Genomic DNA, 72,089 nt, shown 5'->3' on the forward strand with positions numbered 1-72,089 from the left:
TGAACAAAAACCTGACCAATTGAGTTCCACTTCCAGAATAATCAAATCCCAGACATGACAGTAATTGCAGTAGGACAACAAACTGGTGATGGGGGGTCCTCTCCATTTCTGAAAATCAACCTTCCTTCCAGTCTAAGGTGGCATTCCACACTGGAAGGAAACACTCTGTAATTCTATACAAATTCACAATCAGAAAATCCCATTCCTATAGTCCAAAAAGATGGGAAATCAGCTCAAAAATTGGCTGATATCCGGAAAATTGGAGAGCAGTTGTTCATTCCTATTCAGTTAAATGAGCGGAAGGACCCTGTTCTCGCCCGTGTGTGTGAACAACGGTAAGAGCTTCATCAGCGAGGCCATGTTCCGCAAACTCCCAAAAGATCCAGCCATTCCACATTTAAACTGTTAGACAAATGGGAAATGGACCTGGAAACATCCAATTCCAAACATCTCCTGCCAAGCAAGTGTATGCTCAAAATTTCCATAGGCAACAAGAGCATAGTCCATAATTGTTGGGTCGTGCGAGATGTCCCTGCCGCATTTTATTTAGGCAGTAACATTCTGAATCGCTTTGACATTCGTTTGGACATAATAAACTTCAAAGCCTGGTCCCGATTAGCGGGTAATCCCATGGACTTTGATGACCCAGAGAAAGCATTTCGGTCAGCTCAATTGCTGCCATATGCAGTTGAAATTCAGATTGGAGAGGAAGTCACCATCCCCGAACGGACCCAACAATTCTAACTGAAAGTAAAAATTAAAAGAGGGCAGAAACTGAAAAACGCTGATGCCTATTTCCATCTTAATGCTCAACAGCAAAGGTTGGGGGTAAACCCAACACCACTAGTCAACATAGAACACAACACCATTCCAATAGAGGTGGATAACAGCGACCTAAAGAGTATCACTTTGGGCGCCGGCACCATTATTGGAATGGTGGATGATGGCGGTTGATGACCGACATTTTTCCATACATTTGACCTGTTAGGACCAATCCCCAAGAACTGTTTTGACAGTGATTGTGACGATGTCACAACACTAGACAGGATCTTCACCCGGCATGGGGGGAATTTCCTGGTGTACTCTTCCTGCCCTTATGGTAAGGAAGATGTGACCTGTGACTTCAGGAGGGATGAGGTGATCTTTCAAGTCCACAAGGACTGCCTTCCCCACCTGAAGCCATTAGTCCATGTCAATACCCTGACCAGGGGCTTCTCCACCCAACTGGAGGAGGCCGCTGAGATAGCCAAACCAGAAGTCTTTCCAGGCTTAAGGCAGATGGTTGAAGAGAGAGTCAACCTAGCTGATGCCTGTGAGACTCTGGTGCAAAAGCAAAAATTAAAACTAAGATTTGAAAGATCTCTTTGCAGTGGACTCATATGACTGTGGTTGCACCGACATCCACACAACAACAATTCCCACGGACCCTGGCATGACTTCAGTGTTTGTGAAGCAATATCGTTTGCCTCTCGCATCAATGGAGTCCCTTACTGAAATAATTAAGAACCTTGAGTCCCGTGGGGTAATTCGTCCAATCCACAGCACCTTCAATAATCCGGTTCTGGGGATTTTCAAACCAAACGGCCAGTGGAGACTCTGTGCCGAACTAAGGGAGCTCAAGAAACGGGTACATACTCCCCAATGGCCTCTTCCCTACATTGACCAAGGGATGGCCCAGATCCAGGGGTCAAAGGTATTCACTGCAATTGACCTGACCATGGGTACTGGACTGTACCTGTCAGTAGGGAGGACCAATAGAAGCTGGCCTTCACCTTCGGGGGGCAGCAGTACACATGGACTCGGACTCCCTTCGGATACATCAACTCCAGCAATTAATTTAACATCTTTCTACATAAGGCCATGCCCGACCTGGGTGAGAGGGGCGACCTGGCCTATGTAGATGATGTTCTTGTCAAAAGCTCAACTGTGGAGGAACACATATCGGAGATCCATTATGTCCTGACACAGTTGAGGGCTGCCGGAGCAAAACTCTCCTTTCAAAAGGCACAGTGGTGCAGAACCCGTGTCAATTCCTGAGATAACTCAGGCATGAGATACCTCCTCAGGGTCTCTGTCCCCAGGAAAAGAAAGTGGAAGCCCTCCAGAAAATAAAAGACCCCACAACTCTGCTGGAAGGTAAGCTAGGCAAGGCGCTTGTGAGAGGCTTCTTTTGAGTTGTCTTACTGCCTCAGCTTGTTCTGGACCACCCTCCCACTTGACCCCCCCTTCAAAAGATGGATCAGGGGTCTTGTGATCTCTGCGTAGTCCTCAATTAACTTTCTACTGTAATTAGTTAGTCCAAGGAGGCTCAGAGCCTCAGAGCCTCCTTGGACTAACTAATTACAGTAGAAAGTTAATTGAGGACTACGCAGAGATCACAAGACCCCTGATCCATCTTTTGAAGGGGGGTCAAGTGGGAGGGTGGTCCAGAACAAGCTGAGGCAGTAAGACAACTCAAAAGAAGCCTCTCACAAGCGCCTTGCCTAGCTTACCTTATCAAAAACAAGGAGTTCTTCTTGGAGACAGGGTTCTCAAATACATGCCTGAATGCAGTATTATATCAAAAGCATGACAAGGTCAATAAAGTAATCTCCTATGTGAGTAAAACTTTATCCTCTGTGGAGGAAAAATGCAAAGATTGTCAAAAGGCACTCCTGGCAATGGTGAGGGCATTGAAGAATTACCGCCCGTTTATCCAGGGGGAACACATCATAGTGGAGACTCCACACCAACCTTTGCAATATCTTCAAAGTGACAGAATCCGTCCGGAAATGTGAGTAATTTCCAAATTACTTCCTGGATTCTGTCAATGCAAGGCTTTCCTGTGGAGGTCAGATATGGTCAAAACAAGAAAAGTTCCCTTGCGCAAGGTCTGGCTGACTTGCATGATTGTGCCAGAGAAAACTGTCTCGAGGACGAAAGTCTTAAAATCAAGGACAACATGGAGGCATAACTTAATTCCCCACACAAAGTCTATGAAGAAGACCAGTGTGAGGGAATGCCCACTGTATATGTGGATGGGTGTTCCTACCATGTTGAGGAAAAGGGGAAAAGGAACTTGTGGCCGTTGTAGGTAATGCATGGGTGAAGGATGCCCCAGAACCCCCCGCTGGGTACAAAATCAGTCCCCGAAGTAGTCAAGTGGCAGAGCTGATGGCTGTGCATCAAGCCATCCTCACTTCTGTCCAACACCAACTCTATGAACTGGTCATAATCACAGACTCTGATTATGTACAGAACGGGTTCGTGGAGAAGCTGGTTAACTGGAAAACTAGAAGCATGCTATGTGCTAATAATAAACCATTGAAACATGGAAAATGAATACAAAATATTGATGGTCTGGTCACCTCGAATGGGATGACCATCTACTGGAAAAAGATCAAGGGTCATTCTAAAGTAGAGGGATCAGACAAAACTGGAAATGACCTAGCTGATCAGCTGGCCAGAACCGGAGACATCCAAGGGGATCTACTTGAGATCGAGTCCTTGTTGGGGGAAATCCAGGTCACTGCTATCACTAGGTCCCAGACAAATGCTCACAATGATCTCTCAACTGCACAATGGAGTAAGGAGACCCCAGATGCTGATTTGAATACGGCTAAAAAAAATGTTACCGGTTTGTGGAGTTGATGTTGGACAGCAGTGAGGATGGCTTGATGCACAGCTATCAACTCTGCCACTTGACTACTTTGGGGAAGTTTTATCAACACATTGAGGACCCTGAGAACTTTCCCCTGACGGATACCGATTACATAGAGAAAGAGAACCTCAGAGTGTTGATGAAATGTCCAAAAATGTTCCGAATCCAAGACGGTTTGTTGGTGAGGAGATCCATAGCTGGCCATGACCAGTGAGTAGTCCCTAGCTCATTCCGAAGACTGATGCTAAGTCGAGCCCATGATGCGTCCACCGCCCATCATAGGGGGTTTCATACGACACTAGAAATCTTGCGAGAGGTTGCATACTGGCCACACATGGGGCAGGACCTCAACCAATACTTGAAGTGGTGGAGATCCATAGCTGGCCATGACCAGTGAGTAGTCCCTATCTCATTCCGAAGACTGATGCTAAGTCGAGCCCATGATGCGTCCACCGCCCATCATAGGGGGTTTCATACGACACTAGAAATCTTGCGAGAGGTTGCATACTGGCCACACATGGGGCAGGACCTCAACCAATACTTGAAGTGGTGTCTTGTGTGTGCACAATTTCAGCCAACATCACTCACACACCATGCTCCCCTCCAAAAGAGGGGGATGACACTGCCTTGGTCAGATTTACAAGTCGATTTTATCGGTCCCGTGATTCGCTCCTCTAGGGGGAACACGTACATGTTGACCGTAACAGTTCACTAAATGGGTGGAATGTCTCCCAGCCCCAAAATGCAAGGCAGAAACAGCAGCTGCCCCGATGATCAATCACATCTTCTCGCATTTTGGACTACCCCAAAGGATTGAGTCAGACCAAGGTAGTCACTTCACTAGTAAAGTGATGACAAAGATGTGGGAGATACTTGGGGTCAAAAGGAACCTAGATATTGCCTACCGGCAGCCTCTAGTGGTGGAGTTGAGAGATACAACAAGACTATTGTGAGCGTACTTTAAAGGTTTGTGGCAGATTCGGGGCCAAGTTGGGACATTCGATTACCTCTTGTCCTGATGGCCACCGATCTACCCCTTCTTCTGCAACAAAAATGTCTCCATATGAGCTGATGACTGGATGAAGGATGGTGCTACCCCAGCATCTGCTCTACAGAACCCAAGAGCAGACCTTGATAAATGTCTCCACAACTCATGAGTATGTTGAGAATCTGAGAAAACACCTTCAACATGCTTTTGCCTATGCTCAGCGGAATCTAGAAAGATCTGCAGACAGTATGAAGACCCACTAAGACAACTAAAAAAGAATATCAAGTAGGAGACCAGGTCTACTTGTACAATTTCCAAAGGAACCAAGCCAAACAGCGCAAATTTCACCCAAGTTGGCGGGGTCCTTTTGAAATTGTAGACAGAATCTCACCAGTCCCCTACAAAATCTGCATTCGCAAGGGCTGTTTGGCAGAAGGGGAATATAAGTGGGTCCACATAAACCATCTGAAGAGTTGCCACCCCAGGCATACTTTGTGGCAAATAGAGGAGCTAAATACTTATTCAAGTTTTTAACCGTAAACCCCGAGGAGGACATTCCGGACACCTAGAAGAATCCAACTGTTAAAACCATTAGTAAATATAGGCGGGGAATATTGTAAATTATATTCAATGTATGCATCTGCCCCACTACATGAATAGTAGTGGGGACATTTTTATAACCATACTCTGTTTTGTATCATAGAACTGGAACCAAGAATTTCTAAGTACCAAGGAGGACCACTCGGGGACCGGGAGGAAAGACCCACTCCCAACCAAAACCGGCGAGGTGAGCGTGTCAACTCCAGCACTGAAGGGAGAAGCAGATGACTTTCTCCACCTGGACCAAAGAAAGAAAGAAAATCCCAATCTCCCGACTTCCCCTTGACGGGCGGTCAATCTCAAGTCGTGAGGGGTGTTCTGTGGGATGTTTTGACCTGCTTTTGCTCTGCCATGCGGCATCACTGTGTCATGATGGTGCCAAAAATAGTAAAATGGCCGCAAAACCCTTGTGCATGCCAAAACCTCTGAAAATTGAACTTTGCAAAGCACAAAAAGATGGATGCCCAATCTGTCATGCATGTTGTCAGTGATGGAACAGAGATCTCACTCCTGAAACATGTCACTGGGCTCCACAACATGTGAAAATGGAGCACAGAAGGAAAAAGCAGTGCTTTGCTAAAGGAAACCCCAAAATCATTTTTTTAAATCATTTTTCTTGTTGCAGAAACTGCAGAATTCTGGTACAAATCTCCCTCACACATCCAAAATTCTTGCTGAGTGCTACAATTCACTTAGTGTAAGAAATCATTGTGAACTTACAATGTCCTGAAAAGCTGAAAGCATCAAGGGATTTCCACAGCAAAAGTGGCCTGTTTGTGAATCTGCCAAAATCTGAGTGCAGTACCCTGGGCCGCCTGAATGACAGCTGTCAGTAGCCTGCCTGATTAAAATTTAAACATGTATGAACTGAAATCAAATGTTTGCAATCTAAGAGGCCTGTTGTTGAGAGTAACCCATCTTGTAATTGTTTTGATTCCATGGTTTAAAAACTTGAATAAGTATTTAGCTGTGATTTGATCCCACAGGTTTGTTTTATGCTAAGGTAAAATTCAACAGAAGTAACAATTAAAGTAAGCTGGCTAAAGCTACCAAACTGGAATAACAGCTTTCCTCGCAGAGGCAAGGCCTCTCCTTCCTCCAGGAAATCACACCCAGGCGATAATTATAGGGTTTGGGAAGAACCTGGTCTGCAGCGGGGAAGGAAACAATGGCAAACTGCAAAGCAGGAAATGCTAGGTGTTAGGACAGTCGTAGAATGGCCTCTGCCAAGAGAACAGGGAGGAGACTGCTTCTAAACTGAAGGGAGACAAGAAGAGGCAGACCCAAACAGCCATCTGTGGCTGAACATTCACAAAGAACATTTTATTTAAAGACTTCTAACTTACCACTTAAAATTGTCAAAAATACAAAAATAACAAAATTGTAAATCTAAATTTTGGTTGCACATTTCAAGAGGCGGAAAGATCGTGTAACATGTTCTGGAAAGAAATGGCAGAAAATGTGATTTTACACCAAATGTATTTCTGCTAGAAGTATGAAACTTCATACACTTATGCCCTGGTTACATGCGCACACGTATAGAAATTTGCTGATAAATTGGACATTGTGTTCCTGATGAAAAGGGCGAAATTTGGTGAAAAGCAGACACAAGATCCCACAGCGACAAGGTTTTGAGGAGTAGCTGCTACACAAAATATGTAATCTGCATATGTGGTTGTTATAGAGGTTACTCACGTGTAAATATGTCTTGTGGCAAAAGTAAATTTTGTGTTCAGGAGGCTAGAGGTGGACTTTAAGCCTCATAAACCCACACCATAAAGGTGACACACTGTTTATCTCCTCCTATCAAGGCAGAGAGAAGACTCTGACCAATCGCCTGTTAAAGGGGCGAGCTTAGTCTAAACCAGCACACACACCCCCTTTATCATAGCATAAATAGAGAAAGCAGAGGGCAGATAGGGACACACAGATTCACTCACTATCCTGATGCTGGCGGAGCACCCTGTTGCTGAACTTTCCATCTTTCTTGCTCCAGACTACAAAAAACTTGGCAAAGCAGAAAGGCCCATTGCATAGATGAACCATTTTCAGCTAGGCCTCAAACTCCAGAACCAAAAGCCAACAATTCTAAGGGGAACCAAAAGACAGCCGGGCTGTGCTGTACTGCTTGCCTGCTGAAAATAATTTCATTAAAACCAAGAAGGGCAGATCCAGTCCAATCCTGTGCCGTGCTGTGACCAGAGTCCCTTGCAGATCCAATCTAGTCCGGTGCCGTGCGGTGACCAGAGCCCCTTGACGCCGCCCAATCCAATGTGCCCAGCAGTCTGTCCTAAAACCAGATCCAGTTGATGGACCAGAATCCTGACGGTTCAGTTTAAAAACATATCTAGTGAGTATCTATAGAAAGAACTGTGTCACTAGCATATGTACTGTCCATAGTCAATCCCTATCTTACACCCATCCTATCTTGTATCCAGAACCTGTGTTGTTAGGAGTATTTTTGAATTGTCTGAACTCTCCATCCAAACCATCCTATCTTCCTCCTGTACTAGTATTGTTAAAACTATCTTGGCGCTGATAATTTTTTATATGAAGAAGGTGAGCTACTCTGCAGGCAGTCACCCTGATGAAGTGGCTGTGTTCCTGTGTGGTATTCATTTATTCATGTCATCCTCTAGTGTAAGAATCCCATTTGTCATTTTAAAAGCGGATTCCTGTTTTCCATTCTTGCGCCCGTCTCGAAAAACTACCTCCACTAAAACGTGCCTAACTTCCTAAATGTTTGCGCTAGAAACAAAATTTCAACTTCTGCTTGTAGCTAGCATCCATATGGTTATCCCGTTATCGCGATTATCACGCAGTGAAAAGTTTGCCGTGAATTTTCATTTAGGGAAATTCTGACACGTGTAAAACAGTTTTTGAGTGCTTCCAACTTCAATTTTAAGATTTCAAATTGTTTCTTGGTATTAAGTCATTGCTAGTGTTTGTGTGCCACTATCCAAAGCGGCTCCCATAAGGATTATAACCATTTCAGCAATTTAAACCATATTTAGTGTTTTTACCCAATCCATTCTAAGATAACTTTAAAAACCATTCTGACAGCATGCCAGTCAATACCATTTCTCTCTTGTGTTTGCTGGGGGAACGTTGGATTGATATTCTGTTTGAATTCTGCCATTCCTGAATATCTACTCTCTCCTCCTATCTATTTACATTGCTTATTGGGGGGGTTGATGGGTGTGCAGGGGGATCTAGTAATCACAGTGCTATTTTGATCTGAACACACACACACAAAAGTATTATTTCTGTGCTGAATTGCTTTGCTCACTATTACTCCTTGTGTATTAAATAGATTATTCAGTGTTACATCATCCCATTGGTGATTATTGTATACCCATTAAAACAAAGTGCGCTGCACTCTGGACTTCAGTACCCTCCGGATCCTCCTCCCACACAGACCCTCCGCTGGCACTCCGATCTTCGGTGCCCTTCTGAGACTCTCTCTGCTCAGTTCCTGTGCTGGCACTCTGGACTTCTGTGCCCCCCAGCTCCCCTCATCTGCCATTCCCCTGTCCCACTCCTTGCCTTCGAGGGCCCCTCTTCGGCAGTCCTCCACAGTTTCTGCGAGGGCATCCTGGTCCTCACTCCCTTCCTCTGCTCTCCTCATTCCCACTCCCCTGACCCCTAACACACTGCCCCCTCCTTCACGAGCCGAGGCGTCCATTCCACAGGATGCCCCTCCTCTGCTGAACCTATTTCGGCCAATGCACCCTCCTGACCTCTGCTCCATCCAGCCCCTCAACTACCTGCTCTCTTGTCCCCTCTAACCTGTCCTCATCCCAGTCCCACAATCCCTATATCTGCCAGCCTTCCTCTGCGTCCATTAACTTGTAAATACATAAATAAATATTTTAACTTTGCAAACCAGCCTGATTCCTGGTTCAGTGTGACCGGGGGGGGGGGGGGTTCCAGGAGAGGGGTGTGATATGAGTGGTACATCGTTCAGAATAAAGAACTTGTACACAAAAATAAATAAGGTTTTCATTTGTGCATTACATAACAGGCATTAATTTGGGTGCAGCTACACCAATGATTGTGGCACACTTTGCTTTAAAAGAGGGCTGGCAACCCTCTTTAAGTAAATCATCTGAAGACTTCACAAGAAGTAAGAAAGGAGCATTTAACCCTGGATCCTTGCTGAAGCTACAGTCTGCCCTGCATCTTTCGCTAGTGAAGGAAGGCAGGATATCCAAAGAAGGAAGTAAGGTCCCTTCCCTAAATATCTCCAAGGGAACAGAGGGAGATACAGAACACAGAGAACCCTCTAGCCACTCTAGAAAGGGTGCCCAGCCAGCACAAAGTGTGCCCTGCTAGGCTCTGCATCAAGCTTCTTGTATAGGAAGTGACAGAAGGTTTTGAAGCTACAAACAAGGACAAGGCAGCTGCCTGCCACACACTCCTCAGCTTTGGGTCCGCCTTAAAACATGACACAAGTCTATTGAAGAGTCTGGGAGAAGTGTCTCGATAAGCATCTACCGCTGTCTGCCTTAACAGAAGTGTTTTGGGCCATTCGAGTTCCTCAATCCGCAACCAACAGCAATGTTGACTGTTATCAAGCTGCCGTAGCTTAAAGACATCTGAAATGTCTCGACCAGGGCTTCAGGATGGCTGATCAGCACTAAGACGATTGCAGACCCTGAGCCGCTGTGTAGGGCAGCCTGAAGCCGTTCGTCCAGCTTCGCTCTCCCAACTGTCTTGTCCCCTGACCCGCAGCTGACTTCCATCTTGAACTCTGCCACAAAAGCCTGCAAAGCGCCCTGAAGACGACTGAACCTTGTTGAGCACCAAGAACACCTACGGGCCAAGGAACATTGTGATCTGTCCCCCCGGTCCTTCCAAGAAGGCCCCTAAACACATTTTAAGACCCATTGCTCCCTTTGTGCTGAAGCCAAGAACTCTTAAACTGTTGTGGTTATTAACCACACCAACTACCCTCCTCTCAGTATTCCAAGTGCTTCCCCTTTCCTTCTTTTATACTGTCTGTCCTCTGCATTCCTATATAGGATGCTATGTATTTCGTAGTGTGCTAGAACTGTCTGTTGTGATAATAATAAAGTAGATATGTATTTTCACTGTGTTGCAACTAACCAACGATCCATGACCTTTCGAAGATAAGCCTGCCGTTCCATCCACATTACCAAAAAGGGCCAAGGAGGTTTATAATTTGCCTGTTATTCCAATCTGTTTGGATCCCTTCTGGTGTATTAGAGGTGTGGGGCTGATTGATGGTTTAGAAAACGTCCACTGGTGCTCCAGAAGTTGACTCGTCACACTTACTGTACTTGTGTGGGGAAAACATGAAGTGCACATGGCTCACAGAGAGCTGTGCTTGCTTTTTGTACCTGGGTTGGAAAAACAGAAAGTACACAATTCTCAGGGAGCTGTGCTTGCTTACTGTGCATAGGTGGGGAAATCAGAAAGTACACATGACTCTCAGACTTGAGCAGTACTCTTATAGGTCCCTATTGGCTGCTCCCACCAACGTTCTAGCAACTGCAATCTGAATCTCTTGTAGTCGGTGAATTCATTTTTAATGGCTGCTTATTGTCAAATAGAGTTCAAGAATCTGTTTTTAGCCCCATTATTGCCAGAGCTCTGATGTCACAGATGTAGGTGCGGAGAGGCAGATGTATGAGTCACTGGGTTTTTCTATTGCATTCCGCTCTCCTTGTTTATTCTTTTGACTTTGAGCATTAGCTTTCTGAAATACTGTTGTCCAAAGCACTCTTACGTCTGCTTTATTATTGTTTTGCTGTTTTGTATTATGATAATAGAAACCTATCTTTCTGAAGAAGTGGAGTCCTTGTGGCGGGCACATTTTCAGGGCTACATCAGTACAATCAATTGTCATTTACAAGCTCTACACTCAACCCCATTTCTCCCCCTCGGGAGTTTCACCCTCTGCCCCTATCCATCCCAACTCCTCTGCTCCCTTTGCACCCGACCTAAACCTGCCAGGGGGTGTCCCCTTTGGCAAGTGCTTTGTTGTTTGCTAGGTTTGTGCTTTATAAATACCATACATCCATGATACTTGAGTACTTAACAATGGGGGGTCATTCCAAGTTTGGTAGTATCAGGGATGTGATTTCACCAAAATGCCAGGGGTAGCGGAAGTGACATCACATGACCAGGAAGTGATGTCATTTGACCCTACCCCTTAGCGATATCATGGGAAGCGATGGAACACAACCTATCACCCCTTGACAAAACAGGAAGTGGCATCACATAGCTTTGTTCCCAAGTACACTGAGAAACATGTTATGATATCACTATAATGGGATATGCATTTGATACAAGAATGGATCACCATATGTATTGTTAAGATCAGTGTGTATAGGTCCATATTACCAAATAACTGTGAATGCAAGCAGGCGTCAATGGCCAAATGATAATGGTGTGTTATTATATAGTACTTACACTTAAGCAATTTTTATAGAACAAATATAGATTCAATATCACCCAACCTGTGTTGGTACTCATTTATCAACTGCAGAAGGATGAACGGCTCAGTTAAGGTGTTTAAGAACAGACTAAATCAGTCACTCACCCTTGGAAGTGGGTCTGAAATAAACCTTTAATGAATCTAGCAATTATTGTAATGAATTCCAAAAAAACAAATTATTTGGTATTCCTATTATTTCCTATTTAGGATCACTTCTGAAAGTGTTAGACTTGTGGAACCTCTGTTCATTTATTTTTAAGCGGCCTGAAAAAGAAAGCCATCTACCCCAGAAGCAAAGAACCACATGGCACTGGCCATAGCCCAGGACCATGCATACAATGTTTTTTAAGGGGTAGCAAGGGAGACCACAGGGGTAGCAAGGGAGACCCCAGGGGTCACAGTTGCGACCGCTGGCAACCCCTAAAAGACATCTCTGGGGAGTATCCTACTGGTGATTCCTGCAGGAGACCACCAAACAGTATTCCCATTTCCACAGCCTGATATCCCAGCATTATTGGGATATTACAAGCTGTGGAAATACTGGCTGTCTAATGCCGGTAGTGGCCTGAATTACCTCCGGCTCTTAACTGGAGGTAAGTCATGTAGCCCCCATGGGCAAACTTGTTATTTGCAAGTCCAGAAATGTGCCTATAAACGTTATTACCTGCACTTTTTTTCCAGACCAGCAAACTTATAATGAGGCCCAATGGAAAGAGTGGACGCTTGCAATGCAAGAGGGACGGGGAGGGTTGATTGGGGCAGAGAGGACAGAGCTGGTAGAGTTAATGCGGCAGCCACATTTCTGTGGCCCTTAAAAACATAATTTAGGTGGTGTATATTATGGGCTGAGTGTTTGAATTAATTTCTGAACTGAATGGAACAAGCCTGACGTGTAGGGGGAGATTGTTCCAGAGACTGCATGCATAGACTTCAGGAGTGCTACGAAACATGCATTTTGGGGCGGTAGGGGTGTGGCTATCTGGTTATGAGGGTCGTCACTTTCAAAACAGACCCGGGAAAACTTAAAGGCTCTGCCCCCTCAGGTCTACCCCAAGGGTTGTCTGGCGGGGAGCCCATATATCCTATCCCCCTTTCCCTACACGTCCCTCTCCTACCAACCGCCACACCTCCCCACGTCTACCTGCCAAAATCAGCTCCTCGGACCAGCATTAAACATATGCGAACACATATATACATATATACACACACACACAATTACACATTCACTTCACTCATTTAAAGATCCCATTGACCATACACTCGCTCATTTACATGCGCACCCAACCCCCCATACATCATACACACATTCACACACACTCATCCATGCATCCATTACATACACACTCCTTGCACACATGCATACATGCATAATGCGCTAACATGCAACACCCTTTCACACTGCTAGTTTCAGAAAAGGCCTCCCTCACCTCTCTGCCTAACAAAAAGAAAATGTGCACATCTGCCACCTGCCCTCGGGTGTGAAAGCACACATAACGTTGTTATATGTTTTCTTGCATCCGTAGGGAGGGGGCTGAGGAGTGCATTTCATTTTTGTAAGGCAGTGCAGTGATGGAAGCCTTTCCTGAAACTAGCAGCTTTAAAGTTTTGCTGCGTTTGTGCAAATGTGTGTGTGTGGTGTGTGGTTTAGTTACTTTTTGGTATGGGTTGGTGGGCGTTCAAGCACTTGCGTATGTATGGGTGGTCTTTGTTAAGCAGTGCAGTGGTTGTGTTGCGAATGTGTGTGTTATCGGAAGACGTGTGGGGTTTGTTGTTGTGTGTGTCAAAAATTGCCAGGTACAAAAAATGCATTCTTTCAATGCATTTTTGCACAAGGTCAAGGGACTCCGACTAGGGCAAACATTAATCTGCGGCAAAAAAATATATATGTTTTTTGCACTAGGGCACCTTATGCTAAAACGGGAATTGCACTTACACTGGTGCAACGTTTCTGTAATACCACCCTTTTTTTTGAAATTTTAATCAAATAATTGATTTTTACAACATCTTCAGTTTTCCTAGATTTCCTAGATTTTATCCAATTTTGTCACTCTGATAGAAGATTATCTCTTTGGAAAACATACAGAGTTGCTGGAAGAAGAAGAGAAAAAGAAACAGTAGAGGAAAAGGTCTTAGTTAGTTTCATTTCGTTTAAGCTCCAGTTTTTCCATTAGCTGTTTCAAGATTTTGAAGGTGGCTAATTGCCAAGATGTTCTGTCTCCACTGATCATCCTTGCCCACCATACATCTTCCTTGAAGATTGATGATTGCCTGAGAAGATATTTCATATAAGGAAGCCGTACCTGCGTCGTTCCAGGGCAGGACAGAATTAGATGGCGGATAGTCTCCTTGTCCTTATCACAGAATCTGCAGGTGTTTGTCAGTGCCAAACCTCTGATATGACGTATTTCGTTAGAGTCAACCCTTTTTGCCTAACTGAACTGCCTTATTAGCTTTAGTTAACGTGTTAAATAACCGGATAACGGACGTGCGTAAGTAACCTTCGTTGCCTAATGTCTTACCTGAGCCCGTGCGTGATCAGATTTACCGCACACGTTATCCTCGAACACATTATTGTTCGAATCCTTGCGGGCTCTTTGGCTGCGACTCATGCGTGCCAGACCATGTTTTGTGTTGTTATATTGCTGAATACCGACGCACCCCATAAACAGCCGTCCCCGTCTGTGACACATGCCTCATTTCCAGTCAACTCTGAAGACATAAACGCGCATGCAATTATTTCGGAAGTCGTACGGGAAATGGCACGGCATCATCCTGGCTGTTACCTTGGCGCAGCGGTGCCTGGCTAGGCGTGCAGCGGGGAACAAGCACTTAAGGAGCGGCCACCCGGAGCAGACGGCGCGCTGAGTGAAAACACAAAGAACAGCCTCCGTTACTTAACATAACAGATGTGTAAAGCCGAGCATTGCTAGATACTTTTCAGCGCTGCCTCTTAAAGCTCGTTTACTTTCAGTGTGTGTATCCGTGAGAAACGATCACTAGACTAGAGGGGCAGATGCTCACAAAATGGTGATCTGCATGTCTTCAGGCCGGTAGCCCCGCCCTCACCCAAGTTCGACCAGCCATTTCCATGTTCTTGTCTACTCGTGTTTAGCGTAACCTGATTGGCTGTATTTTTAAAAATCCCATGTGTGTGCTGTCAGTCATAATGCAGTAATGTTGAGAGCCCCTTCAATGCACTGGAGGGCTGGCGCTGCTATTCAGCCCCCCTGAAATGCGCAGATCCCGTTTGAGAATAAAGTGACAGGTGCATTCTATAGTGATGGAAATGAAAACAGTGCAGCATCTGCTCTTTTTAATTTGGGCTATTAAGGTGTGCTGGCCCTACCTATAAGCCAAAAGTATTGCATTAGAGTACAGATAGGGAGAAATGGCATATGAGGTAGGACACACAGCTTCTAGTTGTTGTTTGGCTATTTGCCCAGCCATTCATTGGCCACACAAATCCCACCCAGTTCCTGCCCCTTCACCACCTCAAAACATTGCCTCATGGGAACTTTTGGAGCTCGCTTTAAGCCATCCTTACCATCAAACGTTGTGCTCAAAGTGCCTGCCAATGTTTTTTTCAAGGTAGTTTTCGGAAAGTTAATGGCTGTAAACTAGCTACTGATGTAATACAAATGTCTCAACCAGGTCTGCCTTCAGCCACTCCATTTATAAGCACCCCATGCGTATGCTTCACTGAAATCCAGTTAAAAACAAGCATTAGAAAAGCCAACCGTTTTGGCTTGCATAGAAGTATTGAGCATTTTCCAAGCACTGCTGTTAGATACCCACATACTTGAAGCATGTTCTAACCTGCTATCATCAATGGCCAGTTAATACCACTATGGCAGTATCTGGCAAATGCTTTTCCCATTCCTACGCGAAAGCCCAAACTGTTGACATTGCAAATGCTTTTTTCCAGTTGCATTCATTTTTTAGTTTCGCCCACCATTTAACCAAGATGCTACCGTTGCTGTTCACAGTTTTCATTTAACAAACAAATGCATTCTGGGAATGACTTCAGTATCCAATGGCCTCTTGTCATGTTATCACGCTTGGTAGAGCCTGATCTTTGCCTCCCATGTACTACTCCGCTGTGCTAGCCTTCTTTTTTTTAATTAATTATAGGATTTGCAAATGTGGCGGCTGTCCCCTCAAATCAGATAGCAAGGACCACAGACATACCTGGGCATTTGTCCATTCTTATACCAAAATACATTACTCTTGCTCATTCATCTCAGCCCCTTTCTTCTCCCCACCAGTAAGGTGCAGAATGAGACATTTCTTCTTTTTGGCATAAAAAGGCTGCAGATTTATTTTCACACATCATAGAAAACACAGCAAACAACTGTGAAAATAGTTTGAAAGGTGTGGTGACTGCACCGTGCCCAAAACCTGCTTCCCCCTTTTCCAACAAGGTCCACAGTAGGCCCAACTCTCCCAACACTTTGTGCCTGTGACCAGCCTGCCCCTGCAGGTGTTCCTGGGGTGGGAGAGCGCCGTTTCTTTGGGGGAAGCTGAGCCCTCATGGCTACCACCAGGCGCCCCCGCCGCATAGGCTACCAAGGGGCGCTGGTCCGAGAAGAACGAAGACCCTTCCGGCTTTCCCATGGCTCATTCAGAGTATGTCTCTTGTCACTGGTCGCCAAAACACAGCCTCGCCGTCCTGCGATGTTGACGGCCAGGCCTCGCCGAAGCTGTTCCTTCTGTAGGGTGGGTGGAAAACGAAAATCCTTTTTGGCGTTGGCGGGCATCTTTCTGCTGCCGGCTGGAAGACCTGTTCAGGCAGCGGGCTCCCGCCGCTTATATGGGGCTTGGCCCGCCCCTTTTCTTTTGTTGCCCTTTCGTGGGCTTTCCAAGTGCTTTGGCGTGCTTGGACTTATCCCTCCCCCTAACCCAGTGGGGGAGGGCGGAGGACGAGGACCCTGCCCGGGTTATCGGGGTGCCTCCTCCATCTTGTGTGGTCTTTCCCTCGTCACCTTCATTATTAGTTGGTATAAAACCACAGGCCATGCATTTGGACTGCACACCGCCGTCTCGCCTCCCACTTCCCTCCCACAAGCCCCACCTGGCTTGTCTTTGTAAATTAAAAAAGGTCAGCATTTACCTTTGCGGTTCTCAATCTACGCCATCCCTCGTTAGCCACACCTGCTCATTCACTGCATGAATACCATGGACTCATCTGAAGACTTCACAAGAAGTAAGAAAGGAGAGCTCAACCTTGGACCCTGGCTGGAGGTACAGTCTGCCTTGCATCTTCCGACAGTGAAGGAAGGCCAGGATCTCCAAAGAGGGAAGCAAGACACCTCCCCTGAATATCTCCCAGGGAATAGAGGGAGATATAGAACTCAGAGGACCCTCCAACCGCTCCAGAACCTCTTTCAAGCCCTTCCTTGTGTCTTTTCTTGGTGGTTACCGTATTTCGTAGGTTTTTTGTTTTTGACAAACAGGTGTTTGTTTACACAAAGAGAAAAAGCAATAACCATTAGCACATGTAAATTTTACTAGGGTGCTAATGATGGAAATCAACTTGGAGTTTAGCTGTAGAAGCTGTTAACTTGGAAATAGCCCTCACTTTGGTAGGACTGTTAACTCACATAAGGAGGCCTTCATCATACAGTACAACACTCGGCTGAGGTGATTATCACCCAATTATAGCTTGCTATTGAGGGCAACTACAACCATTAGTACCATGGAACGGGCCACTGGCCAATAAGAATGCTTGGAACGTGGGCTGGGTTCTCTTGTATAAACCCCCATTCCAAGCAGCCTGAGTGCTGCTGGTCTACCCCCTCCTCCCTGCCCTGCTCCATATTCACCTCTTAGCACCTGTGTAGTTCCTAACCAGGTGCCAAGAGTGTTTAATTGAAAAACAAAAGAAACATACCTTGTGGATCGGTGCAGTGTCTCCCAACTCTTTTTCCTTGATGAAGTGACAGTCATCAACATAGAAAATGGACTTGAAAACTACGGTGCAGTGCAGCACTGCAAGGTAAGTTTCTCTTTTTTTGTTTGTTAAATTAAACTACATTAGCACCAGCGTAGGGATCTTTAAGGGTGCTAATGGCCATAATGACGAGGTACCCAGGTCATACCTGGTGGTAACGTTATGGGGCCCTTGTCTTTATGGCCATATTATAAGCTAGCACAACAAGTTACAATCATGATTTACAGACAAGTCCCTGTAAAAACAGTGTGGACATGTAACGTCAAGTAGAGCTTGAGGAGGTGGGACTATAATGCTCTTGGAACAGTCCACTCATTGGAGGTAAAGTATTCTGTTACACACATTAAATAACAAGGAAGAAAACATGAAACGTTGGGACAGAATGCTTCTATCAATCATTACTGCCCTACATTTCTTAATTTTCTTCAATTGAACAACCAGCATTCCAAGGTTCTACTATGGTGCTAAATCCCAAAGTGGTTCCTTTACTTGTGGGACATGCCCTCTACCCTGAGGTTACTGCACAAATAAAGCCATGGTCATTACCAAAGACTCAGAACCATTTCCAACCAATATGGCCTGCTGGTGCACAGTTCATCAACATTAGCAGCGTGCGGATAACTGGGATGCTAAGGACCAGTACATGTACCGTTTTTGCCTCCAGAAATGAAAACCTGCTTTAACGATGCCATATGGAACCAGAGATTCAGACAGTCCCTTTTCCATTTCCATGGCGCTGGCAAACTCGTATGGGAGTTGGAATTGAATTTATTAGGGATGGGTGATGCCCCATGCAAAGCAGGTAAATCCTTTTGCGTATTTTTATTTTTTTATATTTCTGAAGGAGGGACTGGAGAGACGGGTCTCTGGTGGCAGGTGCCTCAACTTGCTGCAAATGTGGGCTTATACCATCAGTTAAAGCCCAACTTAGTAGCAACTTGACAGGTGTTGCGTACCCACATAGTGGGATTAAACGCACCCACTATGGCCTAGAGTCACATTTATTCTCACTGGGTCATGCCAGAGGAGGAATAACTTTGCAACGACCTGGCAGACAATTTCAAGAAAAAAATCAATGACATCCGACAAACCATACAAAAGAGACCACCCAACCACAACATACAACCAAACGAACCTAACACAGACCACAGCACAAACTCAAAAACTTTCCTGAAATATCAGCAGAGGCGTTCGCAATGCTGGTAAAACGCAGTAAGAAAGCTGGATCACCCATGGATCCCTGTCCCCCGGACATCTACAAATCAATCCTCGCACAAGGAACACCATCAGAATACTACAGAAACCTTCTAAATCTATCACTAGCAACAGGGACTGTGCCGAGGATCTTCAAATCAGCCTATATCAAGCCACTTCTAAAAACCAAAAGTGGCGACGTAGAAGACCTCTCCAACTACAGGCCAATCTCAAACATTCCCTACCCAGCAAAACTCCTGAAAACCTACGTATATAAACTTACCCAAGAGCACCTAGAAAAACACCCCCTACTAGACCAAGCTCAAGTCGGTTTCAGACCAGCAAGAGGAACGGAAACAGTGCTTCTTTCCGTCTGGCATGACCTTAAAACTAATGCAGACTCAAACACAACTTCAGCCCTTATTCTACTCGACCTCTCCGCAGCCTTTGACACAGTTAGCCATAACACTCTGATCAAAAGACTAGAAGACATAGGCAAGGCATAACAGACACAGCACTACTCTGGACTAAATCATTCCTAGCAGAAAGAACAGAAACCGTATGGATTAAGCCCTTCAAATCCACTCCACGGGTTGACGACTGTGGAGTACCACAAGGATCCTCACTATCACCACTATATTTCAACATCTACTAGACTCCGGTCATCAGAATCATCAAGAAATACAACATTACTTGCTACAACTACGCTGATGACACTCAAATCATCTACAAAATCAAAGACAACGAAGCAGACCACTCAACTCTAATCGACTGTCTGAAAGAAGTCTTCAACTTGATGAATACCAACAACCTGAAAATCAACCCAGGAAAGACCGAAATCATGATCATATCCAAAGACCAAGGGAACGAAACCGCCATCCCATGGCCAACGGAAATGGGAACCGCACCAACACCATCTAAGGTAGTAAAGAATCTGGGAGTTCTGATGGACAACACCCTAACCATAGAACCACAAATAAACGCAACAGTGAAGAAATGTTTCTTCCTCCTCCACACGGCAAGAAGAATCCTACTTCCTCTCCTTCACGCACAAAACCCTCACTATTGTCGCCCTCATCATGTCAAGAATCGACTATGCAAACAGCCTCTACCTCGGAATACCAGAATACCTCCTGAAGAAACTACAATGAATCCAAAATGCAGCAGCCAGACTACTCCTCAAATTATCCAGAAGAGACCACATCACTCCTGCCCTAAAAACACTACACTGGCTCCTAGTAAAACATTGCATCACCAAAACCATGTGCATAACACACAGGGCAATCAGAGGACAAGGAGCAGAATTCCTTCAAAAGAAAATAACAGTCTACAAACCAGAGACCCCTCCAATCCATCAACGAAATTCGCCTGGAACTAAAACCATACCTTAAGAAAAAACTTGGAGGCACATTTTTCTACCACTTAGCTGCAAAAACCTGGAACAACATCCCAAAAGAGATAAGAAACACAGAAGTTCACCACAAATTCAGAAAATTACTAAAAACCTGGCTCTTCAAGACTACAGACTCAAACTGAAAACCGAAACAACAGAGAAAAGGGACGACTAAACTGGAAAGGACACTGACAGACCCAGAACCGACAGGGAAGCTCCCGCAGTACTGGGACAGATGACACCAGATAGACTGAAACACAGGTGACACCCATGGAGATGGACTCAACTACCCCAGACAATCTCACCAACAACCTCACCCCCCCTTAGTTGCCACTAGGTACCAAGTGTCAATTGAATTGTCAAGATACTGACAATCACCACACTAGCTGGGTGGTGGACATTGGCAGGTGCTCTGGCCACAGGAGTAGGAAGGGAGGACCGGTTTGGTTATGAGGGAGGCTGGTTGAGGTGGGGGACAGATGTGAAAGGGACATTGAATGCAAGTGTCACGACCCCGAGCCCTGGCTGTGGGTCTTGGGTACCATGGCCTCCACCTCAGTACCGTTCCAACGCCAGAAAGGCCCACACTAGCCCGTCGTGGGTGCCTTGGAAACAATCCTGGCGCCGTTTGCACCAGGCGCACTTGGCAAGTATGGATTCTAATGGACAATGTGGGAATATGGCTGCCCCCACGAGGATTATCGGGGAACTGCAACAAGCAGGCTAGCTTCTGGGTGGGGTCCGCCCCTAAGGCACCTAGGATACCTGCGGGGTATTTAAACCACCTGAGGCACGTGCTTTGCGTTATTCTGCTTTGCAGCGCGACGTTCACCAGGTCCTGCTCTGTATCCTGGCCCGCTCGGGTGAACAGCCTGGAAGAACATCGCTATTCTTACCTGCTGAGCTCCAACTCTTCATCCAGTAGGAGCCTTCGAGGGTATCTCCATCGGTCCTCGGCTGCATATTCAGGATTATGAGAGGCAAGAACAAGAAGCTACTTACCATCTCACCTGGAAGGCCTCCGCCATTACGAACCTCACCTTTGGCGCTCAGTCCCTCAATCCATCGTCGCTTCCAGAAATTTTCTGCGACCTGAAAAGAAACAAGGCACAGGTCAGCTCATTTGCAAGGACGCTTTCAGTACCGCATCTAGCGCATCCTTACCTTCTAGAACTCTGCAGTCAGCATTGGCATTCTCCATCAGCCTCTACAAGACAAAAGTGGGACATTCATCAACATAGACTTTTTTCAAAAGAAACATTAAAAGACCTACCTGAAAGGAAGAGTTGCAGCCGTTCTGGACTCCATGTGAACACTAGTGAAGTAACTCGGCGGACCACGGCAACAACGAAGCGCCCCTGCCAAGCACAGCAGGACGGAGAGTGCAGCATAACGAAAATCAAGGTGAGCGGAGTCCCAAGGGGAAATCGCAAGGGAAGACCGGGAGGTGGATGCGGGAGACAAGGAGAAGTCGCTAAACCCCTCTCCCTTTTTCTAGAACTGATCCCAGGTAGAACGTCCGGGGGAGTTGCAGAGAGCCAAAAGGTGTCCTGGACCAGTCCAGAGGCGTCCCTGTGGATACAAGGTGAGCGTTACAGCAAGATGGGCCCAGATCAGATCTGTGGCGCATCAGGAGAGACATCACAAGCCCAGCGCCTCAATTCAGGATAGAGATGCCAACTAACGAATTCCACTAACAATTTCCCCCTCTGCACACACCTCTCAAACTCCAAACCAAACAGAACCACAAACCTACAGCACAACAAACCGTACAAACTTCACTACATTGCAACAACACAACAAAAAACACACATAGACTTCCACAACTGTACACGACGACTACCGGCCGCAAACACCCCAGCCCAACCAACGGACCCAGCGGGCTGAGGCCACCAACAGCACATCACTGCTCTCTTTCACTTTTCCTGCTTTCTCCCACTAACTCGCCCTCCTTACGTTTTTCAGAGCCGCCAGTGCGCCAGGGGACCACTCCGGTGGTGATAATGTGCGGTACAAATGTCCTTTAACATTAACATTAACATGCATCGAATCTTTGTCCTGCCAACATGATGATTCCTCTATGAAAATGCCAGGCAACTCCCTTCTAAACAAGAAAAGCAACCACAATCACAAACACATTGTACTGCCTTCCTGTGTGTCTCTGGGTGCGGTTTCAGGTTCAGCTGCAAGCCTCTCTCTATTTATAGAGGTTTCACATCTGAAATTTCTAACTTAAGGTGACACCCCAAGCATTTCAACATGTGCTGACAATTCTGCTGTTAGTACTCTTGTTCAGAGAAAATGTGCCTGTCGTTTCAGTGCTGGGCTCTCCTTGTGAGTGGCACCAGACTGATAAGTGAATGGCTATTTCTTCTCTGGTGTGGCACAGAGAACTAAAATTCGATGCTAGACCATCCAGAATGGGCACCATCCCATAGAACAGGTTATTCAACCGCGTTCACTCTCAGGTGAGGGCAGGGCTCAAGTCGAGGGTACAGGCGGATGGACGGCGGCAGCCCACATTTTTAGAGGGTGGAATCAGTTATGCCCTGGGTATTTTAAAAGCCAGGGGTGAATCTATACTCGTGCAAACAACGGTGTGGATTGGAACGGCAGTCTGTCAGGTTCCCAGGTTGGGCACTTCACCACTACACCACAGGGCTAGACGAGAGACCTGAAACAACTGAAGGATTCACCAATACACCACAGGGCTAGACGATAGACTTGAAATGACTGAAGGTTTCACAGGGCTAGACGACAGACCTGAAACGACTGAAGGCTTCACCAATACACCACAGGGCTAGATGACAGTCCTGAAACCACTGAAGGCTTCACCAATACACCACAAGGCTAGACGACAGACCTGAAACGACTGAAGGCTTCACAGGGCTAGAAGACAGACATGAAATGACTGAAGGCTTCACCAATACACCACAGGTCTAGGCGACAGACTTGAAACGACTGAAAGCTTCACAGGGCTAGACGACAGACCTGAAACGACTGAACGCTTCATAGTGATAGACGACATACCTGAAACGACTGAAAGCTTCATCAATACACCACAGGGCTAGACGACAGACCTGAAATGACTGAAGGCTGAACAGTGCTAGACGACATACCTGAAACAACTGAAGGCTTCACCAATACACCAGTAGTGCTAGACGACAGACCTGAAATGACTGAAGGCATCACATGGCTAGACGACAGACCTGAAATGACTGAAGGCTTCACCAATACACCACAGGGCTAGACGACAGACCTGAAATACTGAAAGCTTCACAGGGCTAGACGACAGACCTGAAATGACTGAAGGCTTCACCAATACACCACAGGGCTAGATGACAGACCTGAAACGACTGAAGGCTTCACCAATACACCACAGGGCTAGATGACAGACCTGAAACGACTGAAGGCGAAATGTTACGTAGGGGAACGCAGAGCTCAAGGGAAAAATGCACATCTTTTATACTTTTCCAACACAAAACAAACTCAGGTCCGGTGTTCGGTGCGTTATAAAAAACAAATTAATGAATACATTGGAGTAAAAAATAAAAACATAAAATCCAAATAAAATAAATGGACATATTTCAATGACATGCTACTTTATGGCGACATCACTCTCCATTTGGCATGTTAATGAGTCTCCCCACTTATTTCTTGAGGACTTGAGCACTGGTTGAGGGGCTCTCACACTTTTGGATATTATGCATTTCTACTTCTCAATCTTAGAGGATATTCCATCATTATTATCAGGGTATTTACTGAGCGTGGACCTAGGTTCGGGAAGCAACGGAGCGCTTAGCGTCTTCGCAATAATCTTTTCTATTAGCTGATTTCCACGGCATCTCTTTCACTCTGACACTCTCGCTGGGACAACTCTACATCATAATTTCTCAAGTCTTCACAGAAACACGTTTTGGCTTTTGTGTAGGCATGAGATAGGCATGGCTGGGTACACACGGAACAGGTTGTCTATCCCTGCTCACATCTAATTTCGCTCCTATCTGCACTCCTATGCTGTTGAACTGAGATAACATTGAACCAGAGACACAAGGCCACGCTTTGTGACCATAGTAACGATAATACTCAGTAAAGTGTGCATTTTTTGGAGTTTTACTTTTTGTAATATTAGTGCCTGGTTGCATCACCGAGAGTGTTTTATTTAAATCTGTTCTTTTATTTGCTAGATCCAAAGGAAAGACAATTTGAAAATCCCTGTCTTGCCCCGGAGCCCTACCCTGCCATGGAGCAGCCTGACAGAGGCACAGGAGTGCCTGGCTAACCCCTTCCAGACCAGGCTCATGATCCCTGAAGGCCCTGTTTGACTTGTGAGAAAGGGAACAAAGGGAACAGTCCCCTCGAAAATGGCCGCCGCTGCGGCTAGCCCCGAGGCACCCAACCTGCAGGATGCAGGTATCCTGCCTCTGCCGCCTGCTGATTGGCCGGTAGGCTCTGATATACCAGTGGATATGGGGAGCTGCATGGCGATGCCGGCCCCCTATGAAGGCCACTTTTAAAAATTCCTGTTTTACCCTGTCATACACGGAATGCTTCTGCAGCTGCCCAAGTTCCTACCCATCTGCATGCTGCTCCTGACCTGCACTGGCCTTCCCAGATGTCTACCAGCACTCGATCAGTATCCAGTCTCCCTAGAGATACTCTGCATTTCAAAAGAAAGCCACCAGCGGCTCACAATGTCCAACTACCTGCTTATGGCCCCCATGTGAACCTGTACTGAACCTCACATGCTCCAGCTCGGTGCCCCTACCCGGACCCAGTCCCTTCCTCCCACCGGCCCGACCTGCACATCTCTACCTGCATGAGCCACGACTTGCACCAAGCATTCAGCAGCTCCCTGCACTCAGAGTCCTGCTCTGCAAAGCAAGGCCCCAGCGGCCAAATAACCAGGATGGCGTCAAAACTGTTCAGGCACACCATGCCTGACTCCCGAGGACAGGCACTGCCCGATCCAACTATGGCCAGGTCAGTGTGTAGCCCAATCGCCACCCTGCAAACCCATAGCCCACCAAAGTGCACTACCCAGCAACTGTTCTCTGTCTGTCCTCCAGCCACTCCCTTGTGCAAACCCAACAGAATGCAGAGGATCCCTCTCGCATCCACACTTCTACTACACCTACCCTACCTGACCCAGCCTACAGCTGTCCTGGTCAGAAACCACCACCCTAGCCTGCGGCTCTACCACAATTCTGCCTCTGAGGCCAGGGATCCGGATCTTCCACTCCACTACCCTATCCAAGCTATGATATGATATGATATGATATGGTATTTGTAACGCGCCTATACACAAGTGTTTCAAGGCGCGACGAGGCAGGGAGGGGGGGAAACAAGGGGAAGACAGACAAACGATCCTACTAGGCCAGGTGTCATTCAGATCGCGCAAGTGCAGAGGTAAGGGGAAAAGGAGAAAGTGCAGGGGGAGGAGGTGGGGGGGAAAGTGCAGTACAAGGTAAGTAGCGTAATAAAATAATAAATAATAATAAAAGGGCCAGCTGGTGGCAAGTGCGAGGTAAGTGCAGAGCAAGTGCTGGGAAGGGGGCTGTAGGGATGCAGTGACAGTCCCACAGTGCAGGGGGAGCCAGGGAGGCAGTGCAAGTGGAGAGTGGCTGGGCCCTGGACCGAGGTCACAGAGTGGCCCAGATGCAGGTTTAGTGCAAACTTCAGTGGGGAGTTTAGCAGGTTTAGCAGGGGAGAGGGAGAGAGAAGGCAGAAGCGAAGAGGAAGGTTTTGAGGTGCTTCTGGAACCGGAGATGGTTCTCCTCAAGTTTCAGGGAGGCAGGAAGGCTGTTCCAGAGGGAGGCCCCTGCTGCGGAGAGAGATCTACCCCCAGCTCGTTGCTTCGAGAAGCGGCTGACCATGAGGGAGTTGGAGACGGATGAGCGAAGGGCTCGTGAAGGCAGATATTTAGGAAGAGAGAGTTGAAGGTATTGTGGCCCCAGGCCCCAGAAGGCCTTGTGGACAATGCAGAGGGTTTTGAACTTAATCCTCGCAGCCACTGGGAGCCAGTGAAGAGATTTCAGTCCTGGAGAGATACGGTCCCTGGGCTTGAGGCCAAGGACAAGTCTCGCAGTTCTGTTCTGGATAAGTTGCAGATGGCGGAGAGTGGAGGCAGGCAGATTAAGATAGAGGCTGTTACAGTAGTCCAGCCTTGAGAGAACCAGGGCTCGGGAGACAGTGAGCTTCTGGGGGAAGGAGAGGAAGGGAAGAATACCTCTGAGGAGGTGCAGCTGGTAGTGTGACTTCTTAGAGACGTCAGAAATATGAGGAGAGAAGGAGAGTGTGGAGTCGAAGATGACCCTGAGGTTTTTAGCTTTGCAGGTAGGGGCAGGAAGAGGGCCAAGGGAGGCCGGCCAGAGAGCTGCAGGAAAGGAGGGAGTGGGTGTGCCGATGAGTAGAATCTCAGTCTTACTGGCGTTAAGGCAGAGGTCATTGGCGGCACACCATTCCTGGATAGCAGACAGACAGTCGGAGATGAGGGAAGGAGAGGAGGAGGCCGAGGGTAGCCTGAAAATGAGCTGGGTATCGTCCGCATAGCACTGAAAGTGGGGGCAGAGAGCGGCGATGCGGTGGGCAAGGAGTGCCAGAGCTGCACTAACAACCTACAGGATCACACTTGCCCGCAGCACACAGCTATTAGAAACAATCCCTTGTGTGGGCGCTCTGCCCCTCGTCACAGGCCTTGAACTAAAGTGACCACAGTGCACAAGGGAAATGCAAAAACCAAACACACCACCACCTGTAACACCAACCTCCACAAGCCTACCTGTGAATACCCTTCCACTCTGCACACTACACAAGTTCCGTCGAGATGCAGACCCTCTGCCCCAATGAGACCAAAGAACCACACCTCACACACCGTGCCACTCCAATGCACCTTAATTAAGGCTAGGCCCATCCCAGCGCACGCCCTGGACATCTGGACAGCCCCCGCGTACCTCTCTCAGAAAGTAGCCAAAGCTCACTCTACAAGACCCACTAGGACACCCTACGCTGACCGCCTACTCCTACCTAAAGTGAAACGAACCAAAGCCGGCGGCTCTAGCTTCCCCTTTCTAGCAGCCAAACAGTGGAACTCCCTCTCCCCCTCACTCAGGGCAGAACAATCATATTGGGTATTCCACAAAGTGCTGAAAACACAACTGTTCTCCTAATCTGTAACACCGCCTGTGCCTGCTCCTGTGACCCAGTAGTATTAGTTTTGAGTATGTTAGCCAAAAGTACTGTATGACAAACTGACTGCAAATAACATTTACCTGAAACAGCGCCTCAATGCCTCCGGGCTGTTTCCGCGCTCTTTAAATGAAATAAATATAAACAAATAGAATCTAAGACCTGATCACTTCTTCATGTCTTGACATCCTTGCCATCACCAAAACATGGCTACACCCTTCCTCAGGCCGAGCCCTTTTATTAGCTATCCCCCCAGGATTTGCTATCCAGCGCTGTGATAGATCCAGCACCAGGGGCGGAGGATTCACACTAATAGCAAGGGACTCCCTGCCTATCAGAACAACTAGCACATCCCCAACAATCACTGTGAGATCCTCTCTGTCAAATTGCCCATTTCAAACACTGACACTGTGTCCATTCACACTGTCTATCGTCCCCCAGGGCAGGCACCTTCCTTTGAAGAGAGCTTACTTCACACTTTATCTGCCCACATTAAGCCCACATCCAAAACCCTACTCCTAGGAGACTTAAACCTAGGCTACAATGACCTTACAGACACTATCGCAATGTCTGTAGCCAATGATCTCAGTGCTTTAGACTTTCTACAGCATGTCTGCGCACAACACACTCCAAAGATTGCATGCTTGACTGGATTGCAGACCTCAACTGCCAAGTTGCAATCTCCAGCAACAACCCTTGCCCATGGTCTGATCACCACGTGATCCGCTTATCCATATTTTCTGTCTGACACTCCACACTTGCCACCTCCCCTTTGCCCCTGACACTAGCCTGCAGCTCTCAAAACCTCACCAAGCAACATCCGTGCTTAGTTCACTCCTTCACGAATCTCCCCTTCCCATTGACCACAACACCCTAGCTGATCTGCATCCCAATGCCCTGATTACAGCAATTAACACCATTGCCCCCTTATTACCACGGAAAACGAAACCATCTGATCACAGGAACTCCTGGTTCACCCAGGACCTTCTTGAACTCTGAACCAATAAACGGCTATCTGAAGTCAATTTGAGAAAGTCCCTAACCAAGTCTAGGAAGCTAGTGTTTACCTCCAATGCCAAACACTATAAACACGCTACCCTTCAAGCCAAGTCCACATCACATAACACCCATATTGCCAATGCTAAATCTGACACTAGAGAGATTTTCACCATCCTTAGGGAACTTGAAACACCCACCAACCCCCCTGCCACCCTCACCAAAGATGATCTATGGTGCACCAAAATTCAGAACGCCATGCTAGCGAAAATCAACACCTTACAAACTAAAATTGACCTAAAGTTATCCCTGTGCACACCAGATAGCCAGGGACATGGGCAAACCTGCCTTACTCCTACTACTTGACCTCCCGGCTGCCTTTGACTTGGTGGATCACAAGATCCTTTGCCATCACCTGAACACAGCAGCAAACCTCTCGCCTGAAGCCAGAAGGTGGATTGCCTCCTACCTAGGGGAGAGATCTATGAGAGTATTTGCAGAGAATGCCAGCATCCCTCCTGCACCCATTTCCTGTGGTGTCCCACAAGGGTCTTCTGTCTCCCCAAACCTGTAAAACATCTCTACGAAACCTCTATTCACCCTCCTTGACTCCATCAGCATATCTTATACAAACTATGCCGATGACACACAAATTCTACCCCCCCTCTCCGACAACTACACTGAAGACTGCACCTCACAGAACTCTGTCTACTCAACCATTCAAACCTGGATGGCCACTCACCATCTTTGCCTAAACAATGAAAATACTGAGATACTCCTGGTGTCCCCCCCTTAGCAATGCTTAAGAAGCTGGACCCTCAATACACCACCTTTGCAACTGAGGCCATCCAGATTACATTCTCAAAGTCTGTGAAGACACTGGGAGTTTACTTGGATGCCACACTCCCTCACTTGTCATGTGAACTCCATCGCCTCAGCTGCAGCCTGCACAACTAAGCTCATTAAATGCAGCTAGACCCTTCTTGTCCAATGAAAACTGCCTATAAAATTCCGGAGCCACCATAGGCTCAAGACTTGATAACTGCAAGCACCTCAGAGCATAACAATAGGAAGATGCGGGGTATTTGAACAATTCTCTCAGAGCAGCACTGAACATACCCAAACTCGATCACTTCACGGCAGCAAGAAGAAAAGCCCATTGGCTCCCCATCCACGAAGGAATTCGATTTAGGTCCTTATTGATCACTCACAGATGTATATCCCAGGAGGCCCCACCTTACCTCTCTCAGAAACTCTCCAGAGCTACCTCATCTAGACCCACTAGATCGGCCTACGCTCACCGCCTCATTCAGCCCAAATTCAAATGGGTCAAAGCTGGAGGCTCTAGCTTCCCAACCATTGCAGCCAAACAGTGGAACCTGCTCCTGCCTACCTTTCGAGCAGAGCAATCTTACTGGGCCTTCCGGAAATCACTAAAAACTCGCCCATTTGCCTAACCTTTTGATCCATGGACTGACTGATCAGCCTGTTACTCCTGTACTCTGTGTTACACCATTTATGTCAGTTCTTGTGTATGCAACTAATCATGAAAATGTGCCTTGAAGTCTGAGGGTTTAGTGTGCCATACAAATGTAAAAATAAATAAGTGTCAAGCTTTAAGGGCTTGGTGAGCATGCCCAATGCAATAATTAACCCACAAACTAAAACCCATGAAAATGGGTTGCGAGAGGGGATGAGAAGGGCCATGAGGCAGTCAATCAACTGGGAGGGAGGCAGTGGGGGGTATGGCAGTGGCTTTGGGGAACCATTGACCCCGTCTGTGGAAGGGGGGTGGGAAAAAGCAGTGGCCGAAATGGGCGGGAGCAGTTGGGAGCAGTGCTTCTCTATATTTTTTAATTTTACTGCTCCTTTACTTTTATTTTCTTAAATGGTTTACTTCTAACATAAACGTGCATGAAGAAGTTGAAACGTGCTCTTCAGTGCGCTGCACTGAGCACTCCCTTAAACAGCAGGTGTGTTTGTTTGGAGGTTTGGATTGAGCGTGGGAAGGGGAGTGGTGATGGGGTTTGTGGTGAGCTTTTCGTACACTTCGACCACTGGGAAAGAGCCATTGGTGGGCAGACAAGACAGAAGCAATTGGGAGAAGGTAAACATTGAAGGCAGTGTGATTGGCAGCAGGGTGAGAGTAAACTTCCATAGGACGTGAAATCCAGCAGTTCACACTACGTGCGACCAGATCAGTGGATCCGGATCGGTATCAAGAGAAAGCATGACCAGATTCTCATCCTACTATCTATGTCTGTACTACTTAATATCCGGAAAAGCAAGATAAAAGGAATGCAGCTGGTGTCATAGTTGCCATTGGCATGCTGGTAAAATCACTAATAGTAAAAGGGTCAATAAGTCAATAATGGGCTCAGCGTAATCCCATGAGTGGTTTCTTTAAATTAAAATAGATCAATGATGGGGTGTTCAAGCTTTTGAGGAGAATCATAATACAACCTATAATAGGGACATCAGGGTTGTGCAATATGCTCTAAATTGCATTTTAGCACAGCATATCAGAACAATCTTATGCAAATTCATGTACACGTAGGAACTGGTGGAAGGGGCGAGGACAGCACAGTACTGTTATGCGGTGGGCTAGTTGAGGTGATCCCGCTGTGCAGAGGATATGATGTGATAGGTCATTTATAGCACGCCTGTACACAAGTGTTTCTAGGCGTGACAAGAAAAAGAAGGGAGGACAGAAGGAATACAAAACACAGATCTTACTAGACCTAGTGTCATTCAGATCGCGTACGTGCGGGGGGAGGGTGTGGGAGAGGTGTCGGGGGGAGTGCAAAGTAACTAGTAAGTGCAGCCGGGAGGTGGCTCATAAGTGCAGAGAGTCAGCGGAACGTAGGGTTGCAGATAGTCCATTAAGTGGGTTGGAGGCCCGGAGGCAGTGCAAGGGCAGTCGGTCGTGCAGGAGCCTGGTCCCGTAACTTCAGTGGGTGGCTAGGTAACCAGCAGGGGCATTGCTAGGGGGGGCTAAGGGGGCTATAGCCCCTGATCTTTTGGTTGTAGCCCCGGATAGAATCTCAGGAGCTACAGCCAAAATACTAGCTAGCCCCCAGTCCCAACAGTTCCGACATCAGTTTAGCCCTGGGTCTTTTCCAGACCTAGCAACTCCCCTGGTAACCAGTGTGCGCAGCAGACAGGGGCATCAGCAGAGAGACAGCCGAAGCGAAAAGGATGGCCTTGAGTTGCTTCCGGAATCTTAGGTGGTCCTGCTCAAGTTTGAGAGAAGCAGGGAGTCTGTTCCAGAAGGAAGCCCCAGATGAGGACAGAGATCTACCCTGCACTCTCTGCCTGGAGAAGCATCTGACCCTCAGAGAGTTGGAGGTGGATGAGCAGAGGGCTCGAGAAGGAAGATGCTTAGGTAGAGAAATTTGGATGTTGTGCGGTCTCCGGCCCCAGAAAGCCTTGTGGACGATTCATAGGGTCTTGAACTTGATCCTCACAACCACAGGGAGCCAGTGGAGAGTATTCAGGGCTGGAGAGATACGATCCCTGGGCTTGAGGCCAAGAACAAGTCTTGCAGTCCTGTTCTGGATAAGTTGTAGAGGGTGAAAGAGTAGTGCCAGGCACATTTAGAAAGTAGTCCAGCCTAGAGAGGACCAGGCCTCTGGAGACAGTGAGCTTCTGGGGGAAAGTGAGAAAAGGAAGCATACCTCTGAGGAGGTGCAGCTGATAGTGTGACTTCTTAGAGACTTCAGAGATGTGAGGAGAGAAGGAGAGGGTGGAGTTGAAGATGACCCCAAGGTTCCTAGCCTCACTGGAAGGAGCTGGGAGAGGACATATGGTGGGAGGCCAGAATGAGAGACGGAAGGCAAGAGCAGGAGTCCCAATGAGGAGGATCTCAGTCTTACTGGCATTAAGGCAGACATCGTTGGAGGCACACCATTCCTGAATAGCGGACAGGCAGTCTGGTATGAGAGAAGGAGCAGTAGAGGCTGAGGGAAGCCTGAAGGAGAGCTGGGTGTCATTCGTATAGCACTGAATGTTAGAGCAGAAGGTAGAGATGTGGTGGGCCAGAGGTTCCAGGTAATGGTTAAATAGGCAGGGAAAGAGGTTAGACATCTGGGGAACACCACAAGTAGAGAGAGACATAGAATAGCGGAAAGACCCTAGTTGGACCTGGGAGGGTTGATCAGTGAGAATGGAGGTCAACCAGACTAGGGCCTGACGAGAGATAACCAGGTTGTCTCAGAGACGATTGAGCAGGATGGTGTGGTTGACTGTGTCGAAAGCAGAGGATATGTCAAGGAGAATGAGCACAGAAGGAAGGTTAGATTCAAGATTGGAGAGCAAGTCTTCACAAGTGTTCAGTAGAGCAGTTTCCATGTTTCTGGCTGATCTGAGGCCAGACTGGTGGACATGGAGACCACCAACAGATTCAGTATTTAGATTAAGCCGGGAGATAACCAGCTTTTCCAGGAGTTTGTCCAGGAAAGGAGTGATGGAGATTGTGTGATAGTTTTCTGGAAAGGAAGGATCGGCAGAAGGGAGCTCTTAAGGGGGCAGGGGAAGTTTCAGTGGCAAAAGAGTGATTGCAGAAATCAGCCACAGATGGATCAAGGGTGTCAATGTGATCCTTGATGGTTCTGGAGGAGCACCTGCTTTGATGAGACTTGTCTAGAAGTATTGTCAGGAGTGAACAGGGGGAAGGAGGAGAAAAGAAGGGGAGGAAAGGTTGAAGGAGTGGCAGAGAAGGTAGAGAAAGAGAGAGTGGACAGGATGGGTGAAATTGAATGCCAAGGCCAGGCAGAGGGTCTGGGATGGACAGGAGGGATAGAGACGGAAGCAGGGTTGGCCAGCTCTGTGCAGATTTTGAAAAGTTGGCTGAGTTGTTAGAGGCCACCGAGATCCAGGCTTGGATGTAAGCTCTCTTCTTAGAGAGGACAGAGATCTGTAGTGCCTTAAGAGCAGGTGGCAGGCCCGTTTGTCAGAGGGTGTGCTTGATGCCCTCCACTTCTTCTCTTTCACCCTACACTTGCGCTTAAGGGTGGTGAGGTCAGAATTGTACCAAGAGTTGCACTTGGCTGCAGGCTTCAAACGGATCCTCATGACAGGGGCATGGGCATCAAGATTGTTAGAGATGGAGAGATGAAGGTTGGAAAGGGCTGTGTCAGAGTGTGAGTCAGCCAAAGGTGGATGAGGAGAAGAGACAGTAGTGACAGAAACCTCCACTGACACATGCTTCATGGGCCTGATGACCGAGAAGGTGGGTGGCAGGGCTGGGGATGGCTTAGCCTGAGGGGCATAGACTGAAAGGTGAGAGGAGAGAAGAAAGTGGTCAGTCCAAGAGAATGGAGTGGTGAGGGGGTCGGAGATCTGAGGAGATCAGAACATCATGGGTGTGCACTGCAGAGTGAGTCCGGTCAGAGGGTAGAATAGAGAGAGAGAGAGAGTGAGAGAGAGTCATAGGGTCAAGAAAGAGCCCAGAGAAGGGGCTAGTAGAATCCAGGTGGATGTTAAGGTCTCTGTGGAGGAGAATTTGAGAGGTAGAGGCAAGGAGGGAGGTGGAGAGATCAGCCCACTCGAGAGGAGGAGTGCGACCTGGCCAGGTGGCCTGTAGATGGTGGTCACAGTGAGAGAGAGGCCAGGAGAGATAGAGAGCCTGCAGACCAGGCACTCAAAGTAGAAGTAGGTCTGCGTAGGAATGACAGAAGCAGGGATCCACTTCGGGAAGATCAGGGCTAAGTACGGTTGGTTCTGGGTTCGGAGAGGATCTTGTAGCCATCAGGGAGGAGAGTGTCAAAACTTGTGACAGAGCTGGCCGTGAACCAAGTCTCGGTCAGACCAAGTACATCCAAATCAAGCTCTTCCAGGAGACGGCAGATGTCAGTGGAGTGTTTGTCAGCAGAGCGAGAGTTAAGAGTAGTGACGTGGAACACATTGCCACCTTTGAAAGACTTCTGTGGGAGGGTACAGGCATGAGTTAGAGTAGTCTAAGAATGGACAGAAGAGGAAGGAGGAGGTCGAAGGGTAGTCATAGAGGTAGAAGAGAGTGCCGGAGAGGTGGCAGAAGGAGGAGAAGTCAGTGCGGCCAGAGAATCAGGGGAGAGTGACAGAGGAGTGGCGGGGAGAGAAGGCAGAGCAGTCAGAGAAGCAGCATAGGGTGCCCGAGTGGTGGCAGATGAAGGAGGCAGTAGAGCGGCCAAAGAAGCAGCAGAGGTTGCCAGAGAGGTGACGGAGGAAGGAGGTGGCAGAGGAGCCAGAGAGAGGCAGATAGGAGTAGCAGGAGAAGAAAGAAAGTTAATAAGACGCAGGAAGCGTCTATCGAAAAGGAGGAGTTTGGCCTGAGGGCGCTGGACCAAGGCGGTACAAATTAAGTAGACATTAATGATGGTATTGGAGGAGTGGAATGTGGCCAGGAGGGCCTCCCACCGGGTACCACCATTAATGGGAGAGTAAAGGAGAGAGAACAGAGACCATATGTGTGGTCCATAGCCCTGGAGAGGGAACAACAAAGAGGATGCCAGTCAGGGTCTGTCTGTAGGAAGCACTGGTGTAGGTATCAGTGATAGGGAGGCCTGGGTTGAAGACCAGGATGTCCCCTTAGAGCTTCTTCCTACCAGACTTAGTGAGAGGGATAGGCTAGTCGATAGAATAGCAGTTAGAGAAGATAGGGGAGACAGAGAACACCATAGAGGGTGTGAGGCGGAGAGTAAGGGGTGGGGCAGCCCAAGCAGGAGGAGGGTCACACACTGGGGGAAAACAGGAGGGAGGCACACAGGGGGGTCAACACACGGAGGGGAAGCAAGAAGTAAAACACAGAACAAGAACACTAGGGCCTTGCAAGGTCCTAGCGTGAGTCACGAGAACAGTGCACGCAGAAAAAATAACACTACAATGGAACTCAAGGTGTTAGAATGCAAGCGCAGTACAGAATGCACAGCTGGAGGTCAAACGGTGCCGTAGAGGGGAAGAAGAGAAATGCAAGCAATGCAGCACGTAAACAATACAATAGTAACCCAACAAAGCAAAACACTGGTAGTCCAAGAAACCTGGAAGTAAGAGGAATGCCGACACTGCAATGGAAAGTCAATACAGTAGTGAAATGCAAAACAGTGGACTGAACAGTGCAGTGGTCACAGGATGTAAGGCCGCAGTATTCAATGCACAGACAGGGAACAACGCACTGGACATGGCTCAGGGGAGCCTGAAGGGGAAGGAGAGGAGGGAAGGGTAAGGGTACCATGGGGAACAATGCTGAGAAGGATGCGTTAGGCCAGGGGAGCAGGGGTAATTTGCATGGGGAGCAACGCAGAGCATTAATGCGTGGGGAAAAATGCAGAACAGTAATGTGCTAGGCCTGGGGAGTGGGGATATTTGCGTGTGAGCGGCGCTGGGACAAGTTGCGTGGAGAGCAATGCAGAGAGGGATGTGTTAGGCCAGGGGAGTAGGGATAGCTGCTTGGGAGCAGTGCTGGGACAAGGTGCGTGGGGAGCAACACAGAAAGTTTATACGTGGAGAGCAAGGCAGAGTGGGATGCGCTAGGCCAGGGGAGTAGGGATAGTTGCGTGGGAGCAGTACTGGGATAAGTTGCATGGGTGGTAACGCAAAGAGTTAATGCATGGGAGCAGCCCTGAGATGGATGTGCAGGCTGGGGAGCAGGGACTGGTAATGTGGGGATGCAGGCACAAAGATGGTGGGACGGGGCCTAAGTTGCGAGGGAACACGCATGGCATGGAAGGCAGGGGTAACAGGGCCTAGGTTATGAAGGGAGGGGCATGGGAAGGGCAAAATTGCGAGGGGGAACAAAACGTGTGCAAGAGGCAGAATGGGACGGGTGCACAAGGTCAGGGGATTGTGTGGAGTTTAGCAATGCTACTCACCCTCAACACAACTTCTTACCTTGCAGCCACAGATGGAGGGTGAAGTCAACCACGCTCACAATCTGCGCCACAATCCCATTGCCGCCACCACCTGTGTCGCTCAATGCCGCGGCTTTGTCCTGCAAGCGCTTTGATACAGAGGGTCTGATCCTCAGTTCTTAAAGCCTCAGTGGTGTATATTTAGCGTTCCGTGCTACATATCTTAGGGCAGCATCTCCTGGGCACTTGCATCGCTCAACACCACAGCCTTGACCTGCGAGGGCTTTGGTGCAGAAGGTCTGTTACTCGGTTTTTAAATGCTCGGAGGCGTGGACGTAGCGGTGAGTGCTACGTATCGTCGGGCAGAGTCTCCTGCACAACTGCATTGCTCAACACTGCGGCATTGTCCTGCTAGGGCTTTGCTGCAGAGGGTCCAATCCTAGGTTCTTAAAGGCTATGAGCTGTGGACGTAGCATTGCATGCTATGTATCGTCGGGCATCGTCTCCTGCGCACCTGCGTCACTCAACACTACAGCCTTATCCTGCATGGGCTTTTTGAGGAGATGCTGTTTGGGGGTGATCACTATATGCTAGTACACTGCATCACTCAACAATGCCTCACTGAGAAGATGGTATGCTCATGGTGTGCTTATGGAGATAGGGCCGAATAATGCATCCTTTTTTTTTCATGACACTTCATCATATCGTTTCATTTTCTTGATGTCGTTCTTCCATGTCTTGGGCTAGCATAGTAATTCCCTTGGGTGTGTGGTGTCATATACAAACATTTTAATAAATACATATATAATTTCTCTTGGCAAAGACTCTTTAAAAAATACTTGATAGAAACCTCATTAATGCAAAACATACACAGTTTTCACGTTCACCCCAGTCATGCAGACCTATTGTAGTGGTGTGGTGGAGCAGTGCTTAATTTAAGGGGGTGTTTTGAGCGCTGAACCCCAGGACTTTTTTCTGGCTACCAGCACTCATTGGGCCTCATTCCGAGTAGGGCGCAAAGGGATACTGGGCACCGTTAAGGACATCGGTGCCAGTAATCCCTTTGCGCCCTACTACGAGGTCCCTTAGCGGGTCCCGCTATGGGAGCCTGGTTTTACCAGGTGCCCTTAGCGGGAGCCGCAAAGGGACCTGTTAGCACCTTGGTCCATGCCAGTAAAATACCGGCACCGCCTTGGAGGAAAGGGGAATTACCGCCCTATTCCAAGGTTGGCGGGGCGGTAATTCCCCCTTCCCCCATTGCCCTTCCCCATTCCCATTTTTGGCCCATAGGGCTCTATGGGAATGGGGAAGGCGCTAATTACGGTGCCCGCAAATTGCGGTACCGTAATTAGCACCCTGGTCCCGTTGTGGGTTGGTTTTTAAAGCCTGCTAAACAGCAGGCGTTAAAGTACCAACCCGTAAAGGGACCTCGTAATAAGGCGGTAAGGGTTTACCGGTAACGGTGCCCTTACCGGTACCGGTAAACCCTTACCGCCGTCCGTGTAATGAGGCCCTGTGACTTTAATAACTACTCTAATGTGGAGGCTCTCCGGTCGCAGATCATAGTGGGGTGCGAAAGCGCCGACTTTCCCAAATGACTACTGCAACAGCCACGCAACTTGGAGGAAATTCTACGCCTGGCTCGCTCAGACGCTGCCCTCGCTGCGCAAGTAGAAGGCCTAGATGAAATAAAAATCACACACGGAAAGCACGAAAGCCTCAACAAACTAGAAGGGACAGCAAGAAACAACGGCGACCCCTTTTGCTACAGGTGTGGGCACGAATATCCTCATGAGGAAACATGGCGTGCAATGGATCAAACATGCTCCGCATGCGGAGGGGAAGACCACTATAAGGCTGTATGCTTGATCTTCCGCAGTAAAATAAGAGGAGAAGGAAGAAGTGGAAAGTCCACATTAGAACAGGAACAAAAACCGTCGACACAGCACCAAACTGCACGCCAACCCCATGATCAAGGTCGCCACAGACACTACGACGAGCAACCTGAAAGAAGGCAAGACAAAAGGGAATGGAGAGAGAGCAAGACCACTCCATCCAAACCAAGAAGAAGACCCAGGAGATACGTTAGATGCCTCATAGAACAGTCACAATCTGACAGCGCGTCGAGCGCATCGTCGGAAGAAAGAGCCCACAGACAGGAGAAACACGAAGCACCGAGAAAAAAAGGGTACCTATATGCTCTCGGAAATAACATGGTGAAAAAACACAGCCCAATACTTAGGATACAAGTCAACCAAACGGCTGCCGAGTTCCTAATGGACACAGGGGCAACTGTAAATGTAATCAGCAAAGAAGTTTATAAAAGCATACCAAATGCCCCTCACCTACAACCAGAACGAGCCCTCATCTATCCATACGGCTCACAGACCCCCCTGGCATGCAAAGGATTCTTCATGGCATCATGCCAGTACAAGGAACACGCAAAAAGCATCCCCATGCATGTGCTAGAAGCTGCCACCGACAGTGGATGCATATTAAGCTATCAGGCGGCCATAGAAATGGGACTCATTCACACACTGTATCGACTAATTGTACACAAGTACCTGGATCCGACGGCAAGCATTGAACAGGTTTTTCCATCACTATTCAAAGGCCTCGGTAAATTGAAAAACAAACAAATCGAGCTACAGATCGACACCAGTGTCCCGCCAGTAGCCCAGCACTACAGGGGAATCCCCATCAACATTCAAAAACAGGTTGAAAACGAACTGACCAAATTACTCGAGGCAGACATCATTGAGCCAGCAGAAGGTCCCACACCATGGGTCTCCCCCATTGTACCGGTGCCAAAAAGAGACTCGCCCGACATCCGAATATGTGTAGATATGAGAAGACCAAACAAAGCCATCCTGAGGGAACGTCATCAGGTCCCCCGAATAACCGACATGGTACATCTCCTAAATGGAGCGACGGTCTTCTCCAAACTGGACCTTGTAAGCGATATTCAATCAACACTACAGCTAAGTCAATGCCTAGTCTGGGATGCTAAGGAAAACCCTTATTGATTTATTTTTATGTCCAGTTCAGTACTCTGGATGACAACCCTTGTATAACACCCCCCTCTTAGAATCCCCCTGACCCCACTGAGCCAAGAAGTAGGTTTGTTTTGCAAATTTAAAAGGTTTATTTGGACAATTCAACAATATATATCTATCACACTTTATAAATAAATTGATAACTGATATCACACTTCAGAATATGACCGTGATCAACAATGGATAATGTTACAGGGGTACACTGATTTGGTTACTTAGGAGTAGTGTAGAGGATGAGGGAGCTGAAAATGCTTGATGGTCTCAAGGAAATGCAAGGTGGAATAAAATGCAGTACAGAAATAACTTGTTATGATTTTAGCAAAAGGTAATATGATCACTTTTTCTTTTGACAATTCACTCCCCCCTATGCAATACAAGAAATGGAAGGAGAGCACACAGTCTTCAAGAATCCCAACAAATGACACTTTATAATGCAATACACAGTTGCAGTTCCCCCAGCAAGCTTAGAGAAAACAGGGATGAGTTTTAAACACAGGCGAATTACTTTAATGTGGTTTGCAGGGAAGTGAAAAGGTGCTAAAATTGCTTTTAATTCCCTCTAGAGGTTCAGGGTGAGTGAGAGATGCTTGTTAGTATTAGTTCAAGCTCACTTTAGCAATGCTCTATGAGTTATTACCAGGTTGCAAACGGATTTTAACAAAGGAAAGAATGGAGCTGCTATTTTGACAAGTGGAGAAATTGAGCCAAAATCGCAAATCGTGGTAAATTTCGCGAGTGCGTAAATCACGATTGCGGAAAATCGTTCCTAGCCCAAACGGTTCCAGAGATACGGACGATTTAATAAAGGTAGTTTTTCGGATTTAAAGTAAACTCAAAATGACAGGTGACAGTTGTGCAGCTTTAAAAATGACAGATGACACGATTTCTAGGAGGCTGTTCTACTTAGGTTAAAATAGTTTGGATTAGATTATTTTAACTAAGAGATTGGTTCTGCACAGTTCTGCTAGGTACTCACAATATCAATTTGAAATAGGCCTCGTCACGGTCTGGTCAGGTTGGACGGGACTTCCGGCGGGTGGTTCTGAAGTCCCAGCTATCTGGGTCAGCTCTGCTCTCTGGGTCTGTCAAGCACCGGATCTGCTCACAACGGTCTAGTTTGTGGTTCTCTCGGGTTACGGATACAGCACTGCTTTCTGGATACTGCTACAGGTTCTTGCAAAAATTCTTGGCAAAAATTCAAACAGCTCGCCCGGCTGTTGAATAGTTTGCTTGGTTTTGAGGCCTGCTGAAGAGGATTCAGCTGGTGGATTCAGGCCTCTCTGCTACAAATTCTGGAGTTAATTTCTGCTACAGGTTCTGGAGATTGATGGATTTGAAGTCTGGATCTCTGGATGTGAAGTCGTCGGTCAGCATGCTCCGCAGCAAATGGAATTGAATGTCTCTACCTGTCCCAGCAGTCTCTTTTTATGTGTTTTGAAAATGGGTGTGTGCCTGGGCCTAGCTAAGCCTGCCCCTCTCTACTTGTCATTGGCCCAATTCTCCCCTCTCCCATGATTGGGGGAAGGAAATGGATTGTCATCATGATGAGGTCTGTTTATGGGTCAGAGGATCCTCCCCTGGTCAATTTGCACACAAATCTATTTCTGACCCAAATACATATTTATCTATGTACCATTTTTCTAATATTATAGGTCCAGTTAACATATTTTCTGTAGCACCAAACCATCCGATCCCTGTCTTTGTACGATGTTGTGTCCACTGATGACAGAATTCTCCCCTTTTCATCCAGATAACGACCTCTAAACCTTTCCAGATTTTACACAAATGTGCACCAGGGATATGGGTTACAGATGATAAAGTGTCAGATTTTTAACATGCATACATTTGGGGTAACAACCTTTTTTCCGCTACTATCCCCAGGAACATACCACAGGGTCCTAACACCTCTTAAAATGTGCAAAGAAAAATCACAAGAATAATGATATTATTTATATAATTTTGACAGGTCCGTACTATGAATTATCCATCTTTTTAAAAGTATACCCTGGTCAAAAAGGGGTGTGACTTCCCACATCACATGGTGGAAGAACTGGTTTATCCACTTCCCCCAAGCTCAGCTGCTAGCTTAGGCACTGCCCCTCCCAGTTTTCCCAGAGGAAGCCACTTTACGCCCCCCCCAATATAACATTTGCCTGAGTCCAGGACAAGGCTTTGTTCAACCTCCTGCAGTCTGCAGGTCCCCTTCCTTAATTCAATCAGGAAGGTGTAAGCTCCTTTTGGCAGGGGCAGCATGTCATGATCACTGCTTCCAAGGAGCCAGGACCAGCCCAACGTCCTTGGAAGCAGGCCCCTAACCCTAATCCTAGGCACCAGCCGGTCCCTACTGGGACCTTTTGGACCTTGTCCTGGCGCTGGTGGCACCAGGCTCATCAAAACCATTGGTCCCGGCACTGGAAGCGCCGGGCTCATAATAGGTGTGAGGATGCTTGGGTGGACTTACCTGCAGCAGACCATGCTGCTTACTTACCAGCCACTTAGAAGCTATCTAAGAACTGGAACTACTTTCTTACCTGGGTGGGGCAGCTCCACTCCCTGGATACAGCACTGGAACTCTTCTGGAAACTGGAACTCTTTTCTTACCTCGGCGGGGCCGTGGAAGAAGACGCCTCATCACTCCAAGGCTATTTAAACCACACCCGATAGATGAAGCGTGCTTCGCGTTATTCTGCATCTGCAGCAGAACGCTCACCAGTCTGCTCCGGCTTTTCTTCTTCTGATCCTGGACCTGCAAGAATCCTACTTACCATTTCCATATCCAGACATCATCAGCACCTGCAAAGAACAGAAACAACAGGTTAGCAAGGCGAACTTTACACGCAGTACTTACTCACCTGGTCCATCGGCTGCGGCTGCTTCTTCACGCCGCATCTCCACCTGCAAAGGCAAAAGCATTGCCATACTTACCGGCACGCTGTGAATTCCGGATTTCTTCGTTCTGCATCGCCGCCTGTAAAGACAAAGTATTGTTAACAACTTACTGGCATTCCGCGGACTCCGGCGCTGCAAACCAACATCTGAAAGGCAAAAGAAAAGACATTAAGCAGGTATTTACTTACGTCTATCACGCTCGTCGCAATAAAACGCCTGCAAATACTCCGGCGTCTCTTTAACACGAACTAAGCTGCAAGGAAAGAGACAGTTAGAGCGCTTGCCATACTTACGAACTTCCAGGTGCTTCACTTCATCTTCCATCTCAGAGCCCTGCAATACATAAGGGAAAAGCATTATATAGAGTCTGCATATAAATGTGCCACGCATTTAAAGACTATAAAGACAAAAGGTGTCCAGAAACTCACCGCTCGTGCAGATAACGACGGTAACCACCCTCTGAATTCAAGAGGCCTATGTTTCACCAGTGAAGGAACTGGCAACGGCACCCTGCACCAGACACAGATGGAGAGCCCAGCATTCACCTATATAAGGTGAGCACGTTGACCTGGGGGCTCTACGAAAAAGCTGGAGAGAGAGAGAGAGAGAGGGACATTCAACAACCCAGACCATTAACCCCCATATTCTTTCACCTGCAGAAACCTCACTCTTCGAGTCCGACACACAGTGCGAAGAGGTTCGACCCCAGAAGGCAATCGAGTCCTGCACATCACTTTTCGAGTCACAGACAGCTTCCTGCCAAGACCCGCGCCTCCGTGGGAATCAGGTGAGCGTTACAGAACGCGAAGCCCACCACAAAACTCCTACCCAGGCGCAATGGAAACCTCAGACACTGATCAACTAGCCCAGTTGCTCGGGGAATTAAGAGCAGAAGTACATGCAGCTCGCCAGGAAACGAACTCTCTAAGAAGAGAACTGATAATTTCCAAGGAGCGAACAGAGGACCTTGCTAGGCAGTTGTTACAAACGCAGGCAGGACAGACACCTTTGCCCGTTCCAGGAGGGAGTTATCCTTCTGCATCAGCTTCAAATCCAGTGCAAATCAATCTGCCCGGTAATGTGCCCTTGGCTCCGCCCGAACGCTTTTCTGGTGATCCAAAGAAATTCGCAGTGTTCATCAACCAGTGCCGCCTACATTTCTTATGTCGACCAGCTGCATTCCCAACAGACCAGACCAAGGTGGCTTTCGTGCTTTCTTATCTCAGTGGCAGCGCTGCAGATTGGTCGATCCCTTTAGTCACCCAGGATGATCCGGTTTTACATGATTTTCAGGCCTTCCAGTCCAGCATGGAGAAACTGTTCGCAAGACATGCACAAGGGCAGGCCTTGGACAATGAACTTCTCTCATTACGACAGGGTAATCAAGACCTCTTGACTTATATAGCCTCCTTCAATAGACTCATAGTGGAAACACAATGGCCCGAGGACAAGAGAATAACGCTTTTCTACAGAGGCCTGCGTGGAGAGCTCAAGGATGTGTTAGCGCAAGTTGTGAATCCTCCACAAGAATGTTCTGACTATATTGACTTAGTTGTCCAATTGGACCATAGACTACAGAACAGGAAGGCAGATCGTTCCAGATTTGATACCCGAGTGTTTTCTAAACCACAGACCTCGAATAAGGGAGCTGACACTGTGGAACCCATGCAAATAGGGGGCATGAAAGGACCTTTAACCCAGAAAGAGCGGGAAAGAAGAAGGCAGCTGCAATTATGCCTCTATTGCGGAAACTCAGGACACTTTCTTCGGGACTGTCCAGTGAAACCAGCTAAGAAGACTGTAGGAGCCGCGGATACCTGTACCACAAAGTCTGAGCAGGGAAACAACCTCGCCCGACAAGAGTAGAGGTCCTCTTGCCGAGCGTTAAGATCTGTCCCGTGACCTCGCATTTCGTGATACCCATGGTCCTCATTAGTCCTGAACGTCCGGATCGTTTGCATGCAATTGAAGCTTACATTGACAGCGGAGTGATCGGTAACTATGTGGACCGTGAAATGGTATCAAGGATGAATCTACCCCTTGTCCCTAAGGCAGTAAAAGACGTCATCACTACGGTGGATGGCACGGAGATAGCCTCCGGACCAGTAACGCATGCCACCCGAGAAGTGACGCTAGTGAGTCAAGATGGACACCGGGAGAGAATCGTGTTCGATGTAATCAAGGCCCCTCAGTTCCAGATCATTCTGGGAATCCCTTGGTTAGAGAAGCACAATCCTCAGATCGATTGGCGAGCAAAGACGGTTCAGTTTCCAGAGTGTTTTACCACTTGTTATCCTCGGTCTGATGTTTCACTGGCGGCAATCTCTTCTGAGGAGGCTCCCAAATTACCTCCCGAATACCAGGAATTCCAAGACGTCTTCCGGAAGGATCAAGCTAACACCCTGCCTCCTCATAGGTCTTACGACTGTCAAATAGATCTGATACCTGGAACAACTCCTCCTTGCAGCAGGATTTATGCCCTCACCGAGCCAGAGAACCTTCACCTCAGACAGTACCTGGACCAATACCTAGCTAACGGGTTTATCCGTCCTTCAAAATCTCCAGCTTCATCGGCTTTGTTCTTCGTTCCGAAAAAGGAAGAAGACCTTAGGACTTGCATAGATTACCGCGCCCTGAATCAGATCACCGTTAAAAACAGATACCCGTTACCTTTGATCCCTGAACTCCTGGACCAAGTCAAAGATGCATGTATATACACAAAGCTGGATCTCAGAGGAGCCTACCACTTGGTACGGATAAAAGAGGGCGATGAATGGAAAACGGCCTTCCGCACCAAGTACGGGCTATTCGAATATCAAGTGATGCCCTTTGGACTGTGTAATGCTCCTGCTGCTTTCCAATATTTTATGAACGATGTCCTTAGAGAACTCATAGACGTGTGTGTTGTTGTCTACATTGACGACATCCTCGTCTATTCATCATCTGAAGAAGAACATCAGAGACACGTTAAAAAGGTTCTCGAGAGATTGCGTCAACATAATCTTTTTGCTAAGCTTGAGAAATGCGTTTTCAACGTAACGGAAGTCGTGTTCCTGGGATTCATATTGTCACCTAACGGAGTCCATATGGATTCAAAGAAAGTTGATGCAATTATCAAGTGGCCATCACCAACCTCTGTAAAAGGAGTTCAAAGCATGTTATGATTCGCTAACTTTTACCGCAGATTCATTCCTGAATTTTCTCGGATAGTCCAGCCCATCACCGCTCTGTTGAAAAAGAACAAACGTTTTGAGTGGTCTTCTGAAGCAGAACAAGCTTTTCAGGACTTAAAAGCTAAATTCATTTCTGCACCTGTTTTAAAACATCCTCGCCCAGAACGTCCTTACATCGTGGAAACGGATGCTTCTAGTCTTGCTATGGGGGCAGTGTTATCACAAAGAGATCCGGTCACACACCAACTACATCCTGTTGCCTTTTGGTCCCGCAAGTTTTCGCCTCCCGAGATCAACTATTCAATTACAGACAAGGAACTTTTGGCCATCAGATCGGCCTTTAAAGCCTGGCGGCATTATCTTCTAGGAGCCAGACACACAGTCACCGTAATGACTGACCACCGCAATTTACAATATCTAAAGACAGCCAAAGCTCAATCTTCCAGACAGCTTCGCTGGGCTCTGTTTCTAGCAGAATTTGACTTTATAATTACTTATCGACCAGGCAGTAAGAACGGAAAAGCAGATGCCCTCTCCCGGATGGGAGTAGATGAACATTTGACCAATCCAGAACCAATACCCATAATTCCAGAACAAAGAATTTTGGGTTTGGTCAGCGCTCAATCTTTTGAAGACATCAAGACCATGGTTAAATCACTCCTAACTCCGGGCGATTTACAAGATTGGCAATTAAAGGGGAAAGAATTTTCAGTGGATCAAGACCTACCATATTTCCGAGGACGATTGCATTTACCCTGTGAGAAAATACAAAAACAAGTAATCTCCTGTTATCACGACTCTCTAATGGAGGGTCACCCTGGCATTACCAAAACCATGGAAAAGATTAAAAGACATTTCTGGTGGCCGTCATGGAAAAAGGATATTAGAGACTTTGTAATCTCAAGCGGTGTGTGTGCCCAGAATAAAAGTCAGAAGGAAAAACCAGCCGGCCTACTACAGCCACTAGACATCCCTCCCTGTCCATGGCATACCCTGTCCATGGATTTCATCACGGACTTACCTCCATGCTCGGGGTATACTGCCATTTTAGTAGTCGTGGATCTATTCTCCAAGATGGCTCACTTCATTCCCCTAAAGGGTCTACCATCAGCCTCAGTATTGGCCCGAGAATTCTTAGAAAACATCGTTCGGCTACACGGTTTTCCCTCGGTTTTAGTCTCCGATAGGGGAAGTCAATTCATCTCTCACTTCTGGCGCAGTTGCTGTCGTCTAGCCCAAATTGATGTAAGACTTTCAACTAGTCACCATCCCCAAACTGACGGACAAACCGAAAGGACAAATCAAACTCTAGAGCAATATCTACGTTGCATGCTCCAACAAACTGAAAACCCCTGGAAGGATATTCTTTGGATCGCTGAATACGCTTACAATAATTCGATTCATTCTGGAACAGGGAAGACTCCCTTCTTCTTACTATACGGACATCATCCTAGAACCTCTAACCTGGATCCTCCCCAAGAATTCGAAGCACCTGCTGTGGATCACTTGCACTCGGAGATCACCCGTGCTTTTAAGGAAGCCTCGGCCCATCTGCAAAGAGCTAAAGCTCAATTCAAAAGAGGAGCAGATCGACACCGTAAAGAGGCTCCTCACTACGCTGTAGGAGATCAAGTCTGGCTATCCACTAAGCACCTGCCTCTAAAGGGACCCCGCACCTTCATCCCGAGATACCTTGGACCCTATCTCATATCTGCCATAATTAATCCGGTGGCTGTCAAATTGGAGTTACCTACGCATATGAAAATACACCCAGTATTCCATGTCTCCTTATTAAAACCTGTGCAACCAGACACCCGATTGACTGAACTCCCAGAACCGGTTTTAGTAGATGGAGAACTTGAGTTCGAAGTAAAGAACATCCTAGACTCCAAAATCTCCAAATCTAAGTTATATTATCTGGTTGATTGGAAAGGTTACGGCCCCCAGGAAAGGTCTTGGGAACCTTCAGAATACGTCCACGCACCTCGTCTGGTCAAAAAATTCCATCTGAATCACCCCGACAAGCCAAACCCCCCGGAGAAGACACGCTTAGGAGGGGCCTTGAGGGGGGGTACTGTCATGATCACTGCTTCCAAGGAGCCAGGACCAGCCCAACGTCCTTGGAAGCAGGCCCCTAACCCTAATCCTAGGCACCAGCCGGTCCCTACTGGGACCTTTTGGACCTTGTCCTGGCGCCGGTGGCACCAGGCTCATCAAAACCATTGGTCCCGGCACTGGAAGCACCGGGCTCATAATAGGTGTGAGGATGCTTGGGTGGACTTACCTGCAGCAGACCATGCTGCTTACTTACCAGCCACTTAGAAGCTATCTAAGAACTGGAACTACTTTCTTACCTGGGTGGGGCAGCTCCACTCCCTGGATACAGCACTGGAACTCTTCTGGAAACTGGAACTCTTTTCTTACCTAGGCGGGGCCGTGGAAGAAGACGCCTCATCACTCCAAGGCTATTTAAACCACAACCGAAGCGTGCTTCGCGTTATTCTGCATCTGCAGCAGAACGCTCACCGAGTCTGCTCCGGTTTTTCTTCTTCTGATCCTGGACCTGCAAGAATCCTACTTACCATTTCCGTATCCAGACATCATCAGCACCTGCAAAGAACAGAAACAACAGGTTAGCAAGGCGAACTTTACACGCAGTACTTACTCACCTGATCCATCGGCTGCGGCCGCTTCTTCACGCCGCATCACCACCTGCAAAGGCAAAAGCATTGCCATACTTACCGGCACGCTGTGAATTCCGGATTTCTTCGTTCTGCATCGCCGCCTGTAAAGACAAAGTATCGTTAACAACTTACTGGCATTCCGCGGACTCCGGCGCTGCAAACCAACATCTGAAAGGCAAAAGAAAAGACATTAAGCAGGTAATTACTTACGTCCATCACGCTCGTCGCAATAAAACGCCTGCAAATACTCCGGCGTCTCTTTAACACGAACTAAGCTGCAAGGAAAGAGACAGTTAGAGCGCTTGCCATACTTACGAACTTCCAGGCGCTTCACTTCATCTTCCATCTCAGAGCCCTGCAATACATAAGGGAAAAGCATTATATAGAGTCTGCATATAAACGTGCCACGCATTTAAAGACTATAAAGACAAAAGGTGTCCAGAAACTCACCGCTCGTGCAGATAACGATGGTAACCACCCTCTGAATTCAAGAGGCCTATGTTTCACCAGTGAAGGAACTGGCAACGGCACCCTGCACCAGACGCAGATGGAGAGCCCAGCATTCACCTATATAAGGTGAGCACGTTGACCTGGGGGCTCTACGAAAAAGCTGGAGAGAGAGAGAGAGAGAGGGACATTCAACTACCCAGACCATTAACCCCCATATTCTTTCACCTGCAGAAACCTCACTCTTCGAGTCCGACACACAGTGCGAAGAGGTTCGACCCCAGAAGCCAATCGAGTCCTGCACATCACTTTTCGAGTCACAGACAGCTTCCTGCCAAGACCCGCGCCTCCGTGGGAATCAGGTGAGCGTTACACAGCAGGATGCAGCCAGGCCTGGGAATAGGTGGCTGAGCAGGTTTCTCCTGTCGGGGGTAGTTGTCAGGCAGAATTCAGCTAAATGTCACTTTAGTTCCCAGTTTAAATCAAAACTTACAATTTTTACATGTACATTAAATAATTACTTCCTTCACGTCATTTCAGAATATAGTTTTACATCATATCCACCTCTTAGCAAGTTTTTCCTTGGCCTGGTTCGGGTTCCTTTGTTCAGTTTTACACAAAAGTCTGGTGGTTTTAAAACGCCGGCTTTCTGATAGTGGTGAGTACCGGTATTGCAACCATTTTTGGGATTAATTAAATTAATTCCCCACAGTACTGAGTTGATTTTTGGTAATCAGCATTGCCATTCCCAATGGTTTCAGGCTACTGTGTGTGTAGCCCAATGGTGGTTTTAGGCAGTGCCCTCCTGTGCTCACAACATAGGCAAAAATGGGTGGCAGCCTATTCTTCGTGTTTTCCCTGTGCACTCTCTGGGGAGTTCTGGCCATCATGATGTTTTCCATGCCAGTACTGCACAGTTTTATGGTAGTGCTTGGATGCATGGGTAAAAACATCCCACAACCTAAACAAAGGCTACCACCTGTTGGAACTCTGCAAGAGTTCCCGATATATAACAACCTTTGCCACACACCTCGGACTGTTCCGGTACAAGCGTTTGAGTTTTGGAGTATCCTCAGCGGCGAAAATATTTCAAGCAGAAATCCACAACATTATCAAACACGTGCCCAACTGCTTGAACTATAGCGACGACATCCTGGTCTTCGGCCAAACTCAAGAACAACACGATGATACGCTAATGAGAGTATGAATGGCCCTAGAGAAGCTCAACTCACCTTAAATAAGAAGTGTGAGTTTCGCAAAAGGACGCTTCGATTCTTTGGTCACGTATTTTCAGAAAAGGGAATGACACCTGACCCAGAGAAAGTTAGTGCACTCCGAGAAGCTGAGCCACCCACCACCATATCAGACCTCAGATCCTTCCTGGGACTTGCAAGCTACTGCACAAGATATATACGAGACTTTGCGTCCATCAGCGAACCCCTCAGAGCCCTCTATAAAACTAAAACCGAATTTGTCTGGTCGTCCAAATGCCAAGAGGCGTTCCAAATCATCAAGGACCGCATATCCGACACCCGGAATATGCCATATTTTGACCCCAAAAAAACCACAGAACTCATTGTCGACGCCAATCCGGTAGGCCTGGGTGCCATTCTCACGCAACTAGACGGCAGAGAAGGACACGAAAAGCATATTGTATCATACGCCAGCCGAAGTCTCTCCAAGACAGAGCAGGCCTACTCCCAGGTAGAGAAGGAAGGATTAGCAGTAGTCTGGGCCTGCAAACACTTCCACATGTTTCTTTATGGAAAACCCTTCGTAGTAGTCACGGATCACCAAGCACTCATCTTCATTTATGGCAACCCACAAGCGAAAATGCCACCAAGAATAGCTAGATGGGCACTTCGCCTACAGGACTATCAATTCACCATCACACACAGGCCGGGGAAAGAGCAAAACCCTGCCGACTTCCTCTCCCGCCACCCAAGAGAAAAATGTGGACCAGAACCATCCATAGCGGTTCAGTACATAAGATATGTCATCCAGAGCAGCACACCACAGGGTCTTGACATGGACCAGATAATTTGTGAATCCAATGCCGACCAAGGTATACAAATCATACTGAGATGCCTAGAAACAGGGCGATGGAAACAAGCGAAACAAATCAAAGAAACAGTGAGCAATGACATGAAACAAGACATCACATGCTTTCTGACAGTGAAAGAAGAACTCACAAAGCCGGAAGAAGGGCTGCTGATAAAGGGCACCAAGCTTGTAATTCCACGAAGCCTGCGACGGAAAGTCCTGGAACTAGCCCACGAAGGACACCGGGGCATTGTGTCCATGAAAAGAATGTTAAGACAAAAACTATGGTTCCCCCAACTAGACACCTCAGTGGAAGAACTACTCCAACACTGCCCCACGTGTGCAATCATGAAACCACACACATCACCGGAACCATTGAGCATGACATCACTGCCTGAAGGAACATGGGAGGAAATAGCCATCCACCATTTTGGGCCCATGGAAGGGGAGAGTACATATTGGTGGCAGTTGACGAATACTCAAGAAACCCCGATCTAAAGATAGTCCTGTCCACCTCAGCGCATCACACCATTCCAGTGCTAGATCGGATGTTTGCAACATACGGAATACCCAAGGTAGTGAAGTCCGACAATGGACCTCCTTTCACTGGACAAGACTTCCAAAGATTTGCGGAATACCTGGGTTTTCGCCACTGAAAAATAACACCATTGTGGCTACAGGCAAATGGGATAGTAGAAAGATTTATGAGCAATGTTAAACGCACAACACAAATTGCACGCATCACAGGAGAACCTGTTGAAAAACTACTATACCAAATCATTCGGGACTACCGAAACACACCACATAGCACCACTGGGAAAACGCCCTCAGAGGTGATGTTTGGACGAACAATTAGAACGCGGCTGCCACACGTAGCGGCTGATGAAGACCGATATGAGGATGACACTGACATGAGAAGGAAAGACACGCTCATGAAAGAGAACATGAAAAGGGGGGCCGACGCCACCCGTAGGGCCAAAGAAAATGACCTAGCACCAGGAGACCTGGTAGTGGTCCGGCAACCACAACATCGCAAAAATATGGCTCCATTCAGTGAAGAACCCCTCATCATTGTCGAAAAAAAGGGATCATTCATCACTGCAGAAGGAGACCGCAGATCTATGACAAGGAACTCATCCCACTTCAGGCTGATGCCCGGAACCACACCCAAAGCTGACACAAGCAGAAATTATACCCTCTCACAATGGGATGCCACCTATGAAGGAGACCGAGAAGACTCTGCAAGTGACATGTCACAAGGGACATTGATGAGTCAATTGGCAAGGGTGGACAGTCGACCCCAGAGAACCAAAAGGAAACCCCACCGCCTCATTGAAGAAATGAACTAAGGCAGGACTCTATGTTTAGTAACGGGGGGGGGGTGGTGTCGTCACTACACCCCTATCACATGGGGAGGCCCAAGGAGTGGGATGAAGGGGAGGAGCAGCTCAGGGAGGAAGGCGGCAGTTCGATGCAGACACTGGTTGAATAAAGAAGTGTTGCACCCCAGCTCGTGTCTGTCTCTCATTGCGTGAATGAAGAGCGGCTGACACCCTAGCGTGAGGCGGTCCACTAAGAGGATACCATACATTCCAACCACAAAGCGCATTGAGGCCATACAAATGGGGAAAGGGCTCTATATAAATGACGAGTACAATACAATACTGTTTGCCAGTCATGGTCAGCAGTTATAATAAAAATGGTATCTTTAAGGAAGCAGTTGAAGATATTAGGTCATCCATAACTCCCAAAACAATGCTGGGATTTGCAGCTGACATTACAAATATGTAATCATGTGGGGAGCAGCAGAAGGTGGAGGCAGCAGCGGGTGGTGAGCGGGGGAGGGGCACTGAAAGAGGCATTGAAATATTTAGGCTCTGGCGCTATTTATTATTTTTTAATTAAGCACTGGTGGGGGGACAAGAGCAGTAACTTAATCTGGAGTTCTTTCGGCTAAAATGGTAGTGTATCAACGAGGATCAAAGTCTTGGGAGGATAGCCCAGGGGCAACATGCTCGCCTTGGAAACAAGACGGTCCGCGCTAAGAAACCTCTGGGTATTAAGCGCGTTACAAATAACCTATCATATCAAGAAGCACTGACGTCACGGGGTCAGCTGGCAACTGCCGTGCTAGAATGGGGTCACTGTGGCTGCACTCGCTAAATCCAGTTGGCACTAAATGGCTACCTGGAAGTGTTCAAATGAATCTCTTAGTAATAGCAGCACAGTTTTCTAAGCGTCATCAACAGTGCCCGATGTGCATTGGCACTACGGCAAATCTGTAGGTTCTTGGTCTTGGTCGTTTCCCTTTCATTTGAATGAAAAGCTGTAGGGTTTACCATTGGCAGCGTGGGATTGCTGAGTGATCTCCAGTCGGCACATAATTGGACAAACGAGAGCTTTTGAGTTAGAGAGACTGCCCAATTATTCTCCGCTGACGGCACACAGATTTTATTAGCAATATTTTAAGTGCTCCCAGGGTTACCGTGTGTTTCTTGGAATGGTGCTTCCCAGAATGCAACATTAATTCTAGACAATTGCAGGGTACACACTATCGGCATGCTTCCTTGGCTAGCTCTTCATATTAGACATTTGAAAAGGACCATCGTGGTTCAGAATGGCAAAAAGAATATGTGTTAACTTCCTAATAAAAAGCATTGATCACAATCTAGGTTTACAAGGATTAAACACAACAAAAGGAATCAATAATTACAGCCAATTACAATATGATATGGAAGTGAATATAAGGTATGTTTGAGTATGGCATGTTTGGTTTATTATATGGTGTGGCCCGGTATAGGATTGTATGTCATGGCATTGTATGGTGTTGGGTGGTGTGGTTTGACATGGCATAGTGTGGTATGGTTTGGTATCGCATGATATATATTCTGGTATTATATGGAATCATATAGTATAGACTCTTCTGATATGGTTTTGTATGGTGCGGTTGTGACAAAAGGACCACTACCCTGAAGAAATACAAGGATGAGTAGTGGCTAAATCGCCTACTCAGCCCTCACAATGCTGGGTAGGCATTTTAGCAACTACTCATCCTTGTACTTCTGCAGGGTAGTACTAATTTCATCACAACCACATCCTATTAAACATTGAAACATTCCATTATATGTGATTCTGGCTGTACTCCAAAGAGGGGTGTCAATGCGATAACAGTATTACCCCAAAGAACAATATTACAATAGTCCAAATTAAAGTAAGGTCCAATCATTGTTCTATTAAAACATGCATAATCTAATTAAACACACCAATATGAAATATAACCGAATATAAACACACTGACACAAACCCAACTTTGTGGAAAGAACACAGGAAATGTCTATGTAGCAACCACTTTGCCTACTGTAAAAGGGTAGAAAGTCAAGAAATAACAACAGTGCCACATAAAAGGACGTGTCTTGGTAGAAAAAGGTGCAAAAGGTGGTAGCACAGGGACACAATTAGTCCTTTTCCTCTCCACTTCCAGTCCAGGGAGACTGGCCGGCACCTGCAGGAGTCCTTCACCTCCACTGAGAAGCCGGAGTACTGGTGAAGCTGGCAGAGAGTGCATGTTTCGGTCCAACAGCAGTCCCCCCAATGTTCCCTGTGCATAGTTAGGGAGTGGAGCTTGCCTCTTCCTTGGAACCATATCTTCACCTCTGGCAGATGGCTTTGGGAATAGGTGATCTCAAAACACTGTTCAAACAAATTATTCTGTTCTGAAGAGTACATGATGAACCAAAGAAGGAGTGGGAGTCCACTTCCTTATAAGGGTTAAAGGTCTCAGGGTTTGGCTAAAGTCAAGCCTGCTTTCAAGAGTTCAATTCCTGTCAAGGTGACTTTGCTCGCTTGCATCGTCTCAAAGTGCACTGCTCTGCAGTGATTATAGGAGACAGGAAGGAAAGAGAAGCCCACTGAAAACCAAGCTAGAATGACCATTCCTCCACTCCCTTCGCTCTGTCTCACTGTTCTAACTTCACCTGCTTTCCAAGGCTCCAGCTTCAAAGGCCTTTTGGTATATAACACCATGGTATGAGGCCAGGCCTTTTGTTGTCGGTCTGCCTCTTTGAAGCATAGTTCCCAGGAGTCCTCCTGCTGAGAGTGTTACCTAACCTCCACATGGCTCAAAGAGAGAAATCTTTCCTGCATGTTGCCCTGCTGGCTGCAGCAGAGACAGGCAGACTGTCTGGAATCAACATATTTACATAGCAAGTCTGAGCTCACAGGGTTGACATGTGTATGACAACACATCTCATACCTCTTTAATTATTCTGTGTATTATCAGTCACAATACCAAAAGCCAGATTTAAAGCAACTTCTGTCAGCAGTGTATTTGGTGCCACAGCAGCTGTCCAACAGGGCGCTTGTGAACTTTGAACCTCCTCTCTTCCACTGAAGAGTAGGGGGTGCTGATCAGAAGAATAAGCCAGCAGGGCACATGTGTTCACTATGCTTTTGGCATGGAGCTTTCTGAAAGGGGTCTTTCATTAGTCTACCACCCTTTTTCACATAGAATTACCCGCATCATTCTAGAATTTAATACAAATCAAAAAGGCTATGACTTTTCCACCCTTACCTGATTGTAATTCCTCACAGTGGTACCGTATGCAATGGTTTAATATATCACACACAACAAATGATTTCAATGTTGCCAGTTTCCCCTGTATAGTGTTTGTTGTTGCTGCCCCTTCTGCCAAGCGGTTTTTGTTTTGGTTGTGTTGGTTTGTTGTGTAAAGCTATGTAGTATTGTTTGTCTACTTTAGTCTGATGACCTGCTCCAGGGTTGTTCATGGTGACTTCACAGTTTTGGGTTCCTTATTCTCACAGTCTATTTGTTGGTTCCCGAGAGGCACGCCTCCCACGTTGGAAGGGGTGAATACTGGAGGAGAGTAGGAGGGGGAGCTGCTTTTCTCCTTGCAGCAGGAGCAGGATACCCCCATGGTGGATGGGAAGTGGGGACCTTCTTATGGTGGTTGGTGCTGGTCCATTCTGCATCACTGCTCCTTCAAATCACAGAAGGAGCTTGCCTAGGCATAGGGGGAGGCAGCATTGGCAAGGGAAGCAGGACACGGCCATTGGAACAGGTCCTAAATAATATACAGCCTCAGGGGCATGACAACTGCTGGAGTGTCCCAACAGTTTCAGGGCTCCATATGAATGCCACTGTGGAGGCAGGACCAGTGGAAGAGAAGCAGGGCAGGTACCTCATGTGGTAGGATGGTTCAGCCACAGGAAGTACTGTGGCAGAGGTTTACAGGATGATTCCTGGTTGGGAGATCCAAGGGAAGTGCTCTCCACCCATGAGTGCACGGGTGTCGAGGACAATGGGGAGGATTGTCAGGAGGAGCCTCAGGGAGAGGACCAGCCTGTGCCGCAACAGGAGGTGCATCTATCGGTGCAGAGGTAGGGGAGGAGGCAGCAAGTGAGGATGGTAAGGGGTTGGAGGAGTAGATTTGCCCTGAACATGAAGTTTAAAAGAAGAAGAAAACCAGGCACAGAAGTCATCCCAGGGAACAGGGTTATTTAACTTAACATCTACAGGCATAGAAGTATTTTGCCTAGTGGCTGTGGGAGTCAATCAGCAAGGGGGAGTTTCAAATATTCTGCACTGTCGGAGACTAAAGGGAGAGACTGAAAGCTATGGGCAAAGGACATGCACGGGTGATGAGAGTTATGAGGAACCATGCTCAAAAGAGGCATGACACAATGTAGTGGGTACATGAGTCCCCTAGCAACCAGGTTGACCCCACCCCCTCCATCAGTGATGCTAAGGAGGGCACAGATCCTGATGCATCTCAGTGTGCAGCATGGGAACTCCATCGGGTATGCCATGCCATTCACCCATCCAGCATTCCCAATTAGTGCCAGTGGGCTGGTGTGCCACTGCCGGAGCCCACCTTTGGGCAGGACCTCCAACATGAGGCATGCTGAGTCCTATTGTCTAATTTGAATGGTTCCTTAAAGCCACGGGACTGGACTAAACAGCAGCCGTAGCCAACATGAGGAGGAACATGGAGTTCCACCATCCTTCACTGGGTAGGGGCTGCACCCTGTCAAAGGAGATGAGAACTTCAGTGAACAGCTGTGGCTTGTCAGAAAGGTGGGTGTCCCCTGAGAGAGAGACCTAGAAATGTTACGGTCAACTGCACCGTGTCCAACAGCTCGAGAATGTTATTTGGGGCTGCACTCTTCGAGAGAACCCACAATATTTAGTGGGTGGCTGCTCCCAGTATCAGACACCAAGAACATTGATTGGTGGCTGCATCCTCTGAGAGAACTTCACAACTTCAGTTTATAGCTGCATCCTATGCATGCTGGTCCGATAGAAATGCGAGTAGAGCGCATGCTTTGACATGTGCAGAGCCTGCTGACGCAGGTTCAAATCCTGGCAGGGCCAAACTCAGCCTTTCATCCATCTGAGGTCGATAAATGAGCACCACACACCGTGGGTGATAATAAGCAGTGCTCAGATTCCTGAGGGTTCGTAGCGCTACATAAATGATAAATTATGATTATTATTATTATTATGAGAGTGATGAGAACCTTAGTGGGTGGCTGGTGACCACGCCATGTGAAATAGCCAGAGAACTGTTGACAAGTGCTGCTTGTGGTCTTCCTAACCACACGTACCATGGATATGGTGTGTTGGCTATCAGTACCTCTCATTTCATAGTCTTTTGCAGCAAAGTGACTGTTCATGTGGCATTTCAAGGCTTCTCCTGTGGTTAGACACAGTAGCCCAGCCTTCACTAGTCTCAGATTGCACACTTCCAGTAGAAAACACAGCAATTCAGCAACAACGCTGATAAGTGCCACTGATGTCTGGTAGATAGGCACCAAGCATGTGTGTGGCTGATCGCCTGCTCCATTGATAACCCATCTGCATTCAACATGCCTAAGTCCCTGAGGAGGCTGGTGTCAGCATCGAGTCTAAAGCTTTCAACACATCTCAGTGATATACTGCCAGTGTATGCCTTCAGATCTTGTGATCCTGACAAACCTGTGGTAGCTGAGAACATGTTGCCTTTTTGAAGTGCTACCTGCATTCATTTTCCATTAGATGCTACAAATGCTGCAGTAAAGAACACACGCATATTTGCAAAGTGTATTATTCTTGTGATGTTTTCTACGAGGGATTCCCCCCAATGCATGCAGATGAAAAGCTGCCACTTTTACCTTGAAACGAACATCCAAAAAGGAAGTCAATGGGTACTCAATGTAATCTTTATATCCAATATCCATGGATTGCCATGCAGTTTAACGCAGGTCTCTCACCAGCTGTGCAGTATCAGCATCATCTGCCAAGGCATGGACCCACACCATGTTGTTCAGGTTTAGCTCAAGCAGGTCTACCAGAGAGAGATCCTCATTGAGGGACATATTATGATGGCTAGCCCATTTGTAGTCTAGCTCAAAAGGTAGTAGTGCAGAGCAGGCATTAGCCATCAGCTGCCACTGACAGTGACACACGTGCCCAATCTCTGCTGCAAGTGTAGCAGTGATATGTGATGGCACTGCATTGCTGACAGAGCGTGTCCAACATTTGCAAAGTCGGGTTCCAACCGGTGGACACTGAGAACCTCAGGTTGTGCAGTGCCAATTTGTAGTGCACCTGCAGCTTGAAAAGTGAACCTTTGGCATGGAGAGTCCAGCTGAAATGGGAGATGATCTGGCCCACAGTGACAATTATTGTCAGAGGCTGACAACTTAAAGGAGAAGATGCACCCTTTCTTGCCAATTCGTAAGGCAACAAGGACAACTGATCCATTGTCTCTTTTTACAAAGCCCAAATTTGAATGACAGGGGTTTAGCTAATCTTTTATATATACATGTGTTTATGAGGTTCAGAGTTCATATGTTAGCTTTAAACTATGTGTGTGTGGTTCTAAGTTGCTCCCTCCTGTCAAATCAAGTCTATTCCTTTAGCTAGTGCCATACTGGAATGCCCCACATGGGCATTCTACAAGTTGAGTGACTGCATAGAAGGCGGTTGGAGGAGGCTGGACGTGAAGGACTCTGCTCCTGGGGGTCTAAGCCCACGACCTCGTGCCGTCTGGTAACACAATAAATCACACTGGATTTACCAAGGCTTGTATGCCTTCTTCTTTTGGTGGGTGATATAATACTGGTAATGAAGATGAAGTTGTGCAAAGTCATTTTCCTTGAAGGCTCCATTGGTGGCAATGTAGCAGTGACAAATCTAAACGAGAGTGCCTCTAACCACCGCACCTCCAAGACCGCGTGTGTCATTGGTCTTCAAAAAAGGGGAAGAATATTTGTGTATTTGTTTTTAATTTATTTGAAGAAAAGGGATGTCAATAGTGATCAGAAATGCCTTACAGCAACACGTTTACAGATGACTGAAGCACTCTCACGAAGGGTGCCTGTATAATAGAACAATGATAAGAATGTGTGGTGAGCCATTTTATGAGGGTATAAAAAACTGGGATAAATCCACCTGGGATGGAGTAAAACAAACAGAAACAAATATATGTTTTAAAAAAAGACCCAGCTGATTTACAAAGGTAACATTGACATTTGCAAGTGCTTCAACTGAAGATGAGTACTATATAAACATACACAATTACATCATTCAGCATGCCTGGAGGGAGTAGTAGAGTCAGGTAGGAATGGTGGGGGAGAGGGTACGAGGAGCTCTCTCTTCAGCAAGTACGTGAAGTTTAATCTATGCTTTGAAGAGTTACACAGTTGGGCTGGTTTTGACTGTTATGGGCAGTGGGTTCCAGTGGAGTGGGGCGAGTAGGGCAGAAGAGCAGAAGCAAGAGGAGGCACAAGGAGGGCACGGGACGGTGAAGTTGAGTGCAGAGGAGTGTCAGAGGGTATGGGAGGGTAAGTAAACAGAGATAAAATCAGACAGGTACTGAGGATCAAAACCACTGATAATGTAGACTTGCAGAAGGAAATTGAAAAGAGAGCGGTTGTGCATGGATGGTCAACCAGCATTTTACATTAGGTATAAGTGGGGGAGGATGTGTGTAGGTGTTTGCCAGGTGCAAGGATGGATATTAGAGATTTTCATAGATTGTGTAATAGGAAAAGATGCATTTTCAGAATGTTGACAAGATGAAAACAAGGACCAGAGGCAGTGGTAGTAATGCATTGTAACAGTCTGAAGTCGCTATCAAAGAGAATCCCAAGATTGAGAGCCTTGGGATAGGGAACAAGAAGGTCAGGTGGGAAGGAGATGTCAGAGGGAAGGTAAAGATGTCTCGGATGTCGGGAGAAGGGGGACTTGTATTCTTGAAGAGTTCAGCAAAAGTGAAGGAGGGAAAGAAGAAAAAACAATTGAGTGTCATCAGCAAAGAGGTGTCGAGGAGAGGGAGGAGGCAGACAGTAGGAAGTTCGCCGTAGGTAACCGTCTGGTACCCGGCGGGCAGATGTTCAAACAAAGCAAGAAGGCTGAGGGAAGGCGCAAAACAGACCAGAGGTTTGATGCACAGGCTGGCAGGACTCAGTACAAAATGGAGGGCAACAGGAGTCCACAAGGCATGCAAAAAGGAACTGGTACACGAGTAGGTAGTCTGGTATTGAAACAGATGACTCATAACAATCCGTGAGACAGGCAGTAGAATCCGGTACACAGAAGGTCAGAATAATCAACAGCTCGAAGTCAGAACTTCCCGATATCAGGTCAGCAACTTTAAACAGAAGCAGCATTCGATAGTACACAGATGCTTTTATCATGATGAACAGAGCCGATGTAACTAGGAAGTGAGTCAGTATCGCGTGATTGGTGGAGCAGATCACGTGACACTGAGGCTCACGGGATCTGTAGTACATACTATCCCTTTCTCCATGACAATCTCCATTGTGCGTAAAACGGAGCGGTAAAGAGCAGCACACCTTGACGGGGTGAAATGGTTTTGTGTGCGTTGAGTTCACCTACCTAGACAAGTGGAAGGGCACCGTTGTGCAGGGAAAACTTGGTGAGGTATAATATGTAGGGTCTAAGTTGGGCCAGCAATTTAATATGATATGCCCTAGAAGACGTCAGGCTGCCAATATGTGCTTTGATGTTTAAATTCTGATCAAGGACAACACCTAGGGTCTTCACTTTCGTTTTGGTTTCTATATCACAGCCAGCTATTAAGAAGCATTTATAATCTTCATCTAGTTTCTTTATTTTATTACTTGTGCAAATTATCATCAGCTCAGCTTTTTCTTTGTTAAGCACTAGGCTGTTTTCCATCCTCCATGATTGGAAGATCTCTAATAGCGGCATGGGCGCGGGCACGCGGCCCATCATGCCGGCAATACCGGCATGCCGCCAATGGTAGGAAATCACAAGTCAGTCGGACATGCAAATACTGGCATTATGAAGGCGCTAATAGGGGATACCGGCATGCCGGTAATACCGGCATCGTGAACCAACCGTAAAATGCTATGTGCAGTGTTCCCAACTGCCACAGGTGTACACAATCAGCACAGGTGGAGGCAATGGAGTCTGGGCCAGCACAAAAGGAGCACACCCACACACCACACCTCTTCCCATACCAAAATGATTCCAATAGTAGTAGCAATACTGGGGATGGAGGACATGCTTGCATTGCTACACCAGCAACAACAACAACAGCAACAGCAGGCACCAAAGAGGAGACGCAGGAGGAGAAGGAGGGTGAGACAGGCCCAGCATGCCCTACCAGTGCAGCCAACCGTACCACGCAGGCAGCCCCCAATCCCTCGCATCAGAGCCAGTCCATTCAACCTAACCCCTGAGCAGATCCAAACCCTGTACCGTCTGGATCAGGACACCATCACCACCATCGTGGACATGATACACGACGATATTGTCAGCCTCATTGAAATACACATCACCATCCCCCATCTACTGAAGGGAGTGTTGGTGCTCCACTTCCTTGCCACAGGCACCTACCAGCACACAGTGGGGAACACGCATGGCATATCACAACCCTTATTTTCTCGCATTCTGAACCAAGTGCTCGATGCCCTCCTCAAGCACACAACGGACTACATATCCCTACCACGGACTCCCCAGGAGATTTTTGATACAAAAGTTGGCTTCCATGCACTGTCAGGCATGCCAAATTGTATAGGTGCCCTCGACTGCACACACGTGGAGTTGGTGGTCTCGCATGCCATGGAGGTGGTGTACCGCAACCGCAAGCAATACCACTCAATCAATATGCAGATGGCATGTGACGCCAGCAAGATCATCACACCTTGTTGTGCTCGATATCCCGGATCAACTCATGACTCTATGGTCCTGCAGAACTCCACGCTACCACGCTACATGGAGCGACATGCTGAACGACGTGCCTGGCTGCTTGGTAAATTGTATGACAGGCACATGGCACTGAAATGGGGGGAGAGATGCACACACCACCATGGGTTCAATGTTGATGTGCTCAATAAGTAGTGGAGTTTGGGAAGTCCAAAATGTACGCTAGATCGGGAGATGTTCTGCCAAGAGGCAACCACCCATCAGGTCATAAGTTGCTTAGAGAGGGAAAGAATCTCTCATCGTGATAACTCAAGCGCCTTATAGTGACCTTCGCACCCAGCTTGGCAAACCTATATGTCAATTCTTTAGAAATTCGACATATTTACCCAGCAACTAATCCGTTTCAAGCCGAACTGGTAACCTGGTGTAGCTATATTGACGACATTTTCGTCATCTTCAGAGGCACCGAAGAAGATGTCAAGGCATTTCATGACTGGCTCAACAGATAGAACATTCACCTCCGGTTTACGATGGAGAAAGACAGGGCACACACCCATTTTTTAGATTTATCCATCACAGCCTCAGAAGGAGGACTTATCTCAAAAGTATACCGAAAAGACACTGATAAAAATGCCCTATTGACGTACTCCAGCTACCATCCTCAATCCTTGAAGGATAATCTTCCGTTTGGCCAATTTTTGTGCTATAGACGCCTCTGCAGCAGAACTGAAGAGTACATCAATCAGGCCAAAACCCTTAAAAACCAACTAGCCCATCGTGGGTATCCGAAGAAGATTATACATGATACTTACAAAAGGGCCAAGCATATACCCCGCTCATGCACACTTGAGCAACATCACAAGCCAACAGAAGATAAAATAATCACAGCAGTATTCAGTTACTCACCTGCATTCAATAAATTAAAGAAAGGGATCAAATCCACATGGTCGATTCTGAATACAGGGACATCAAGCATTGCACCGCCGCGTTTTGCACTCAAAAGAAGACGTAACCTGAGAGACACTCTTGTCAATACAATACGCCCAGAAGCTGCTACAGCACGAGCCACGCAGAATGTTCTATGGAACCAAGCCCATCCCATTGGACACAGTCCATGTGGACAATGTTCCATGTGCACTCAAACTGCTCGCAGCACTACCATCGACATTGGCTGGACAACTCCATGGGTCCAAAAAGCTTTCACAAATTGCAACACAAGCAGGGGGTATGGGGTTAACTGAAAGGGACGCCTTCCCGTCCAGCGGGACCTCATGTTAATATAACTAATTACTTAATATACCAATTACAGTTTAACTACATGGTGTGGTCCAAGGAGCGGGGGCACCGCCATTTTGCACAGATATTAGTAATCATATGTATAAGGGAAGGCTTGCATGGTAAATTCGGCATTACATGCATCAGGCCCACATCCGCGAGGTCACAGAAATCTCCATTCATGCCCGAGCTCCCATGAGGGCAGTTTGCACCCCCACCTGCCACACTGTTTATTCATTGTCCTAGAAATTGTTGCAAAGATGTATCTTTCCCAAGAGTAATGTGTCTTACAAGGTCGCGATTAGAGACCGGCACCTGGTGTGCATGTTATCACACATTGACCAAGATCAAAGAATTCCATGACACCAGGTGCCCTTTGCAAAACAGGGGCGTTCTGGGAGTCTTTCTACCAGCCTCAGTATTTGGGGAGTCTCAACCAGATTTTTTAGCGCACTATCCCTTTCACAGAAGAAAAATATCCACAACATATCAGTTTTTGTCTTGCCCAAGGGCAGTCCAGCATCGAAATGCTAGACAATTCTCTTCTGAACAAGAGTACAAACAGCAACCCCAGAATCGTGTTTCATCGTGGATGGGCCTCATCAGTGAGGTGGAGCTGTGCTTCTCTAAGAACAGTGAGCTACGGGTCCATGTATGGATTACCCAAGTAATTTAGGGTGAGACTCAAAGTTGCATTTTAACATGCAAAACAGGGGGGTTCTGGGAGTCTCTCTACCGGCATAAGTCGCGAGGGAGTCTCAACCAGACATGGACCCCTTGCTCACAATTCTTAGAGCGGCACAGCTGCACCCTACTGATGAGGTCCAATCAGACTGAAACGTGTGTCTATGGTTGCTGTTGGGACTCTTGGTCACAGGAGAATTGCCTAGCATTTAGATGCTGGAATACCCCAGGGCAGGACAAAGACTGATATGTTTTGGATATTTTGCCTCTGTGAAAGATAGTGAGCTACAGACTCTCGGGTAAGGCTCTCGTAACCGGTACTAATGTACAGCACAGGGACTCCCAGGACCCCCCCTTGTTTTTTACCATGTGCCCTTTGACCACCAACCCCAAAGTAACAAGTCCTAAAAGGTTCAAAGAGGATGGACAAGGCACATCATTGAGCGTCAATTGTGTGATTTGTATTGTGAGGTGCTGGAAGGAATATATTATAGTTCAAAAGAAGGGTGGAGACCTTGGAGCTGGATGGCGCAGCAGGAGTGAGTGAAATATGTGTGTGAAGGTTAGAGTGCCCCAGAACCTCGGGCCTCCCAAGTGCACATTATGAGTGATAAAATAAGCTGCTGTATAGTAGGAGTATAAATAATTTGTTGTTTTTCACCTTCAATGTGAGAAGATGATGAGCTCTGCAGGAAGACGGACGGACTGGGTTGGGACCAATAAACTTCCATCCCTTATGGATAAAGTTGGTACCTGAATAGGGTCCATCCAATCAGCCACGCAGATTTTTATTGTATGTATTGTGTCACTTATGATTATGGGCCTCACTACAAGTGTGCCGGTCCGGGACCTACGGCACCAGTAAGTTTGCTGGTACCGTAGTTCCCGGACCAGCAAACTATGAGCTGTGCTCGTGGGTGCCTTTCTGCCCACCAGGTCGGACCTGGCAGGCAGAGCGGCACCCGTGAGCACAGCATGTCGGATGCACCGGCACTGTTATAAACCCTATGGGGCTGAATAGGATTGGGGAGCATCTTTTTTGCAGCGCCTGCGAATGGGCAATTACGGGTCCGGCCGAATCATAATGACCCGGCAAACTTATAATGAGGCCCAATCGTTTTGTAAGATTCTGCTTGTACTACTTTTTGGATGAAAGTTCTTAGCAGTAGAGTTCTTTGCTATTGCTCTCATCTGCGTGTGAGATTAAACTTGTTATCCTTACAAGATCGACTTGGGCCGTTCTTCCCTAGCGGTCTGTATTCTCTCTGGTGTGAGCATTCAGGGGCGAGCCTTGAATGTCCTCAGCCAAAGGTTCCAAAGGTTTTCAGATCAATGTTTCAGAGCCCCAGAAGGAGTAGCATTTTACATTGACATGGGGCCTCATTATAAGATGTGCGGAATGCGTTTAACGGCGCCCGTAATGGCGCCGGCGCCGTGAAACGCATTCCGCACTATAACCCGATGTGGACGTCTGGTTTATCCAGATGTCCATAGCGGGTCCCGCGAGGGAACCAGGGTGCTAACAACGGACCCTCTTGTAATGGGCCTGTTGTTAGCTCCCTCCCCATTCCCATTGAGCCCTATGGGGCTCAAATGGGAATGGGGAAGGTTCGGGCCCGGGTTCCATGAAGGAGGAATTACCGGGCCCTCCGAACTCGGAATGGCCCGGTAATTCCCCATTCAGGGAATCAGGACCCGATTTTGGAGGCAGCCATGGCGCCAATAGCGCCATGGCTACCTCCAAAGTCATAATGAGGCCCATGATGTGTTGAACATGTAACATTTTGTATTACACCTAGGCCTGCTGTTCATAAATACAATCTTTCTTTTCTACTATATTAGAACCGAGGTAGATTCACTATTAATCTTATGCACACAGATAGGCCACAGTTAACATAGGCAACCAGTGTTCATTTTTACAAAAATAAAATAGGCCTTTCTCTTTACATGCTTTGATGTTATATGATGAAAATTAAGTCTCTTTATTCCTGATAACATGATCTGTCGACCATTATTCCAAAAAGCAATGAAGACGCGATGAGCTGGATCAGGTTATTGCCACAGTCAGGGGTCGATTGGCCTAAAGAGAAGCTAGGAATATGAATAACTGTCTCACCTCTGTAACTAAGTAACATATATACCTCACTGGAACAGCGCTGTGATGCCTGAGAGCTGCCTTGTGCGCTATACAAATGTAATAAAATAAAATAAATAAATAACTGACCTTTCAGTAACTACGACAGGTCGGGACATTTCACACCTTTTAAGTGAGTCCGCATCTGGTCAGCTGATGTGTTCTTGCCTACAGCCAGGTGAGTCTTTCATGCCTTTCACCTCCATTGCTCTTTATCTTATCTAATAGTTCCCTAACCAAGGTGTAGTTCCAGAACTTCCCCCCCCTCCTGCGCCACCTTCCCTGACTACCACGTGTCAGATGCTTCCCAACAAATGAACAGTGTTGCTCCACCAGCTGATGACTGCAAGTCAACACATCTGTGAAGCCTTTGGAATCCCTCCACGGTGCAGTTTCATGTAACAGCTTTTGTGTACACCGTGCCAAATTTAAACTTTAGCTATAAACAGTGCGGGTTGGCGCTGGCTGCTGCAGGGAAGTCATTTATTAAAGGAAACTGCTCTGCCTCACACAGCACAGGGGGCGCTGATGAAGCGTAGATGGCGCTGTGGCCATAGTAGTCACAAGGGTCGGTGTAGGGTAGGTTGTGGGCCAGCAAAGGCAGCACTCTTTAACATAAATAAATGGACCGGAAATGACAGATGGTTAGATTTAGAACATAGAAGCAAGAGTGCTATGAACATTGCACGGTGAAAGAAAGCCTGGCTGTGGGAACAAGGGAACAACAGCCAGGCCCCCCATGCACACTTGAATACACCACTCTGAACATTTCGTACACACATAAGAGGCCTCATTACGACATTGCCGGTCCGGAAACAAGGGGGCCGGTAATTTTACCCAGACCCAGATTACAAGCTGCCCTGCCGGTGCCGCTGCGCCCGACAGGTCTGACCTTGCTGAGTGCAGCGGCCACAGTAGAGAGACTCTTCACGAAAGTGCCGCCACTTGCGGGGCTTCCGTCTCACCACTCCCATGGGACTCTATGGGAACAGAGAGTTATGAAATCCGACGTGTAACTTCCCGGACCACTGGGATTTGAAATGTCCTGGTGGCACCAGGAAGTCAGATGCCGGTAAAATATTAGGATTCCAGCGGCAACCCGCCAGTAGCACTGGCAGGGTTACCGCCAGACTCGTATTGAGGCCCCATTTGCTGTAATGAGCCTTAACAGGCCCATACATGCCAAAGCATTCTTTAACATTTACACCTCTAGTGGTGCATACACATAAAGAAAAATAGAAATAGAATTTTAGTGCATGTCGGTGACTATGAACGCTGCCAGCCACTTGAAAAGACCTCCTACAGCATTGTGCATTCCGCTACATCTGGTCTTAAACAGTGAATGCAAGGCAGGGCAACGAGCGTAGGGACAGGCTTATTTGTGAGCCTATCAATCATGCACGCACTTGCAAAGCAACCGGTCTGTTCACCAGCATGACACCCCACCTATCCACAGTATCACGGATCGGTACCACACTGATTCACATCAGTGAATCTGTGTGTGCACAGCAATGTGTGCATGCAGATTCATCTGTATGCTTGCAAACAGCAGGGGTTCTCTTCAGTTGCATGTGCTCATGCAGAGGCGTAAGTGGAGAAAACCTTTCTAAGGCTCTTCCCCATGAAGGGATGTTGATGTCCCCAGACAAGGTGTCAGAATGGTTTATACAAGTTCTCAGTATCAATCTAACAGCGAAAATGCATCAACAAGAGGAGAGTTTATGTACGAATCTCACTCACTCACTCACTCACTCACTCACTCACTCACTCACTCACTCACTCACTCACTCACCCACTCACTCACTCACTCACTCACTCACTCACTCACTCACCCACCCATACAGAGACAATTGCCTTCCAAAATAGGACAGCAAAGGAACAGAAATAAAAAGTAAAGAGGTTTGGAGGAGTGACAGGCATGCAGGGGACTATGGGAGAGTAGCAATTGCAGGCTTTCCAGAATAGGGAGGGAGTTTATATTAAAATGTCCAATTAGAGAAAAGGATACTATATTTTGTTTTTGTAGATCATATTTATTGGGGATGGAGAAGAGAGGTTCTCACAGAAACACGCATTTATTTATTTATTTGTAGTTCTTATATAGAGCTACTCGCCCGTGGGACTCAAAGCGCACACCACAGACAAACACAGAATGGTGCTGCACCATGAAGGGCGCTTTACAATTCTGGGAATAATGAGTCACATTGGCAAGGAGAACAGTGGAGGGAGTGGGGAGATTGGTACAAAGGCGGGACACAATACCGACTAGCACGATGCACAGCAACTCTTTAAAGAAATGTAATCCTTTCAGGAATATAGAGTGGTACAAATCAGCTCGTGGGGAGACCGAGGGGGTACTGATGCTGGATAACTGAAGGGCTGCCTCTTCCAGTTTAAGGAGATGTTCTTATGAAACTGATCTGAATCCTTGTGCAGTGGCAATATTTAGGAGTGGCAAGGTGTGTGCATGGGAGTGAGAGCAACCAGAGCAGATAGGTTGTGAAAGGCCTGAGGGCGAAATCTGCAAGGGATGGTAGCAGGTGATTGAGATAAGCACATTGGGTGGAAGAGAGTGTCAGTTCCTGGAAGGTTTAATGAGCAGGATTTTGAATAGATGGTACATAGACAGGAACACATGCATGGAAGCTGTGGAGTAAGGAGAGGATCAGGGGAGGTGTAGAGGATGCAATTGGCAAAGTTACGTATCTTATTCAGGGGCACAGAAGAGTAGCAGCATCGGTCCAGGCCTACTAGTTGGGTTGGAAAGATAGGTAAGGTCTGGGCGGATTTTCATAATGTTTCATAGCTTCATCCTAGCCACCTTACTTTAAGGTGATGAACTGCTGAAGTGCAAGGGCGTAATCTGTGACAAAACCGCTAGCGCACTGCAGGAGTGCAGGGATCAGAAAGAGCTACAGCGCTTACTCAGCCCCACACTACTACTAAACCAGCAGTGATGCCAATCATAAAGGTAGAATTGGCGCAGCTTGACAGGTATAACTCTTTTGCCTCCTTTTGGTAATGTCAGCCGAGGCCAGCCTTTTCTCTTCTGGAGGAGTGTGAGCTGGCAATGTCCTGGGTAGCCACTCATCTTAAGTTACAGCTGAGTGTCATCTGCATATGATATAATAGGATATGGCATTTATAAAGCGCCTATACACAAGTGTTTCAAGGCGCGTTAAGGCAAGGGAGGGGGAACAGAGGGAAGACAGAGACGAAGATCTTACTAGGCCAGGAGACATTGAGTTCGTGCAGGTGCAGGGGAGGGGGGAAGGGGAAAAGTGGGAGGAGAAAGGGGGAGTGGCAGTGCAGTACATAGGATAAACAGTAAAATAAATAAAACAATAAATATGCAGTGCTGCCAGCTGGTGGGAAGGGTAAGTGCAGACATCAGGTGTCAAGTGCTGGTAGGGGGCTGTAGGGAAACATAAAAAGCCCTGAGTGCAAGGGTTGCCAGCGGGCAGTGCAGGTGTGCAACTGGTGGGGAGGGGATCTGGGCCCGAGAACAGAGGGTAGCCTGGTGACCCGTGCAGTTTTAATATCGGCCAGGAGTTCAGCAGGGGAGAGGAGGAGAGAAAGCAGAAGCAAAGGGGAAGGTCTTGAGGTGATTCCGGAACCGGAGATGGTTCTGCTCAAGTTTCAGAGAGGCCGGGAGGCTGTTCCAGAGGGAGGCCCCAGCCGAAGAACTATCTCCCACCAAGTCGTTGCTTGGAGAAGCGACTGACCCTGAGGGAGTTGGAGGCAGATGAGTGAAGAGCTCGAGAAGGAAGATATTTGGGAAGAGAGAGTTGAAGGTATTAAGAAGGACTTGTGGACAATGCATAGGGTTTTGAACATAATCCTCGCAGCCACTGGGAGCCAGTGCAGAGATTTCAGTCCTGGAGAGATACGATCCCTGGGCTTGAGACCAAGGACAAGTCTTGCAGTCCTGTTTTGGATGAGTTGCAGAGGGCGGAGAGTAGAGGCAGGCAGATTTAGAAAGAGGCTGTTGCAGTAGTCCAGCCTAGACAGAACCAGAGCTCTTGAGACAGTGAGGAAGGAGAGGAAAGGAAAAATACCTCTGAGGAGATGCAGCTGGTAGTGTGATTACAGACGTCAGAGATGTGAGGAGAGAAGGAGAATGTGGAATTGAAGATGACCCCAAGGTTTTTAGCCTCACAGGTGGGAGCAGGAAGAGGGCCAAGAGCGGCAGGCCAGAGAGTGACAGGAAAGGAGGGAGCAGGTGTGCCAATGAGGAGAATCTCAGTTTTACTGGCATTAAGGCAGAGATCATTGGCGGCACACCACTCGTGGATAGCGGGCAGACAGTCAGAGGGAGCCTGAAAATGAGTGTCATCCTCAGAGCACTGAAAGTTGGGACAGAGAGTGGCATTGCAGTGGGCAAGAAGTGCCAGGTATTAGTTGAACAGCCAGGGAGAGAGGTTAGACACCTCGGGAACACCACAGGTAGAGATATAGATATAGGAGAGGAAGGACCCAAGTTGGACCTGGTAGGGTCGATCAGAGAGGAAAGAAGTCATCCAAGATAGGGCTTGATCGGTGATACCCAGGTTATCATGGAGACAGTTGAGCCGGATGGCATGGTTGACTGTGTCAAATGCATACTGATGTTTGACTATATGGAGGGGGGATCATTTAGAAGAGTTGCCAAGCGTTCCATGCATAGATTGAAGATGTTTGGCGAGAGCATGGAACCTTGGAGGACTCTTAACGTGACAGGGAGTCGGTTTTATCTGAATGAGCCCATTTGTACTGCCTAGTGTCTGCCAGATAGGTGGGACACAAATCATTTTATGATGGTTAAGGAGAAGCCCATCCTGTGTACAAGGAGACAGAAGAGTGTTGGGTGGTTAACAGTGTTGAAGGCAGCCAAGAGCTCTATGAGGACTAGGATGCACAAATCACTTGTTTTGGTGATTCGGACATTGTCCCCAACTTGGATGGTTGCAGTCTAGGTAATGCATTTGGGGCAGGACTGGTTATCATGGAGGAGGCCAAGCTTGTGGAATTGGAACGTAGTTGTATCACAACGACTTATTTCAATAAACTTCTCATTTACATGGGGGGCTCATGATGGTTCTGTAATTTGCTAGGTCCTCAGGGTCAAGCAGGATCTTTAAGCGGGAGTAACACAAGACCTGTCACCAGCATTTTTGGGTTTTGGGAATACATCTTCAGTGAAGAAGGATCTCAAGATAACAAAGAGTGCATGTAGTGTAGGTCTTGTTAGGTGTTTAATGAGTCAGGCTGGGAAGAAGATGTTCATGTAAGCTGTAGGTTTAAGGAAATCCTGCATGTGTCTGAATGATCCTTAGAAGAAGAGGGCGAAGTTTGTCCAATTGAGCAGTTTCCATGGTGGCATGGATACAAGCCCTACGTCTGGCTTTAAGTCGCAAATGAGACCTCTAATCCATCAATTTTGTTAAGAAGATTTCAATTTCCATTGAATTTCTCTTGTAAGGTCAGTACCTCAAGGACAGATGTGGGCTTGGTGCAATTCTTGACTACTTCTAATAAGGGTTTTCTCCAGGTAGATGCTGCCATAATGGTGCAGATGTAGCATGTCGGCATAGCTGTGGAGATCTTGTGTCTGTGTTTTGGGTGAATAGAGATTTGAGGGATGAGAGGTCCTCTGGGCTGCAGTCTTTGTGCCACCACTTTTCAATGGATCTGATCAAGTGGTTGAGGTGGCGATTTTTGTCATTTTCCAGGGTGCGGACAGTGGAGATCATATGTCTGTGTTTTGGGTGATTAGGGATTTGAGGGATGAGAGGTCCTTTGGGCTGCAGTCCTTGTGCCACCACTTTTCAATGGATTTTATCAAGTAGTTGATGGTGGTGATCTTTGTCATTTTTCAGGGTGCGGTCGGTGGAGATCATATGTCTGTGTTTTGGGTGCATAGAGAATTGAGGGAGGAGAGACCCTCTGGGTTGTGTTACTTGTGACACTGCTTATCAAGGGATCTGACCCAGCGGTTGATGTCAGCGAGCATAGGTGTTCTCCAGGATGCAGACAGTTTGACTTTGGCATGACTAGAATTTAAGGGCATCCATTAGTTCATTGGAAACATGGTTAAATATATCCAGAAGGGCTTAGGCCTTACCTGTCTTGTGGGGTGTTGCAAAGGATGCCTCTAGTATGTTTAGCAGGAGGTTCTTGAAGGAATAGCACCAATCACAGGTCGTTCACAGGTCTTCGGTCCGGGTTAAGCATCAGAGGAGTGGGGAGGATGTGAAGATAATGTTTAGTCTGTTGCTTTTGACATGCGT

This window comes from Ambystoma mexicanum, chromosome 2p (assembly GCF_040938575.1).
Source record: "Ambystoma mexicanum isolate Mex_15411 chromosome 2p, UKY_AmexF1_1, whole genome shotgun sequence".
Classification (NCBI taxonomy): domain Eukaryota; kingdom Metazoa; phylum Chordata; class Amphibia; order Caudata; family Ambystomatidae; genus Ambystoma; species Ambystoma mexicanum.